General features: G+C 41.9%; 2 pseudogenes; both read left to right on the forward strand.

Annotated features, from left to right (window-relative positions):
* The window catches only part of LOC128598118 (peroxiredoxin-like 2C), a 16,936-nt pseudogene extending 5,113 nt beyond the window's left edge, over window positions 1-11,823 (forward strand).
* Window positions 11,824-40,628: 28,805 nt separating this feature from the next.
* Window positions 40,629-56,767, forward strand: LOC128598125 (STARD3 N-terminal-like protein; annotated as a pseudogene).
* The last annotated feature ends 4,717 nt before the right edge of the window (window positions 56,768-61,484 follow it).

A 61,484-nucleotide genomic window follows, 5' to 3' on the forward strand; every position in this document is an offset into this window, starting at 1 on the left:
TATGGGCGCTGAGCCTGATAGTTCTATTTTTAATTTTTTTTTTGAGACACTGAGTTGTCCTCAGTAGCATGCCCCTGCATCATACCTCACAGCAACCTCAAAGTCTTGGGTTCATGTGATCTTTCTTGCCTCAGTTTCTCATTTTGGGTAGAGACAGGGTTTCCCTGTTGCTCAGGCTGGTCTATGACTCCTGAGCACAAGCAATCCCCTTGCCTCAGCCTCCCAGACTGCTAGAATTATAGGCCTAAACCACTGTGCCCAGCCTTCTGTTTTAATTTTTTGAGGAATCTACCTACTGCTATCAATAATGGCTGTACTAATTTATATTCCCACAAACAGTGTACAAGCATTCCCTTTTCTCCACGTTATCACGAATGCTTCTTATCTTTCACCTTTTGTTCATACCCATCTTAACAAGTGTGAGGGGATATCTCATTGTGGTTTTAATTTGCATTTTGCTGATGATTAGTGATGTACATTTTCTCATATATCTTTTGGCCATCCCTATGTCTTTTGAAAAATGGCTATTCTGTTTTTGCTCATTCTTTAGTCAGGTTATTTTCTTACTATTAGATTGTTTGAGTTTCTTATATATTTTAGACACTTAACCCTTACCAGATATACAGTTTACAAATATTTTCTCCCAATCCATGGGCTGTCTCTTCACTCTTGATTATTTCCTTCGCTGTGCAGAAGCTTTTTGGGTTGATGTACTCCCACTTGTATATTTTTGTTTTTGTTGTCCTATCTGAGAAATCATTGCCCATACTAATGTCCTGTAGATTTCCCTGTGTTTTCTTCTAGTAGTTTCATGTTTCAGGTCTTATGTTTAAGTCTAAAAAATCATCTGCAGAATCTTACTTAAGAATCATCTGAACTAATCAAACATTTCACCATGCTTTTTTTTTTGAAACAAAGTCTCACTTTCTTGCCCTGGGTAGAGTGTCATGGCATAACAGCTCACAGCAACCTCCAGCTCTTGGACTTAGGCGATTCTCTTGCCTCAGCCTCCCGAGTAGCTGGGACTACAGGTGCCCATAACAACGCTTGGCTATTTTTTTGTTGCAGTTTGGCTGGGGTGGGGTTTCAATCCGCCACCCTCTGTATATGGGGCCAGCGCCCTACACACTGAGCCACAGGCAAAAAAAAACACATGCATTTTTTTTTTTTGGCTTTGACTCACACAATTTTGCTATTTTTTCTATTCCCCTACAAGCCTATAGGTAGCATTAGAATGAAACTGAAGAGTTAGAATAGGGAAGTTGTTTAAAACATGCATAATTTCTAATATATACATGTCCTTTTTTCCTCCTAGTGAAGCAAATGTCACTCTTATCGGTGATTGGACAGTCATCCTACCATCACGTTGAGGTAAACATCTAGTAAATTGGGAAATTGAAATATCTAGTAAATACAGGAATTGGGAAAATGGGAAAATATTTCATATGTAAAAATTACATTATTTCAGCCATTAAATGTAAGCTAAATTGAATGAAGTTAGATGATCATGACTTTTCTCTCATTTCTTCTTATGAAAATTCCAACTAATCTCTTTTTTCAGCCTTTTTGCAAACTGTCTGGCTATTCCCATGAGATCTATGTTAATCCCGGGAGAGAAATTGTTTAAAAATTGGGAATAAAAAGAGGCGAAGAGCTTGCTTCCGCAGGTAAGATATAACATGTCTGGAGTTGAAAAAGCTGGCGTATTTTCACATTTGCATATAGATGCATAGGGAAATGGAGAATTCATAAATCAGGCTGATTCTGATAAGTGGTCCAGATACACTAGACTGTAGAAGATCCATTTTCTAAGTATGAAGACACGAAAGGCTGTTGGCGAAGTACTATTTAATGAATAAAGCAAGCTGCAGAACAAGGTTTTCAGTTTGGTTTCAGCAAACAAAAATTTTGTTTTCACAAAAATGATTCTCATAAAGACCTATAATGTGTGTGTGTGTGCAATGAAAAAGGTCTTAAAAATACTGCAGGGTTTGCCACAAGTATGGGAGTCAGAAAATTAACTTTTGTATTTTTATGAGTACATTTTACTTTTGTAATTAGAAGAAAACAATATTAAGTTTACAAATTTTTATACCTCACTGCCATGGCTTTAAATATTCCATCTTCCTCAACTGAGGAAGTCCCACTTATCATTTGAAACCAACCAACTCAAGGGGCTCTCGGTTGCTCTTCAAGCAGGAGTAATTTCTCCTGTCATTCACTTCAATAGCACCTTGTACTTCATTATATACTCTATTATTGCACTTAAGGTGGCCATAGTTAGTTGGTGAGTTTAGACTTATTCATGTTTGTTATCTACATTCCCTACCCTTACCACAGTTCCTTGTGATTAATCCAGCTTATAAAACTTCAGTTGAACTATGTATGTGTGTTTCTGAAATGCCAGCTAGGAGAACTCAACTCGGAGTCGAGTCAGTCATTCTCAACAAACTCTATCGAGTTTTTGTTTGTGACATTCACTGTGTTGGATACTCCCAGGAGGACAGTGATAAAATACACAGTCCCACCATGCAGAGTTTGTCATCTATTCTGGGACACAGACAGACAGGAACATCTATGACAGGTTATGATAGAGGAGAACACCTGCTGGGAATGCCTACGTTAGAAATGTAAGCTGAGGGAAGGATCTGGGAAGGTTTCTCACAGGAGGTGAAGTCTCAGCTCACTCTTGAAGGAGTTAACTGGGAAGTGAAGGTGGGGAAAGGTGCTTCAGACAGAAAGTAGCATGTGCAATAGCACAAAGCCATGAAAAAATGTGCCTCCTCTGGAAAAGTGCAGGTCCTTGCCTCTGGCTGGAGTCTTAAGAGCCAGTTGGGGAACTGATGTGAGCCACGGATAGGTTGTGAGTCACGTTGAGTCTGGGGCAACATGCCAGGGAATTGGGATTTATTCTGGAGGGAGTCACATAAGTCACATAAGTGTTGGAAGCAGAGAAGTGAGACGGTCATCTAACCAGCGTGGAGCAGGGATAGGCCAGTCCAGAGCCAGTGATGTTTGCATCAGGCTAGCAGTACAGTCATAGCATAAAAAGAAACATCTCTTCAGGTGGAGATGGAGAGGAGGCGATGGATCAGGGAGCTATTTACAAGAGAGACTTCCATGATCCCTTTACTGATGTTTTTAAAGAAAACAGCCTGAAGTAATGATGAACTAGCATTAACACAGAGTTTTTTCATTCTTTTCTCTTTCTCTCTTTAGTAAAGGCGATTGCAGCAGTACAGTTGGTGAACCTTACTTCTTGTACACTTTTTTCATGTGCCATAACAGAGTCTCAGTGATCTGTTTATCAGCACTTAAGATATAAATTGTGAATTTCAGTTTAATAACACCTCACCCTTCATTGTCACAATAAAGATACAGAATTTCAAAGAAAAGAGATGACTTTTAAACCACACATATTCTTGTAATTATAACAGAATTATATTCAAATCTTTTTACCTGCTTTGACCTGTGTTAAAGTATTTTATTGCCAAACAAAATATTAGGTTTTCATAAAATAATTTTTTTAAGTTTCCTCCCTAAAAATGCGTAAAGCATAAATCTCAGAATCAGTCTGAGAATAGAAAACTAAGGTACTAATAATACATTATATGTTATAATTTAATATTATCATACCCACTTTATAAAGATAAAGAATAAGAAATAAAACTGTTAGGTACAATTGGTTTGTAGAAGATGGAAGAACAGCACAAGTTTTACACATACAAACTAAATTCAAGCTGGCAAGATTAGATTGTGCTTGACAGTAAAAATTATTCACTTTTAGGTTGTAAACTCTGTCAATTGGAATTTCTGAAATACTAACTCTCCACTTCTTTGGACACGTGGAGATAGTTTGGATTTCTAAACATTTATTTTAGCGATAGAAGAATCCTACAAGATAGTAAAATTTAATCCTTTACTCATGTCTGTAAGGTACTAGCCTATATTCGTTTCCTGGTAGTGTGAGTGTGTTCTAATGTAAATGTGAGAGAAACAGAAGAGCAGGAGCGATTAAGGGAAGTAGTAAGTACTTGGAATATTATGAAATCAGGCAAATCAAAGATTGCATGGTCATCGAAATAAAAAACTAAAGACATAAAAGACAGGGATAGGGCCAGATGCAGTGACTTATGCCTATAATCCTAGCACTCTAGGAGGCCTATGTGGGTGAATTGCCTGAGCTTACAGGTTCAAGACCAGCCTGAGCCAGGGCGGGACCTCATGTCTAAAAATAGTCAGGCATTGCAGTGGGCACCTGTAGTTCCAGCTACTCTGGAGGCTGAGGCAAGAGAATTGCTTGAGCCCGAGAGTTTGAGGTTGCTGTGAGCTATGACGGAACAGCACTCTACAAAGTGTGAAAAAGCGAGACTCTGTCTCAAAAAAACAAAACAAAACAAAAAACATAGCTATGAGGGAAAATTAAGTTATTAGAAGAGTAGGACTCAGGTTTTTTTTTTTTTGCTTCAAGGGAGTGGAAATGAAGGATCAGTTACTGTAAGAGCAAAAATAGAAAACTGATGGCTAAGGAAATATAGAAAAGTACCTGTGATATCTGTTGTTACAAGCTAAACCCCAAAATCTCAGAAGAATGACATGGTAGAAGGCTATTTATTTTAAATTTCAAGAAGGGTATATCTGTATGTATGCCATTTTTCTAGACAGCAGTTTTGGGACCCAGGCTCCTTGTAGCTCTACTATTCTCCCCTTAAACCTGTGGGTTAAACTGTCCCACATAAGCCACACAAGGCAAGTCTGTAATGGGTTAAAAATGGCTTTTGCTAACACAAAGGCAAAAAGGGAACTGGACTCCCCTCTGAGGCATACTCAGAGCCTGTTTTGGAACAATTTCTCTGATGTTAAGCCCACGTGGTCAGAGACTTACAATCTCTCAGCTGGAGATATGGGCCAGAGGTTGACAGGTCTCTGCCTTGTGGAAGAACAAAGTCATTACTCCATCATGAGGCAAACTAAGTGTGTGCTTGAGGGATTTTGTTTCCCCTTCTTCCCCAGGAGTTCGTTATGATTTTTATTTGGATACCTTGCTTAAGAATTAACATATGTCTGAGAAGAAAGAAAAAGCAGAGGAATTTGTGCTGATTTGTAGACTTGATGTCTCCTCACAAGTTAAGGTTAGATAGAAAGAGTTAGAGATAATAGATTAAGTGTGTACATGATCACTAGTGTATATAAGGTGATCAAGAATAAAGATGTTTCGCTACACGCCATCCCACGTGGTGTAGTCTGTTTTTTGTTTTAAGAGTAATTATTACTCTTAATAATTACAGGAGCGAGCTTATACCCACGGCAAAGCTGCTGTTCTTTCGCTTCTCTGGTCACGCAACATAAACCTTTTAATTATGTGGAAGGAACCTGGAGAATTACTTGTGGAAGGGTCTTAGGAGCATGGCCCCCAAGCAGCTTGCATCATTTCACTCATCATCTAGAACACAGTCACATGCCTTACCTCACTGCAGGGAAGATTGGGAAATATGGCTTAGCTGTGGGCCCAAAAAGAAGAAACAGGTTTGGACTCAGTGCCTGTAGCTCAAGCAACTAGAGCATCAGCCACATACACCGGAGCTGGTGGGTTTGAATCCAGCCCGGGCCTGCCAAACAACAATGACAACTATAACCAAACAATAGCTGGGCATTGTGGTGGGCACCTGTAGTTGCAGCTACATGGGAGACAGAGGCAAGAGAATCGCCTAAGCCCAAGAGCTTCAGGTTGCTTTGAGCTGTTATGCCACGGCACTCTACCCAGGGCAAAGTAGTGAGACTCTGTCTCAAAAAATAAATAAATAAATAAATAAATAAAAATAAAGGTAGGAGGAAAAAAATATAAGTAGAAAATAAGGTAAGACACAAGACAGTGTTTTCTAGGAACATATTATCTTCTTAATATCTAATCAAACATAAAAAGATAACATCTAAAGACAATTTTCCTCTGGGCACAGTGGCTCATGCCTGTAATGCTAGCACTTGTGGGAGCCTAAATGGGAGTATAGTTTGAGCCCAGGAGTTTGAGACCAGCATGGGCAACAGTGAGAACCCATCTCTACAAAAAAACAAAAAATTATCCAGGTGAGGTGGCACACACATTTAGTCCCAGCCACTTGGGAAGCTAAGGCAGGAGGATCTGGCCAGGAATTTGAGGCTGCAGTGAGCTGTGATGACAATGTCATGGTGCTCTAGCATGGGCAACAGAGTGAGACCCTGTCTGAAAAAAATTAAAAGAAAAGACAATATTTTCTTTTTTGGGGGGGACAGAGTCTCACTGTGTCGCCCTCCGTAGAGTGCTATGGCATCACAGCTCACAGCAACCTCCAAGTCTTGGGCTGAAGCAATTCTCTTGCTTCAGCCTTCCAAGTAGCTGGGATTACAGGCTCCTGGCTAAGTAAAGACAATTTTTAATATTTCAGGACAGAGTCCCCACACAAAGTCATATCTACTCTCAAGAAGCCTTCAGAGCCTATGGAGGGCAGTGACTGTCCCTCTCTCTGAGTTTTAAGGAGATCCAGCTCAACAAGGTGGAACCTTCATTTTAGGTCTAGGTGAGCATCAAAGCCCAAGGTCAGCAGTGTACTTCTTGTGCCTTTTACAAGCCCAGAGGCTACCACTTCGTTCGTAAAATAGATGCCACGTAGAGAGCATAGCAGTCAGGATACTGTGCTTTTGTGGGGTGCAAGTATTATTTTCAAAGGCTTCTTTGTATTTTCATGTCTGTTTATTTGCTGAGTGTACCCATCATTCTGTGCCTGAGAGATTTCAGGTATTTGGGGTAGGTAGAGTCAACTGTAGATTGGTGACTTGTAACATTCTTTGAAAAGTTAAGTGATTGTGAAATACACTACTGAAGGAGCTCTTAGCAGACCATTTATATCCTGAATGTGGTTCTTCTGTGTAAGTGATTCCTTGCTGTCCAGTGGAAGGACATGCACTTTTCTCCATAAGAAAATGAAATTAAATCTGTTATGCTCCCCCCCAAAAAAATAATAATAATAGTAAGTTAAGCAGGGGCTTCGTGCCCCTAGCACAGTGGTTACAGCACCAGCCATGTACACCAAGGGTGGTGGGTTCGAACCTGGCCTGGGCGGCTAAACAACTGCAACAAAAAAAATAGCCAGGCATTGTGGCAGGCACCTGCAATCCCAGCTACGTGGGGCTGAGGCAAGAGAATCACTTGATCCCAAGAGTTTAAGGTTGCTGTGAGCTATGACGCCACAGCACTCTACTGAGGGCGACATAGTGAGACTCTGTCTAAATAAATAAATAAAAAGTTAAGTGGGCTCGGCGCCTGTTGCTCAGTGGTTAGGGTGCCAGCCTCATGCACTAGGGCTGGTGGGTTTGAAACTGGCCCGGGCCTGCTAAAACAACAATGACAACAACAACAATAATAATAGCCAGACATTGTGGTGGGTTCCTGTAGTCCCAGCTACTTGGGAGGCTGAGGCAAGAGAATCGCTTAAGCTTAAGAATTTGAGGTTGCTGGCTCGACACCTGTGGCTCAAACAGCTAAGGCGCCAGCCACATACACCTGAGCTGGCAGGTTCGAATCCAGCCAGGACCTGCCCAAGAACAATGACGGCTGCAACCAAAAAATAGCTGAGCCTTATGGTGGGCACCAGTAGTCCCAGCTACTTGGGAGGCAGAGGCAGGAGAATTGCTTGAGCCCAGGAGTTGGAGGTTGCTGTGAGCTGTGATGCCACGACCCTCTACCAAGGGCAACATAGCAAGACTCTGAAAAAATAAAAATAAAAATAAAAAGTTAAGTGGAAGTGAACATTTCTCAGTAGGGGAAAATCATCATGCACTTTTCTTTTGTGAATAAGATTACCTAGTTATTTATACCTAACAAAACTAGGCGACTTGCTCAGTGTCAGAAAGTAAGGCAGGTGCCAGGGACACCTCATTCAGTGAGTGTAAGATTGAGGGCATGTACTGTTAACAGTACAATTGATTGGGCGGAGCCTGTGGCTCAAGGAGTAGGGTGCCGGCCCCATATAACAGGGGTGGCGGGTTCAAGCCCAGCCCTGGCCAAAACTGCAAATAAAAAATAAGAAGTCATTCATCAAACTAAAATTTAGTAGGAGAAGAGCAGCTTTTGGAGAGAATATGGCTTCAATTTAAAAAACAAAACAAAAACAGTACTATTGATTAGTCTGGACCACCTGAGATTCCTTTGGCTCCACTGTGCCAAATGTTAAGTATTAGATCCCTACCATGTTCCAGTATTGCAGGAGGAGACAGCAGCCAAAAAACCTAAATCCCTATGTTGTAAGCTCATTTTTCTTGGTTCCTTTCCCTCTTTAAAATGACCCACATTCATGAGCATAGCTTCTAACAGTTATAAAATTAATACTTATTTTCATAAATTCCAGATTTTTATGATTTATTTATTTTATTTATTTATTTATTTATTTATTCTTGAGACAGAGTCTCAAGCTGTTGCCCTGGGTAGAGTGTCATGGCGTCACAGCTCACAGCAACCTCAAACTCTTGGGTTTAAGCTGTCTTCTTGCCTCAGCCTCCCAAGTAGCTGGGACTATAGGCACCCACCAAAATGCCCGGCTATTTTTTGGTTGCAGTTGCCATTGTTGTTTAGCAGGCCCGGGCCAGGCTCGAACCCGCCAGCTTCGGTTTATGTGGCTGGCGCCCTACTCACTGAGCTTTGGGAGCCAAGCCAACCTCAGACTCTTGAGAAGCGATCCTCTTGCCTCAGTTTTTCTATTTTTAGTCGAGATAGGGTCTCGCTGTTGCTCATGGTGTTCTTGAACTTGTGAGTTCAAGCAATCCACCTGTTATGGCACAAGAAGGGAGCAGCTGTCCAAATCAGAAGTTTCTGAATGTAGTCTTTATTAGCTGGCCAGCAACTGTGTCTGCAGGTCTCAGAGAGATCAGGGGAGAGCAGCAGCAACCAGCTTGGAATTGAGGGTTTTTATAGGGTTGTACGATACAAGCAAGCAAGCAGTCAGTTATACTAACGAACCTTCACAGAAGCAGACTTCGCATTTGCGGTTATCAGATAAGCAAACAATTTTTCACAACACAAGCTCAGTAAGTTCTTATCCCGTCTCCCCTTTCTTCCCTCCATCCCCACCCCCTCCTTCTGGTCTAAGGTGATGGTACAGGGCCAAAGTGGCCATCTCACACCTGCCTGGGCTTCCCAGAGTACTAGGATTATAGGCATGAGTCACCATGTCAGGCTTTTTTTTTTTTTTTTTAGAGACAGAGTCTCACTGTGTCACCCTCAGTAGAGTGCCAAGGCATCACAGCTCACAACAACCTCCAACTCCTAGACTTATGTGATTCTCTTGCCTCAGCCTCCCAAGTAGCTGGGACTTTAGACACCCCCCACAATGCTGGCTATTTTTTTATTGCAGTTGTCATTGTTGTTTAGCTGTCCTGGGCCTGGTTTGAAGCCCCAGCCTCAGTGCATGTGGCCAGTGCCATAACCACTGTGCTAAAGGCACTGAGCCAAATTCCAGATTTTTAAAAGGAAATCTTTAGAAGGAAGATTTTGACCTAATGTTATGGCTTTTTGGCTTTTTCTCTATTTACAGCTGGAACACTAAAGTTAAGATCTCTCTTTCCCTCCCTCTTGTGAGTTTACACTAGTTAGATTAGCTTAAAAAGAAGTCCATTTTAGGAGAGTGAGTCCTAGAAATTAGCCCAGAATGACAGTGAGCCATAGTTGTTTTTTCTTTTTCTTTTTTCGTACAGAGTCTCACTTTATGGCCCTCAGTAGAGTGCCATGGCATCACACAGCTCACAGTAACCTCCAACTCCTGGGCTTCAGCGATTCTCTTGCCTCAGCCTCTCAAGTAGCTGGGACTACAGGTGCCCGCCACAAGGCCCAGCTATTTTTTTGTTGCAGTTCAGCCGGGGCCGGGTTTGAACCCGCCACCCTCGGTATATGGGGCCAGCGCCTTACTGACTGAGCCACAGGTGCCGCCCAGTGAGCCATAGTTTTAAAAGACCTTTTTCCATCCTCAGACCTGGAAGGGATTGCTGCTTGTGTTCCTCATCTCCATGTTTCTGAATCATTGGCCACACCTCAGGTACATAAGAATAAAGAGCACGTGGAGGGTATCATTTGTGTGCCAAGTTGGGAATATATAGTCATATACAGTCATCCCTCAGTATCCATGGGGAATTGGTTCTGGGATACCCTCCGCCCATACCAAAATCTGTGAGGCTGAAATCCCTTATATAAACTGGTGTATTTGCATATAACCTGTGCATATCTGCCCAAACACTTTAAATCATCTCTAGATTACTTAGCATATTATGTTTACATGGATGGAGCTGGAACATATTCTTAGTAAAGTATCTCAAGAATGGAAGAAAAAGTATCCATTGTACTCAGTACTATTATGAAACCAATTTATAATCACCCACACTTTTATATGAAAGATAAAACACAACTATACTCCAGGATGAAGGAGGGAAGAAGCTGAGTGGAGGGAGGGTAATTGGTGGGACCTCACTTATGGTGTATATTGCAAGGGTATGTGTCAAATCTATTGTGAGTAGAGTATAAATGTCTTAACATAATAATTAAGTGAGATGAATGCTATGTTAACCAGTTGGATGTAAGCATTCCAAATTGTATATGAAATCACCACTTTATACCCCATAAATACATTCATGTATACACTTATGATTTAATTTAAAAAAAATTAAAGTGAATAAAAAAAGATTACTTAGAATACCTCAAACAGTGTAAATGCTATGTAAATAGTTCTTATACTATACTGTTTAGGGGACAACGACAAAAAATGTCTGTACTAATTTAGGACAAACGTACCCATCCTTTTTATTCCTCAATGTTTTTGATCCAGTTGGTTGAATCTGCTAATGTGGAACCTACAGATTCCGAGGTCCTGCTGTAATTAGGGAGAATATTTTTGATACTACCTGCTGAAAAAAAAAATGCAGCTCTTCTAAGGAAAAAAGCTAGGTGTACTTATTACACAAATTTGTATCATGGTTAATCCAGTATTTCATTTTGCCTTTTTTGATACTAGCTAATGTATGATATTAAACCTAGTGAGTACTATAGATGGCAGATGAATACAATGCAGAAAACATGCTTTTTACAGTCCTTACTTGGTCTAATGTTGTAAGTTAAAATCCTGGTCTTGAGTCCAAGGATCAAAGTAAACAGAAACCAGACAAATTATTTTCTTATTTTCTTTGGGCAGATATAAAAATTATGGACATCTAAATGTATTATAACTGATTGTCTTACTGGCTTATTTTCGAGCCTCTTTTGGACTATGGATATAATATAGACAGCCTGTTAAATAGTATTTGGAAATGCATTTTTTGAAGCAAGTGATTGTCCCACTTGATGTCTACATCAGCTCTATATTCTGCCTTTCTGACAGGACATTTTATTTAATTATATTTAATAAAACCTAATAGAAGGTTATAATTTAAGAATCTTTCACCTTAGATTTCATAAAACATTAATCACTCTTTTTTTTTATTAATCACTCTTATTTAACCTTGTCGTGGTTTATTTGATTAAAAATTATTATGGCATTATACAGGGAATATAACGTACCTAAGGAAATTAATTTTTCCATTTGGACTAATTGAAAGGTGAAAAGCTTCTCTGATTCTCGTAAGCAATAAATCTAATGAATAACACTTTATATGCCTTAGCTTTTTATTCTTATTCTTCTAGGTGACAATATCCATTTCATACACCATGATAGGAATAGGTTGGATCACAAACCCATAAGTTCTGTTTTACAACTTGTAGGAGTTCAGCAAGTGAACATAACACGCAGACTTTCAGGTATCCATGTGTGACTTAATATGGAATGCGTTGCTTTTAAATGGACCCTCAGGAATGTAACTTTAAATGCTGGAGTGTTGTATCCTTGTGCAGTGTCTACCTTGGTGGCCCTGCCTAACTTATGAGGAGTGATGAAAACATAAAGAGATCATATACTGGTGGAATTGTTTGCAGAGAGGCATCAGTTGTCAAAAATGTGGTGTAGGCTCAGGCGCCTGTAGCTCAAGCAGCTAAGATGCCAGCCACATACACTGTAGCTGGAGGATTCGAATCCAGTCCAGGCCTGCCAAACAACAATGACAGCTACAACCAAAAAATAGCTGGGTGTTGTGGTGGGCGCCTATAGTCCCAGCTGCTTGGGAGGCTGAGGCAGGAGAATCAGAATTGCTGGAGCCCAGGAGTTGGAGGTTGCTGTGAGCTGTGATGCCATGGCACTCTACCCAGGGCGACAGCTTGAGGCTCTGTCTCAGAAAAAAAAAAAAAAAAAAAAGTGATATAGGCTCTGTGCTTGTAGCACAGTTACGGTGCTGGCCACATACATGGAGGCTGGCAGATTCAAACCCAGCCCCAGCCAAACTGCAACAACAACAACAAAAAATAGCCAGGCGTTGTGGCGGGTGCTTGTAGTCCCAGCTGCTCCGGAGGCTGAGGCAAGAGAATCATGTAAGCCCAAGAGCTGGAGGTTACTGTGAGCCGTGTGACGCCACAGCACTCTACCGAGGGCAGTAAAGTGAGACTCTGCCTCTACAAAAAATAAATAAATAAATAAATAATTAAATGTGATATATATTTCTAAGTTTATAGCTTTTATAATTTTATGCAAAGTAACAAATATCAATATAGAAAATACACAAAATAAAACTAAAAGCTGTAAAAATACAAATAAATACACAAAATATAACTAAAATTATAAATGCCATTTTTAAAATTACTTTACATCATGCATGGTACATCCATTCAATGAAAGATTTTTTTTTTTTTTTTGCCAATTGACAATCATCTATCAATTGAAGAATATATAAAGGGAAGAGAGCAACTCAGAATTGTTTTATGTAATGAAGCATGTGAGATATCTAATTCTATAAACAATATACCTACATTTTTATATGTATACATTTATATTTTTATATGCTTAGAAAAAAGGAAATAAACACACCAGAATGTTGCCAGTAGGTATCTTTATGGTGTAAGATTATTTTCTTTTCCATATTTCTCTGTATTTCCCAACTATTCTTTTTTTTTTTTTTTTTTGTAGAGACAGAGTCTCACTTTATGGCCCTCGGTAGAGTGCCGTGGCCTCACGCAGCTCACAGCAACCTCCAACTCCTGGGCTTAAGCGATTCTCTTGCCTCAGCCTCCCGAGTAGCTGGGACTACAGGCACCCGCCACAACGCCCGGCTATTTTTGGTTGCAGTTTGGCCGGGGCCGGGTTTGAACCCGCCACCCTCGGTATATGGGGCCGGCGCCTTACCGACTGAGCCACAGGCGCCGCCATTTCCCAACTATTCTATAATGAGCATGATTGATATTTTGGGGCCAGAAAAAGGTCGTTAAACATTATAGGATGGGGCAGTGCCTGTGGCTCAAAGGAATAGGGCACCAGCCCCATATGCCGAAGGTGGCAGGTTCAAACGAAGCCCTGGCCAAAAACTGCAAAAAAAAAATTATAGGACAATTATTGCCTACATAACAACCTCCACAAAAGTGCAGATTATTTACACTGCAGTCCATGTTTCTGACCTAATTGCTTTTTTTAGGAAGTATGGCATAGCAAACCTCTTGCATATGGTCAGTGTCCAGTGTCCAAAGCACCTCATCACTTTGTTACTACACACCCACTATCCATTTCACTACGATTGGGGGGGAGGTGTAACCATGAACAAAAATATGTTTTAGATACTTAAGTATATATTTAAATATGTTCAGTATGCTTTTTGAAAGGGAATTTTAAGGATTGTTTAAATATTTAAAACTTTGTAATTTAAATGTACCCTATAGTTTGTTTCGTTGTACATTCCTAGACAATTCCTATTTCTCACCCCCAAATTGTTCTTATTTAGAGGCACCCTATTGTCGTCCTTTATTTTTCTGGAAGCTTAATATGTTTAGTTGGAAAGTATCTGAGAAATTCTGATGAAAAGTCAAATTCAAAATATTTATAATTATTAGCAAGTGTAATTGAAAGGGCAACACTCGACCGGCAGAGATCTCACAGACCACCAAGGCTTGTATGAAAGGTCTTTACTGGTGAGGGATGCTGCAGAACAGCACTAAGGAGGAGAGAAAAGAGAGAGAGAAAAAGAGAAAGAGAGAGAGAGGCATATCTTTATATAGGTTCAGTTAGGGGAAGTCTCAGAATGGTGACGGGACAGTAGAATAGCCAATAAGGAGTTACTGCTCTGGCGGGAAGAGCCTTTAGGGGCAGGCCATAAGTTTGAAATTTTTGGCAGGTAATTGGGACAGAGAGATGGGGTAAGTTTTGCGATTGTGAAATAAGGAGATATCTAGTAGGCAACTCCCTGTGCTTGGAAAGGAGCTGTAACTTTAAGAGTGAGACAGCTGGTCTTGGTCTGTTGAAAGCAAGAAGGGGCTTTCTGGGGAAGGGGCTTTTCTGGGGCAATTACCTAACAATAATACTGCTTTGAATACTTTTATATAAAGCTTATGAAGTCACAAAAATACAATTAATGTATCCAAATATTTGAATGTATTTTTGTCTCTATAACTTTTTTAATTATAAAAATGAAATTTCTCAAAAAATTTAAAACTAAACTATTTTGTACTATTTTATATAGTAAAGAAGTACTGGTGACCCACATTCCTTTGGTGGTTTTCTAACTTCTGAATCATAAGCTTACACAAAAATGTATGTACAGTCGACCCTTTAACAATACAAGTTTAAACCACGTGGATCCACATATATGTAGATTTTTTCTTTTTTAAATGATTTTTGAGATTTATAATCTTTGAATGGGAAAGGCCTCCCCAAAATATATATATATCAGTGAAATAATTGGCAAGTTTGCCTACATAAAAGTAAGAATATGGGTGGCGCCTGTGGGTCAGTGAGTAGGGTGCCAGCCTCATATACGGAGGATGGTGGATTCAAACCCAGCCCCAGCCAAACTGCAACAAAAAAATAGCCGGGCATTGTGGTGGGAGCCTGTAGTCCCAGCTACTCGGGAGGCTGAGGCAAGAAAATCATTTAAGCCCAAGTGCTGGAGGTTGCTGTGAGCTGTGATGCCGCAGCACTCTACTGAGAGCGAAAAAATGAGACTCTGTCTCTACAAAATAAAAAAAAAAAAGAAAAAAGCATCATAAAGTGAAAAGACAGATGAAAAATATTTACCACATGTTACAAAGGTCCACTTTCTTTAACTATTCCTAAAAAGACAAGACCACAGGAAAGATAATCCTGAGGCTAGGAGTTCAAGGTTGCAGGGAGCAATGATCACACTGCATTCAAGCTTTGGCAACACATTGAGACCCTGCCTGTAAAAAAATCATTAGAAAAAGCTTTTAATTTCTTTTTTTTTTTGTTTTGTTTTTGAGACAGAGTCTCACTATGTTGCCCTCCATAGAGTGCCATGGCGTCACAGCTCACAGCAACCTCAAACTCTTGGACTTAAGAGTCTCTTCCCTTAGCTTCCCAAGTAGCTGAGACTACAGGCACCTGCCACAATGCCCAGCTGTTTTTTTTTTTTTTTTTTTGTAGTTGTCATTGTTGTTTTGGAGGCCCTGGGCTGGGTTTGAACCCACCAGCCCTGGTGTATGTGGCTGGCTCCCTAGCCACTGACCTACAGGCACTGAACTGATTTTTTAACCATCTGAGACTATGTTATAGACATCATGACCTGCATTTTCTAAGAACAGGTGACTACGTTGTCTTCTAGACCATCCTATATATTTTTATGAGAATGGTATTTATTTATTTTAGTTTGGAATTTTTTAACCTGAGTGAATGTTATCTGAAGAAAATAACACTGGAAGACAAATATGGTAAAGAAGTAACATCGGGTACTTTTTCTTCCATTCTTGAGATACTTTACTAAGAAGAATATGTTCCAGCTCCATCCATGTAAACATAAAAGAGGTAAAGTCTCCATCTTTCTTTAAGGCTGCATAGTATTCCATGGTGTACATATACCACAATTTGTTAATCCATTCGTGGATCGATGGGCACTTGGGCTTTTTCCATGACTTAGCAATTATGAATAGGGCTGCAATAAACATTCTGGTACAAATATCTTTGTTATGATGTGATTTTTGGTCTTCTGGGTATATGCCCAGCAGAGGAATTACAGGATTGAATGGCAGATCTATTTTTAGATCTCTTAAGTGTTCTCCATATATCTTTCCAAAAGGAATGTATTAATTTGCCTTCCCACCAGCAGTGCAAAAGTGTTCCCTTTTCTTCACATCCACGTCAACATCTCTTTCACATGAAAGCTATAACCCAGTTACAACCTAAGAATAGGGGGAAGGGAGAAAGGGAGGGGAGGGAGGGGGCAAGTAGGTAGAGGGAGGGGGATTGGTGGGATTACACCTGTGGTGCATCTTACAAGGGTATATGCGAAACTTAGTAAATGTGGAATGTAAATGTTTTAGCACAAGAATTAAGAAAATGCCAGGAAGGCTATGTTAACCATTGTGATAAAAATGTGTCAAACGGTCTATGAAACTAGTGTACGATGCCCCATGATCATATCAATGTACACAGCTATGATTTAATAAAAAAATAAAAAATAAAATAAAAGAAGTAACATCATCTACTTCAAAGTAATAGTTATTTTAAGAAGAACGCTCCAGGCTTGGTGCCTGTAGCACAGTGGTTAGGGCGCCAGCCACATGCACAGAGGGTGACGGGATTGAACCTGGCCCTGGCCTGCCAAACAGCAGTGACAACTACAACAAAAAAGTAGCTAGGCAATGTGGCAGGCACCTGTAGTCCCAGCTACTTGGGAGGCTGAGGCAAGAAAATCGCTGTGGTGTCACAGCTCTCAGCAACCTCAAACTCTTGGGCTTAAGTGATCCTGCTGTTGACTGTAAGCCTTATTGAAAATAAAAACAGATTATCACATATTTTGTCCGTCTTTCTGAGTGACCCTGAGGTCAGCGAGGATCCTCCTGCAAGGACCCTACCGTCCTTGCCCTTGGAGGTGGTCACTCAGCATCACAGACTGGGGTAATACACAACTCACTCCTGGTTCTGCCTTCTGTTTTTTTTTTTTTTTTTTTTTTTTTGCATACCCCCCTAATTTTTTTTTTTATTAAATCATAACTGTATACATTGATATGATCATGGGGCATCATACACTCGCTTCATAAACCATTTGACACATTTTTATCACAGTAACATAGCCTTTCCGGCGTTATCTCAGTTACTGTGCCAAAACATTTACATTCTACATTTACCAAGTTTTGCAAATACCCCTGTAATATGCACCACAGGTGTGATCCCACCGATCCCCCTCCCTCTACCTACCCACCCCCTTTCCCACTTCCCCCTATTGTTAAGTTGTAGCTGGGTTATAGCTTTCATGTGAGAGTCCCAAATTAGTTTCATAGTAGGGCTGTGTACATTGGGTACTTTTTCTTCCATTCTTGGGATACTTTACTAAGAAGAATATGTTCCAGCTCCATCCATGTAAACATGAAAGAGGTAAAGTCTCCATCTTTCTTTAAGGCTGCATAGTATTCCATGGTATACATATATCAATTGGTCTGGGTGAGTATTTCATGAGGAGAACCCCCCTAATTTTGGATAAAGAAATTTCACTTCCCGCTTGAATTTGCATTTAGAAATGAGAAGATGGCTGGGAAGATGGCTCACACCTGCAATTCTAGCACTTGGAGGCCGAGGCATATGGATTGCCTGAGCTCACAGGTTCTAGACCAGCCTGAGCCAGATTGGAGCATTTGTCTCTAAAAAAAATAGCCAGGCATTGTGGTGGGCACCTGTAGTTCCAGCTACTCATGAGGCTGAGGCAAGAGGATCTCTTGAGCCCAAGAGTTTGAGGTTGCTATGAGCAATGCCATGGCACTCTACTGAGGGCAACAAAGTGAGACTCTGCCTCATAAAACAAAAAAGCTCAAGAGAGAACAGCCAAGTCGTATCTGAAGAAAAAGACCACAACTCAAGCCAGCACATCCTATCTAAATAGATCAGGGTGAGAGAGAGCCAGAGATAAGCTTCAGAAGCTGAGATGCGGTGCCAAAGTGGTATTGGAAATGGAGAGAAGCTGGAAAGAGCAAGGGGAAGAGGAAGAGGGTGCCACAGGAGAAGGTCTGGATAGAGGGCTGACACAGGGAACTGTGCTCATGTCTGTGTGCATGGTATTTTTAAAAGGCCCGTTGATCCTATTCCTTGTTTGGGGCACAGGTTATGTAGGTGTATATAATTTTAAAATCCACTGGACTAACACCGAAGATCTTTGTTTTTAATGGATGTTAAACATATCTTGATTTTAAAGCCCTTTGGAAGTAGACACACCAGGAAATTTCCATAGCTGAAATCACAAATTTTTTTTAAGACTAGTCAAGTGCAGTAGTGAGAGAGGAATAGAAGAAGGTTGATCTGTAACTGACTGTGGACGATCCACTGATAATACACCATAGTCATGTCAGCCTGAAAACACAATGATAAAGTTCTCTCAGAGTTTACTCTTAACAGAACATTAATAAATCCCCATAAGGCCTCCTTTACACTTAGGAAATTGAGGTGTTGAAAGCTGCACAGCCCAAGAATTTGGACAAAAATAAATGACTTTTTTTTTTTTGCAGTTTTTGACCGGGGCTGGGTTTGAACCCGCCCCCTCCAGTACATGGGGCCAGTGCCCTACTCTTTTGAGCCACAGGTGCTGCCCAAGAAATGACCTTAATTTCAAAGTTCTTCAGGGGTGGTGTAAATAAAAGTACTCCAGATGTACTTTGATTCTGGTTTTTGGTCGGTGTGAGAGGTCTCATTTCTTTTTCTTTTTCTTTTTTTTTTTGAGACAGTCTCACTATGTCACCCTTGGTAGAGTGCTGTGGCATCACAGCTCACAACAACCTCCAACTCTTGGACTTAAGTAATTCTCTTGCCTTAGCCTCCCAAGTAGCTGGGATTACAGGCACCCACCACAAGGCTCAGCTATTTGGGGGTTGTAGTTGTCATTGTTGTTTTGGTGGGCCTGGGCTGGATTTGAACCCTCCAGTTCCAATGTATGTGTCTGGCGCCTTAGCCAGTTGAGCTACAGGTGCCAAGCCAAGGTCTCATTTTTTTTTTGCACAATTAGGCCTTTAGATATTGTGAGAAGCCAGAAGAAGGAACTGAAATTATGTGCACAATAATTTCGAATACTATCATTCTTGTGAACCAAAGAAACTGAGAAGTTTATTTTTAATGAAAAAAATATTTGGGCCAGAATCAGTGGCTCATGGTTGTAGTCCCAGCTATTCAGCTACTTGGGAGGCTGAAATAGGAGGATCCTGTTACTGGAATTTCTTTCTTCAGTAGCTCTTTGGTCTCAGGGGATTCGAAGAATGAATCCGTGGACCACAAATCAGTGGTAAGATAGGATTTTATTAGAAAGGAATACAGAAGGAGTAAAAAGGCACCAGAGCTTCTGGCAAAGGGGAAGACCCGAGTAGGAAGTCTCCCCACAGGGGTCCTTTGTCTTGGGGTATATATTACATTTTGGCCAGGACTTGGTAAGTGGAAAAAACACCTTTACCAACTTAATGAGTGTATTAACAAGTGAATGAATGCAGTTTCTCCCCTGGGGCAAGGTTATTAGGTCTTTGCAGTTTTTGTCTCGAAGGGATTAAGGTGTGTGCTCCCTACTGGAGGTGGAACTACCCAAAATGTTTCAGGGTGCTTTGTTCATGACCCTGCTAGAGCACAAAGGGTGTGGCCTGGAAAAGGCAGCCTGTTTGTACCTGGGCTTAATGGATGGGGGTGTCCCTGTCCAGCCCTGAGTGGGGAAATCCTGTATCAATCCCTTGAGTCCAGGAGTTTGAGGTTTCAGTGAGCTATGATAATGCCACTGCAATCCAGTCAGGGTAACAGGGTGAGACTCTGTCTCCCACCAAAAAAAAAGTCTGCTTTCCTTCCCAAGGATATGGGATATATTTTCTAGTAACAATAGTAATGTTAGGTTGACAGCTAGGAATCTGGCTCATCTAGGGAAAGAGGACAAGGGTGGGGCCCCCATCTCAATGGAGTCACCTTAATCCTAACTGCTCACAGATGGGGAGGAGAGACCACCCTACCAATCTACCAATCAGAACTTAGTGTGCCACCTGCAAAAGGATATAGAGTACTCTTTAGCCCGTGGACCAAATCACATAGGTACAACAGAATCTTGAAGGTGACCTGGAACGACTTTATAGCTAATTATCATATTAGCTTAAATCTACATTGTGGTCAACACACCTCCAATGAGCTTTCAGAGAGCCTCTTGGGAGGTCCATAATCTCAGTAAGACTCTGGATCCAAAGTAACCTCTGAATCATGAGGTAGGCCCAATCCAGGAAGTATAAAACACAACCCCAGCCCATAACCAAGACTTTCCTTGTTGCAACCACAGAGGCCTGTTCATTGTCTCTGGTGAAAATGTCTTGTTCTATAAGCTGATATCTTGCTCTTTTTCTGTAAACCTATCCTTTTCTTTCTCAATAAACTTAATTTCATGCTTGCCTTACTTTGGGGTGTCTGGTCATTCTTCAGCCAAGAGCATCCCAAGAACCGAGGACTTGGACAGATGCCTGGAACACAACATTAGGATACAATACACATAATTAAAACTTCCCTGTCCACCAGCAATGATCAAGCAGAAACTGTACTGGGAGGGAAAGGTCTATTCACAGTTGTAGCTAAAAGTATGCAATGCCTCTTAATAAATGTCGTAGTTTATTTACTGAAAGACATAAAAGAGGACATAAATTAATGGGAAGACATACCTTTTCCCTAAAGAAAATCAGTATTTAAAGAAATCTGTATTAAAGTGCAGGAGCTGGGTTTGAATCTGCAGCATTGGCACAGGGCTGTAGTGCGTGGTGAGTCAGCTTCTATGGCCAATGGGGCGCTCGTCAGTTTCTCCTCCAGTTCAGATCTCAGGTGTACCCCTGGTCCCGAGGTTTGGATTCTTCCAGGTGCACCTTATGAAGGTCTGTGTCACCTGCATCTCAGAGCCAGGGTTGTAGGAGCCGGGACATTGGGCTTGCAGAGATGAGCAGATGCCAGACATTAACAAGTAGACACCGGACATTAAGGAACAGATGGTGGATGTCAAATGTTGAACAGCTATGGAACTTCAGCATGGGGGTTCAAGCTAGGGGGAGGGAGCACGTTGTCCACGCACATGCTGGGCATTCTCAATAAATAGTAATTGCGGAGGTTGCCTGGGGCCTTTCCCAACACATATGGGCCCTCCCTCCTGCAAACTTGGAGCTTACAATCTATAGTCCGGCCTGCTTCCTTGGTGATGGCTCTGACATTAAAGAATTTCAATCTTGTAAATATTATCAATTGTCCTCAAGTTTATCTAGAAGTTGAATGCTACCCCAAGTAAACTTACAGTAAGAATTTTTTAATATATAAGAATATAGGGCAGCACCTGTGGCTCAGTGAGTAGGGCGCCGGCCCCATATGCCGAGGGTGGCGGGTTCAAACTCAGCCCTGGCCAAACTGCAACAAAAAAATAGCCAAGCATTGTGGCGGGCGCCTGTAGTCCCAGCTGCTTGGGAGGCTGAGGCAAGAGAATCGCGTAAGCCCAAGAGTTAGAGGTTGCTGTGAGCCATGTGATGTCATGGCACTCTACCCGAGGGAGGTACAGTGAGACTCTGTCTCTACAAAAAAAAAAAAGAATATAGAAAAAAGTTATCTTTGATTATGAAAATTTACAAACAGAAACAAATAGAAAAACAATGAAAGAACAAGTAAACATTACTTAGATTCAATAATTGATACTTTGCCATTGTTGTTTCCTAGATAGGGAGGTAGATAGATAGGATAAGATACAGGGTATGTATTTACTGAACCATTTCCATTTTATAGTGGAAAAGCTACCTTCATACTGCTAAGGTCACTATAACAAAATACTACACAACGTGTGGCTTAAATAACAAGCATTTCTTTCTCAGTTGATTTCTTTCACTTATTTCTATTCTCCAAACAGATTTAAAGGCTGACAAGTCTGCAATTGAGTGCGAGCTGATTCTGTTCCTGGTGAGGGCCCTCATCCTGGCTTACAGATGGCCACCTTCTTGCTATGTCCTCACATGGCAGGGAGAGAATGTGATCTCTCTCTTCCTCTTCTTATAAAGGGACTTATCCCATCACGAACACTCTATCGTCATGTCCAAATCTAATCATCTAATTCCTCCCAAAGATCCCATCTCCAATACCATCACACTGGGGTTAGGGTTTCATTGTATGAATTGGGGGAGGACCTAATCCAGTCCATAGCACTAGAATAAGGCCATTCATCTACACAACCACCCTGCTATTAGCATACCTCAAACACTTAACAATAATTTCCTAATATCATGGAATGCCTAGTCTATATTCAAATGTCTCTAGTTGTCTGAAACATGTCTTTTTTTTCCAGACAGAGTCTCACTATGTTGCCCTCCATAGAGTGCTGTAGTGTCACAGCTTCCAGAAACCTCTAACTCTTGGACTTAAGGGTTCCTCTTGCCTCAGCCTCCCAAGTAGCTGGGACTACAGGTGCCCACCACAACACTGGGCAATTTTTTTGTTGCAGTTGTCATCTAGCAGGCCCTGGCTGGGTACGAACCCATCTACCTTGGTGTATGTGGCTGGTGCCCTTACCCGCTGAACTACAGGGACTCCCTGAAACATGTCTTTTATACATGATTTCAGACCTGGACCAATTTGGGACTGTGTGTTGTATTCAGTTGTTATGACTCTTAAGGCTCTTGTGATCTACCATAGGTCACTCCCCCACCACTTGGCCACTTGACCTTTTCTTTTTAATATCTTACTTGCTGAAGAGACACTTTGTAGAAAGTTTCACATTCAAGATTTTTCAGATTGTTTCTTGTAGGAGACTGAGTACCAGGTTTATAAGAACAGTCACTGGTTCTTGAGGGAGGTGCTGGGAGTGTGACAATCTTCCAGCCAGGATGAAGATGTTTTGCAGCCCAGAGACAAGTCCTCAAGAAACTACATGCTTTAATGAGATAAGAACAATACCTCCTTAGCAAGCAGGTGTTATACTTTGAATATTCATGGTGCATCAGGGTGGAAGTCCAGCCCATGGAGAAAGACCGTATAGCAATCATTAAGCACATAGCTCCTGTACATGGGCCCCCACACCTGTTGTATAATGTTTCAATAAAAGTCCACGGCAGAGATTACCTGGGGCTTCCATGGGAAGTCCACCTCTTATAAGCATTTGTACTTCTAATCTGTGTCCTGGCTGTTTCTTTTGAAACAGATGGGGTGCCACAGCAGGCACTGACACAGGTAATGGGGTGCCACAGTGGCACCAACAGTTTCTTTTCTCTTCTTTTCTTTCTTTCTTTCTTTTTTTTGGGGGGGCAGAGTCTCACTATGTCACCCTTGGTAGAGTGCCGTGGCATCACAGGTCACAGCAACCTCAAACTGTTGGGCTTAAGCAATTATTTTGCCTCAGCCTCCAAAGTGGCTGGGACTACAGGCACCCACCACAATGCCCGGCTATTTTTAGAGACAGGGTCTCAATCTGGTTCAGGCTGGTCTCAAACCTATGAGCTCAGGCAATGCACCTGCCTTGGCTTCCCAAGTGTTAGGACCAGGAGTCTCTCAAAGACCACACTACCAGACAAGAAAAACTAAAGAGGAGTCCTTTTATTGAAGAGCCAGCCGGTGACTGCTTTAGTGTCCCAACATGGGGTTTCTGAGTACCACCCCGAGTTGTCTGAGGCTCTGATTTTTATAAGGCAAAACTTTTCCAGGGGGCAAGCAAGCATAATTACAGAAGCAAAAACCAGCAGTTAGGGGCAATCATGAGAATGAGACAGCTTAGTCAGTTTACAACGCTATGATCACGAGAGCACTTAGTAATTCTTTTTCACAAAACAAATACAATCTACAATGTCCTAAGGTAGTGTAGGGAGGGGGACTCGCAGATGGGGGTCATAAACAGCATGATCACAAAAAGCGATAATCACCAAGAATATAATCGCGAGTGCAGTCAGTAACTTACATCACTAACAATTTAAGTTGAATGCATTCACAGTTATACAATGGGAGGACAAACAAGAGGAACCAGTTTTGAAGGTAATGGAATATAGCAGAAAAGGAGTAAACAAAGTGGAGTCAAATTTGCTCTGTTAACATTTGTATATCATATATGGATGGCATGAAGACCACCTTAACATAATCACAAGGGTTTTTTGTTGTCACAAAAAATAGTGACTTTCTGCACAATACTAATAATTCTAGCAGTTCTATCTAACTAGATACACTTAAAATACCATGCAATGGGCAGGGAGGCAAGTGGAACCGGTTTTTTAAAATATGCAATAAAATGTAACAAAACAACAGAATGGAATCCGGTCTGCTTTGCCTTCCCACTGATTCTCAGGTAAAGGAATTATATCAAAATGGAGTTATGAAGGGGCACAGTCCACTGCAGCCTTATAAGGTGAATCAGTCTCATTTGTGCTCCTTGAGGCCATGAGACTCTGAGGAGGAACATTTCCAGTACTTGGGCTGCAATCATGCCTTAAAGAAAGAATGTGCCTGAGAGCCCTTGCCAAGTTGTAGCTGGAGACAGATCATCTGCCTGGGGCAATGGACCTTTGCATTTAATCCCCTACCTCTATTTACACAATAACTTTCAGTTAGTCATCTAGGGCAGTAGGCAAACAGAACAGACAACCCAGCCCTTGGTGGTTCATCTCCATTGTTGTTTATCTCCAAACAAGATATTCTTGGTGTAGAAAGGTGTGTATGTACTTTGCTATATTAACACTGATAAGGAATCTTTACCTTTTGTCCTCTTTATTCTTGGATTATTTTTATCTGATCAGTTTGGGTATATAAGAAAGTGAATAAAGATGGCTGGTTGCTGCTGTGCCCGAGAGAGCACCAGCCATCCCTTAATAAATCATTCATTTTGTCTGTAGTGCTTGCCTCCACGTCTCTGTTTAAGCCAGTGGACAGCAACAGAGTTAGGCTTGCTTCTCTTTCACCCTAACACAAGTGCTAGGATTACAGGCGTGAGCCACCACATCTGGCCTTGGTTTTATACATTTTAAGGAGACAGGAATTACAGGTGAGGTCATAAATCAATACATGAAAAACATTCATTGGTTTGGCCCCCCAAAATGAGACATCTGGAAGAGGAGGAACTGATAGGTGGATTTAAAGATTCTTTAGCTGACAATTGGCTGAAAGAGTTAGGCTTTGTATAAAAAACCAGGATTCAGTGAAAAAGATTGCTTAAGATACAGGGTCTGTTAATGAGAGACAAAGTACCAGGACAGACTCCAGTTGTTTGTTGTGTATATTGAGGACTTCCAGATAAGTCTTGCATAGCCATAGGCTTAGCCTTAGCCTTAATGAGTCATAAAGAGCATCTCTAAGAAGGGGAGAATGATGAGGCAATTTTGATCTCCTTTCTGATGGTGAGAGAGGATACCCAAGAAGGGTGAGGCCTAAGAGAACAGGTCTTCCCAAGGAGACCACCAGGATACACCTGCAGGGTCCTCTCCATGGTGACTCAGCTCTTGGGAATTTATAAACTTAACTTCCTGGAACTTGGAAATTTCCACTCCTATAAAATACTGTAGTTATGTGGAAGCTGGAATAGCATCTCCCACTTAATTCAAACAGCCAATGGAAAAGGTGCCTATGGGTTGGACCCTTTTGACTGAAGATGAAAAGGGAAAGACCAAGCCAGTCGGGGAGCTCGGCTATTTAGAATTCTTCTATGCCACAAGCACCCAGATGGTAAATAAAGCCCTTCCTCTTATAAACATGGTGTTTGGATGCTCTTTCTCTCTGTTACGCCTAGTCTTCCTGCAATGATGGTTAGCAACTCAGTTTTAGGGATCGCCTTGGCCAAGAGGGGGTCCTGTCAGTTGTGGAGGAAGGGGGGAAGCCTTAAGATTTTATTTCAGTTCACAAGGCACAAGGTTTGTAGCCTAGGAGAACAGACCTTACCAAATAGCCTAGATGTGTAGGCATCTGGTTTTGTGTAAATCACCCTATGATGTTTGCCCAAAAAAGTCGCCTAAGTGAAAGAAGGTTGGTTTTAATAGTGAAATAACAGAAACATTATTAACTCAGCTTTTGAGTAAGAGCTAAAAATCAAACTTGCTCTCTATGCTTTCTCATCCTAGCAGACTTGTTAGCAGGCACCCTGGGGACTTCTATTTTCACAAACCATTGAAAAGGACAGAAAAGAAATGCCTATTCTTCCCTTTACAATCACCAGCTCTATGTCTTTTAGTATCTGTTTTATAGCCTCAGGGTTCCTGAATCATCTCTAAAGGAACAATAAGGTGTAAACACAATAAGAAGTAAAGACAGAATGAACTACAGGATCAAAAATACCTGTGAAAAGTCTGTCCCCAGTGGAAAGGCAGCTGCTCATCATTCTGCTTGGGGAAACGCAGATAGAACAGAATTTGGCTGTGATTATTTTTTTCTCTTTGCCCCAGCGGCTTGATCTCACTTCTGGCATTTTTCCTTTCTTTTGGGGGGATGCCATGCCATCTCCCCCTGCTATTCTCTCTTCCTACCCTCTCTCCCCACTCTCTTTCACACTCTTACTCCCTCTTTCCTCCTTCCTACCCTCTCTCCCCACTCTCTTTCACACTCTTACTCCCTCTTTCCTGCTATTCTCTCTTCCTACCCTCTCTCCCCACTCTCTTTCACACTCTTACTCCCTCTTTCCTTCTCCCTCTTTCCTCTTTCCTTCTATAAATAAATTTTATAGTTTCACTTCCTAATCTTGGTCTAGAGAAATCTTTTCTTGACTCAGGCAGAGGACTTAAAGGTTCTGGACCCAAGGATGAAAGATTATTCCAAGGTATGAAACAAAAAGAAAATGGAATCCCCACTCTGTAGGAGTAAGGTGGTCTTTATTTACACCTGAATACAGTGGAGTGGAATCAGGAAAGGAATTCCACACATGGCTTATGGCAGATGGGGATTTAAAGGGTCAGGGAGGGCAACAGTTGGTGGCTTTGCTATTTCCTGGGAGGGACGTGAGTCTGACCCTTCCTGGAAGGGTCATTGACCTGACCCTGCCTTGGCGAGTCAGTCCCACCTGGGCAGGTCAGGTCTATTTGGGCGGGTACACCTGATTCTATCAAGGACCTACTGAGCTTTCCACCCTAACGTAAGGACACATTTCTCAGAAGTATTCCTGTTATTTATTTGTATCACGAATACATAACAAAAAAATAAAGCTGACAGCAGAAATAGTTTTTATTTTTTATTTTTAGAGACAGACTCTCACTTTATTGCCCTCAGGAGAGTGCTATGGTATCACAGCTCACAGCAACCTGCAACTCTTGGGCTTCAGCGATTGTCTTGCTTCAGTCTCCTGAGTAGCTGGGACTACAGGCACTCACCACAACACCCAGCTATTTTTTGTTGCACTTTGGCTGGGGCAGAGTTCAAACCCGCTACCCTGGGTGTATATGGGGCCTGTGCCACTGAGTCACAGGCACCCCCCCCCAAAAAAAATATTGTTTTAAAGGTCTATAATATTAGAATCTGATCTGAGATCCAAAAAATTAATCCAAATTTCTGACAATCATACAGCTATAGAGGTTATTCAATTTCAGAAGCCCTCCAGCAAGCCTGCAAGGAAAGATCCCATCAGACGTCTGTCTCCTATCAAGAGTGTGCCAGCCCTTCTATACTCCGCAGCTGCATCTGTTTCTGTGCCCTGGGTTGATTTCCAAACCAAAATTATTCAGTGACCTGGAATAACTGAAGGAGCTAAGGAAATTTCATCCCCAAATAGGATTCCTTAGTATAAAGACTATTTTTTAATTTATTTTTTATTAAGTCTTTTGTACATAAATCATAAATACATTTATGCCATTTTCAATATGTTGATTATTTGTACAAATTGGAGTGCTTACATCATACTAATCAACATAGCCTTCACCTCATTTATCCAATCATAGCATTAGGACATTTGTGTTCTACACATGATAGATCCAACTTGTACTTGCAATGTGCTCCATATGTATGCTCCCCCTACTATCCCCCAATATTCCTCCCACCCTCTTCCCTCCTCTCCCTTCCCCTCGCCTCCCCTCTCCCTTCCCTTCCCTCCTTCATCCTAGGCTAAAGTTGTGTTTCATTTTTCATATCCAAGTGTGAGTGATTATAAATTGGTTTCACAGTAGTACTGAGTACATTGGATAATTTTTTTCCATTCCTGAGATACTTTACTAAGAAGAAGATTTTCCAGCTCCATCCATGTAAACATAAAAGAGGTAAAATCTCCATTTTTTTTTTAATGCTGCATAGTATTATGCAATATCACAGTATTTCTCTGATGGTATATATATATATACCACAATTTATTAATCCATTCTTGGGTGGATGGGCACTTGGGCTTCTTCCAAGACTTGGCAATTATGAATTGAGCTGCAATGAACAATCTGGTGCAAATATCTTTATTGCCAAATGATTTTGGGTCCTTTGGAGGAAGAGGAATTGCAGGATTCAATTCAAAATGGCAGGTCTATATTTAGATCCCTGAGTGTTCTCCAAACTTCCTTCCAAAAGGACCGTACTAGTTTACATTCCCACCAGCAGTGCAGAAGTGTTCCCTTTTCTCCACATCCATGCCAACATCTGTAGTTTTGGGATTTTGTGATGTGGGCTACTGTTACTGGAGTTAGATGGTATCTCAGAGTAGTTTTGGTTTGCATTTCTCTGATGATTAAAGATGATGAGCATTTTTTCATGTGTCTATAGGCCATGCGCCTGTCTTCTTCAGAGAAGCTTCTGTTCATGTCTCTTGCCCACAATGAAATGGGATCACTTGTTTTTTGCTCAGTAATAAGTTTGAGTTCTCTGTGGATTCTGGTTATTAGACCTTTGTTGGAAGTATAACTTGCAAAAATCCTCTCCCATTCTGAGGGCTGTCTATTTACTTTACTTAGTGTGTACTTGGCAGTGCAGAAGCTTTTTAATTTGATCAGATCCCAGCTGATGTATTTTTGATGTTGCTTCAATTGCCCAGAGTGTCTTCCTCATGAAGTATTCTCCCAGGCCAATTTTTTTTTTTTTTTTTTTTGTAGAGACAGAGTCTCACTTTATGGCCCTCGGTAGAGTGCTGTGGCCTCACACAGCTCACAGCAACCTCCAACGCCTGGGCTTAAGCGATTCTCTTGCCTCAGCCTCCCGAGTAGCTGGGACTACAGGCGCCCGCCACAACGCCCTGCTATTTTTTGGTTGCAGTTTGGCCAGGGCCGGGTTTGAACCCGCCACCCTCGGTATATGGGGCTGGCGCCTTACCGACTGAGCCACAGGCGCCGCCCCCAGGCCAATTTTTTCAAGCATTTCCCCTGCACTCTCTCTAAGAATATTTATAGTTTCATGTCTTAAGTTTAAGTCCTTTAACCAGTAAGAATCAATTTTTGTTAGAGGAGAAAGATGTGGGTCCAGTTTCAGTCTTCTACAAGTTGCCAGTCAATTCATCCAGCGCCATTTATTGAATAAGAAATCTTTACCCCAATTTATATTTTTAATAGACTTATCAAAAATCAAATGACGATAAGTGTCTGGGTTCACCTCTTGGTCTTTAGTTCTGTTCCATACATCTTCCTGTCTATTTTTGTGCCAGTACCATGCTGTTTTGATCACTATCGATTTATAGTATAGTCTGAAGTCTGGAAGCGTGATTCCTCCCAATTCGTTTTTATTTCTGAGTAATGTCTTGGCTATTTGAGTTTTTTCCTGTTTCCATATAAAATGAAGTACTAATTTTTCCAGGTCTTTAAAATATGACAGAGGTGCTTTAATAGGGATCACATTAAATCTGTAGATTGCTTTAGGTAGTATAGACATTTTAACAATGTTGATTCTTCCCAGCCATGAGCATGGTGTGTTCTTCCATTTGTTAACATCTTCAGCTATATCTTTTCTCAGAGTTTCATAGTTCTCTTTATAGAGCTTTTTCACATCCTCAGTTAGATACACTCTCAGATATTTCATCTTCTTTGGCACTACTGTCAACGGAATAGAGTCCTTGATTGTTTTTTCCCTTTGACTATTGTTGGTGTATATAAAGGCTACAGGTTTATGAGCATTAATTTTGTATCCTGAGGGGTTACTATATTCCTTGATCACTTCTAGGAGTTTTGTAGTTGATTCCCTGGGATTTTCCAGATATATAATCATATCATCTGCGAAGAGTGACAGTTTGATCTCCTCTGGTCCTATTTGGATCCCCTTGATTGTCTTCTCTTGCCTGACTGCAGTGGCTAAGACTTCCATTACAATGTTAAAAAGCAGTGGAGACAGTGGACATCCTTGCCTTGGTTCCTGATCTCAGTGGAAATGATTTCAGTTTTACTCCATTCACTATGATATTGGCTGTGGGTTTGCTGTAGATGGCCTTAAACTGATAGTTTAAGAAATGTTCCTTCTATACCTATTTTCTTAAGCATTCTGATCAAGATAGGATGATGGATATTGTCAAAAGCTTTTCCTGAATCAATTGAGAGAATCATGTGGTCTTTGTTTTTTAATTTGTTTATGTGATGTATTATATTTATGGATTTACATATATTGAACCATCCTTGGGACCCTGGGATGAAACCCATCTGATCATGGTGTATAATTTGTTGGATGTGTTGTTGGATTCTGTTTGCTAAGATCTTATTGAATATTTTTGCATCAATATTCATTATATTCATGATGTTGGTCTATAATTTTCTTTTCTTGTTGGGTCTTTTCCTGGTTTGGGTATCAGGGTGATATTTGCTTCATAGAATGTGTTGGGAAGTATTCCTTCTTTTTCTATGTTTTGGAAAAGATTAAGTAATATAGGTACTAGTTCCTCTTTAAAGGTTTGGGAGAATTCTGATGTGAAGCCATCTGGTCCTGGGCTTTTCTTTTTGGGGAGATTTCTTATAGTTGATGCTATTTCAGAGCTTATTATAGGCTTGTTCAACATTTCCACTTCTTTATGGCTAAGTCTAGGAGGGTGGCATGTTTCCAAGTATTGATCAATTTCCTTCAGATTTTCATACTTCTGAGAGTAGTGTTTTATGTAGTATTCATTAAGGATTTTTTTGAATTTCTGAGGAGTCTGTTGTTATTTGGCCTTTATCGTTTCTGATTGACGAAATTAGGGATTTTACTCTTCTACTTCTGGTTAGGTTAGCCAAAGGTTTATCAATTTTATTGACCTTTTCAAAAAACCAACTCTTTGATTGGTTGATCTGTTGTATGATTCTTTTGTTTTCAATTTCATTTAGTTCTGCTCTAATTTTAGTTATTTCTTTTCTTCTGCTGGGTTTAGGGTTGGAAAGTTCTTCCTTTTCCAGTTGCTTGAGAATGCCCATGAAGTTATTGACTTCCTCTCTTTCCGTTCTCTTCAGGAAGGCTTGCAACGCTATAAATTTACCTCTTAGGACTGCCTTTGCGGTATCCTAGAAGTTCTGATAGTTCGTTTCTTCATTATTATTATTATAATTTTGTTCCAAGAATTTGGTAATTTCCTTATTAATCTCATCTATGACCCAGCTATTGTTCAGCATGAAGTTATTTAGTTTCCATGTTTTTGTATGTGTGTGGAGATTCCTGTTGTTACTGAGTTCAACTTTTATTACGTGATGGTCCGAGAAAATAGAGGGAATGATTTCTATTCTTTTAAATTTGCTGAGGTTAGACTTGCGACCTAAGATGTGATCAATTTTTGAGGATGATCCATGGGCTGATGAGAAGAATGTGTATTCAGTTTTATTAGGATGAAATGTTCTGTAGATGTCTATTAGATGTAAATGTTGAATGGTTAAGTTTAGTTCTAAATTTCCTTGCTTAGCTTCTTTTTTTTTTTTGAGGATCTATCCAACACTGCCAGAGGAGTATTAAAAGTCTCCAACAATTATGGTGCTGGGGGAAATCAAGTTGCTCATGTCAGTTAGAGTTTCTCTTATAAATTGAGGCACATTCTGGTTGGGTGCATAAATGTTGATAATTGAAATCTCATCATGTTGAGTGTTGCCCTTAACAAATAAGAAGTGACCATCATTATCTTTTCTTACTTTAATTGGTTTAAAGCCTTTTGTATCTACAAATAAAATTGCAACACCTGCTTTTTTCTGATTTCCATTTGCCTGAATTATAGATAACCATCCCTTCACCCTGAGTCTATGTTTATCTTTTAAGATAAGGTGAGATTCTTGAATGCAGCAGATGTCTGGCCTGAGTTTTTGTATCTAGTCAGCCAACCTGTGTCTCTTTAGAGAGCAATTTAAGACATTCACATTAATTGAGATTAATGATAAGCCAGATAGAGTTTTGATATTGAATTTTTTGAAAGTCCAGTAGACATTTTTAATCCTTTCGCCACTATGGAAGTCGGAATTTGATCAAACATTTCTGAGTGAGTTTACTTTGGTGGTGGAGGATTGTGTTGTTCATTATGGAGGATAGGTCTGAGAATATCCTGAAGAGCTGATTTAGTTATGGCAAATTTCTTCAACATGTGAATGTCATTAAAGTAATTTCTCCATCATAGATGAAACTCAGTTTAGCTGGATACAGGATCCTGGGTTGAAAGTTATTTTGTTTAAGGAGATTAAAGGTTGATGACCACTCTTCTGGCTTGAAAGATTTCAGCAGTGAGATCTGCAGTCATTCTAATGTTCTTCTTCTTATATGTTATGGTTTTCTTACATCTTACAGCTTGCAGAATTTTCTCCTTCATATTAATTTTAGTGAAGTTAATTATAATGTGTCTAGGAGAATTTGTATTTGGGTAGAGTCATGCCAGTGTTCTAAAACTGTCTGCTATCTGAATTTCAGAATCTCTTGGCATGTCTGGAGAGTTCTCTTTAATTATTTCATGAAGCAAAGCATCTGTATCCTTTGCAACAACCTCATTACTTTCAGGTATTCCTATAAGGTGAATATGATCCATTTTTGTTCTCCACTTTTTTTCCTCTTGGAGCATTTTGGAGCGTTCAAAAGCTTTATCTTCAATGTCAGAGATCCTTTCTTCTGCCTGCTCCATTCTGTTACTGAGGGATTCTATTGTATTTTTTAGATCTTTGAGAGCTGCAAAGTCTTGCTTCAATGTGTCAAAATCTTTGGTCTTTTTTGTCTTTAAATTAATTGAATTCTTGAGACATCTTTTGAATTTCTGCTTTGAATTCTAATTCCATCTTTTCCTCCATCAAAAGATATTCTATCCAAACTCTGAACTCAATTTCTGACATCTCAGCCATTTGTTTGTGAATGGGATCTTGTGCTGTGTCTGCTTTACTGTTTCTCGGGGGAGTTGATCTACTCTGATTATTCATGTTGCCAGAGTTTTTCCGCTGATTCCACCTCATGATTGTTTTTCACTGAAAAACTAGGTGGTGGTCAGGTAGGTGAAATTGGATTTGGGTTTCCTGGAGTTGTGGTTAACCAGCCCTTTGTTAAGGATCTGGGACTGATGACTGTAGCTTTTTCCCCTTTAGCTTTGCAAAGGACCTGTACAGTATTACAGTCTGAGGCTGAGGAAACCTGCTTGGTATGGTGGGGTTAGGTGGTTCTGTCTTGTATTCAGCTGGTTCTTGTCCAATCCTGGTGGATCAGTGACTCTGGTAAAGTCTTAGCTGTTGGAGAAATACAAGCAATTAAGACACCCCACCCCCCATGGACAACAAATGGAAGGGGAAAATCAACCCTTCCTGTTACTATACAACCAGGGTACAACCCGAGAGGGTCCTTGGGTGATTGTCCCAGGTTAGGGGTTCTGAACCAATTTACTCAGTCAGTACGAACTCTCAAGTGGGAGAGTTCAAAAGGTCTCCAGCAGCTACATGGCAGATCTGCTTGCTGCTCAGATTTGGCTCGCTCTGGTGCTCTATGGAGTCAGAAAGGCCCGCTAGGTAGCACAGTTGGACCAAGGGGCTGAGTCTCTTTTTCCACTTTGCTCCTTTTTCATGCCCAGACACTGGTGACCACTAGGGCTGCAGTCCTGCTCCCTCCAATAAGCAGAAGTGCCAGGGCTTAGTGCCTGTCAAAGGAAGGTCAGTGCCCCCACAGCCTGGCCACTGCCCTCTGCTACTAGCCAGCTGGGGAAGCTGAGACCTGCCTGCCTCAGATGTTGGGCTGAGTCTAATCTTGGGGGTAGCAGGATAGCAAATGCTTTTCTTCCTCAGCCACTGTGCCTTTGCCCCTGCTGCTCTGCAGCACTGGTATCCCTGGCAGTGCACAGAGTTAGGGAGGTGTCTCTCCAAGTTTAGACCCCAGTGGGATCACTCTATTGTTGCTGGATCTTTGTGGGAAGTGACCCTGCACAGCTCCTCTGCCACTGCCAGAGCCAGGGAATTCTGGCCATAGGAGCAGCTCCAGGAGCGTGGTGCACACAGATCCAGCAGCAGGGCAGGGGACACTGCACGTGACTCTGGCAATGTCTGGTGCCTGGTGACTTCAGCAAAGAGAGCACCACTTAGCTCATGACTCGCAGCTGGGACAGGGGCATGCCCCAGAGGTAGGGCAGGCATGGAGGCAGGTAGGGCACTGGGGACAGGGCGCCGCCCATGGCTCCAGCAGACTCTGGTCAGGCGGGGTGGGTGTGGAAGCAGGAAGGGTACTGGGGGCAGGGCTCAGGATGCGCAGGGCTACACAGAGATAGGGAGGGTGTGGGGGCAGGGCACAGGGCTCAGGGCTCCAGCTGATTCCGGCCGGGCTGGGGGTGGAGCACTTGGTCCGGAAGATTGGGATGGGGGGGACGCAGCTCATGAGCTTCCTCCCTCAGTCTCAGCAGGGGTTAGGGTTCTGGTTTATCAGTTGAGGGGGGAAGGGTGGACTGGAAGTTCAGAAAGGTGGGGAAAATGTTAGTTCAATTTTTCTGCCTGGTAAGAGTGTTCAGAGTCACCACAGGGTCCCTCTGGAGGAAGTAATCCCCACTTCCTACAGCTCTCACCCGTGGGGTGAGACAAGAGGTCCTCAGTTCACTACTTGCCTGTAGAAAACCTACAGGAGCAAACGGAGAGAGAAAGGGAAAAGAAAAAAAAAAAAAACACAGCTTTCTTAAGGGAGGGGTCAGACACTTTTCCTTTCCGATGAATTTTGTACCTGAAGATTGCTTTCTTGGAGTCGCAGCTTGCCTCAGCAGAGGTGGTCTGCAGTTATCTCACTTCTCTGTCAGCTCGGCTCCCAGGCTTCAGCTTAATTAGGTACTTTCTGGATGTCATCCTTCCCTCTGGACAGGAACTTCTGTTGGAGGCTGCTTCCAGTCGGCCATCTTGCCTCCCCCCCATGAAGAATATTTTGAATTAAAGGCCATTCATGATCAGAAAGCATTGGCCTCTTCTCTATAAAACCTGAGTAATATGATTTAGAACCAGAAGGGGCTGCTGATTTCCTTATTACATACTAATAGACCTAGCCCTAAGGTCATTTGAAGCACCCAGACCTGTCTCTCAGGTAAATCTGTTACAAATCAGTTTCCGCCCATCTACACACATCCCCCCAGCAACCACTTGCTGCACGTATACTTTCCACGCTCTCCTCTTTCCTTCTAAAAAGCATCTTTAAAAGTCTCTGACCATCACTGAGACTTTGGGTAATCATTCTTGTGATTCCTCCCATGTGCACGGTATTTAGAAATAAATCTTATTATTAATATACCATAATTGTGATCTTTCAGCAAAGCAACCAAAGGGAAAAAGACAAGTTTCGCTGTGATCCCTACAACCACTGTGACCTCTCAGTTGACTCATTCCTCACCTATAAAATGAGAACAGTACTGTAGCCAGAATTTCTCTACCAGATTTTTTGTCCCTAGTGGAAGAATGAACCCATGGACCAGGTGAGTAAGCCAAAGGACAGATTTTGTTGAAATATAAAAGAGATAGATAAGTGAAAAAGGGGAACAGAACCTCCAGCAACAGAGGGGGAACCCAAGTAGGAAGCCCTGGTGGACCTTGTGTCTAGGGATTTATATACTGCTTTTCCTATCTTCTGGGCAGGAGGTTTCAGGGGAGATTGAATGTATGTGCGGAACAGGTCACAATAAGCCAGGGGCTTGCAGGTAGAAAATGTTAAAATTACCATAGTGCAGAGGAATGTGGTTCTTGCTGTCCTTGCTTCAGATGAGGCAGTAGGGTGTGTTACCTGTGCTGGGAGGGGCAGCCTAGATAAGATACCAATCAAATTGCTTCTTCTTTTTTCCTTTGTGAGACACAGACTCACTGTGCCACCCCCAGTAGAGTGCCCTGGTGTGGCGGCAGCTCACAGCCACCTCAAACTCTTGGGCTTAAGCGATTCTCTTGCCTCAGCTTCTCAAGTAGCTGGGACTACAGGTGCCCACCACAACACCTGGCATTTTTTGTTGCAGTTGTCATTGTTGTTTAGCTGGCCAGAGTTCCAACCTGCTACCCTCCATGCCTGTGGCTGGTGCCGTAACCACTCTGCTAGGGGCGCTGAGCCTGCTTTTTCTTTTTAAAACCTCGGTTTTGAGTTGGGAGAATGGTGCTCTGTGAAGAATTGTTTGTGCCTAGAGATGGGGGTTGTGATCAGACTGATTTCTGAGCTAAGCCAGGCCTAGAAAATGGGGTTCCCTGTCCAGCCCTGAGCTGGGGAATCCTGTATCAGTAGTATCTCCCAGGGTATTTGTGTGAAACCTGTAGCACAATGTCGGGCTTGTAGTGATAGCTCAACAAATAGTCATTCCTTTCCTTTTTACAGTTCTAAATGGTTTTCAGACTCAGAGACAGAAATATGGGGAATTTCAGATTAAAGTAGGATTAGGAGATGCCATGAAACAAAACCAATCCTTTTTTTTTTTTTGAGACAGTCTCACTATATCGCCCTTGGTAGAGTGCCATGGCATTACAACTCACAGCAACCTCAAACTCTTGGGCTTAAGTGATTCTCTTGCCTCAGCTTCCTAAGTAGCTGAGATTAGAGGCACCTGCCACAACGCCCGGCTATTTTTTGGTTGTCGTTGTCATTGTTGCCTGGCAGTCCCGGGCTGGGTTCAAACCCACCAGCTCTGGTGTTTGTGGCTGGTGCCCTAGCCGCTGAGCTATAGGCGCCGAGCCAAAACCAATCCTTCTTAAAAATGTTAGTGAAGATTTGAATGGGCGCCAATTTTGCCATATGCCTGTCACATAAACTCTCTAGATTTTATTGATTTATTTTTTGAGACTCTGCTGCCCTGATTAGAGTGCGCTGGCAATTTTCTGGCCTCAGCATCCCAAGTAGCTGGGACTACAGGCACCCACCCCAATGCCCAGTTACTTTTTGGTTGTAGTTGGCATTGTTGTTTGGCAGGCCCGGGCTGGGTTCGAACCTGCCAGCTCTGGTGTATGTGGATGGTGCCCTAGCCACTGAGCTACAAGTGCTGAGCCAAAAAAACCTTTTTGATCGGAAACAATTGTGATGTTCATCAACATGGAGCTGTCTAAATGAATTATAAAACATTTAAATCTATATATACATTGAAATTCATTCTTTTTATGATTTTCATCTTTAAAACCCTATATTGGCCTAAGCAGTAATGAAAATTGAAGAAGCCAGTTCTATACGCACCAAAACAGAACAACCACTCTGCTATGAAATAATGTTGAAAACAGAACAATGTACAAATCAAGTTGTATGGTACAGATATACCCAGGATACACTCATAGTCTGCTTCCAGGATTCACAAGATACTGGGAACAGTAGTTGCCTCTAAAGGACACTGGTGGCTGTGAAACCAACTTTTCTCAGTATGCTCCCATGTACTTTTAGAATTTTAGCCCTAACCTTAAATGCCATAGACCAGGGATCCTTCCAAGAGGTATAAACAACAAAAGGCAGAAGAAATGTGTAGGCCCACCACTCCAACCATAGTGGTACCTGGATGCTGGTAATCAGCAAGCTGGCTTCACCTACTCAGGGCAAGGCCAGTTCACAGTACCCTGGACCTGAGCCACTACCAGCCAGGGACAAGAGCTTAAGGCAACCCCTCATCTTCCCGCCTTGGTTCCCAAAGGCCATCCACCTAAGGCTGAGAAACCTTCTGCTCTGCTCTGAGCTTCCTTCAAAATGAACCTTAGTTTCCAGACCATTTATTAACCTAGAATATAATTTCTTCTAAATTTTGGTTTGTGTAAACACTTCTAAATTAATGTTCCTAGCACCCCAAAGGCTTCCCTGGTTTATTAAAAGGCTAACAGTTGCTGAAAACAGTTGTATTTAGGCGCGGTGGCTCACACCTGTAATCCTAGCACTCGGGAGGCCCAGGCAGGTAGATTGTCTGAGCTCATGGGTTTTAGATCAGCCTGAGGCAGAGTGAGACCTCGTCTCTAAAAAAATAAATAGCCAGGTGTTGTGGCGGGCTTCTATAGTCCCAGCTACTTGGGAGGCTGAGGCAAGAGAATCTCTTGAGCCCAGAAATTTGAGGTTTCTATGAGCTATGATGCCACGGCACTCTACCCAGGGTGACTGAGGGAGAAGAAGAAGAAGGAGGAGGAGGAGGAGGAGGAGGAGAAGAAGAAGAAGAAGGAGGAAGAAGAAGGAGGAGGAAGAAGGAGGAGGAGGAAGAAGAAGGAGGAGGAAGAAGAAGGAGGAGGAAGAAGGAGGAGGAAGAAGGAGGAGGAGGAAGAAGGAGGAGGAGGAAGGAGGAGGAGGAGGAAGGAGGAGGAGGAGGAAGGAGGAGGAGGAGGAGGAAGGAGGAGGAGGAAGGAGGAGGAAGAAGAAGGAGGAGGAAGAAGAAGGAGGAGGAAGAAGAAGGAGGAGGAGAAGAAGGAAGAAGGAGAAGAAGGAAGAAGGAGAAGAAGGAAGAAGGAGAAGAAGGAAGAAGGAAGAAGAAGAAGAAGAATGGATAAAAACATCACATGGAGAGGTTGATATATTCCCTTACTGGAAAACAGACTGCAAATCCCCTAAAACCATGATAGCTATGATGTTTACAAAGCATGTTCACACACATCGCATTAATGCCTTCACTCACTTCAGTGTCAATCCTGGCAAACCTAACAGCTGCCAGATTGAATTTATAAGTCTCTGAGAATGGTAGAATCGGCCCTGATAAAATAGCTATCAGAAGCGTCTGTAGATCAAGTGGCTAAGGTGCCAGCCACATACAACAGAGCTGGCGGGTTCGAATCCGGCCTGGGCCTGCCAAGCAACTACAATTACAACCAAAAAATAGCCAGGCGTTGTGGCAGGTGCCTGTAGTCCCAGCTACTTGGGAGGCTGAGGCAAGAGAATCGCGTAAGCCCAGGAGTTTGAGGTCACTGTGAGCTGTGACGCCAGGGCACTCTACCCAAGGGCGATAGTTTGACGCTCTGTCTCAAAAAAAAGGTGGGGGGTGCTTTTCTACTTGTCCTTGTTGCGATGCCTGTAGTTCTCAAAAGCGGCAGCTCTGGGCATTCGGCATGCTAGCTGGCTCAAATGCCATCAACCCTTCCTCCTTGAAGCACCAGAGGCCAGAGGGGAATGAACCCCAGGAAGCTTGAGGTGTGCTGGGGTTATGCGCATGCGGGGGAGGCGGAGCGCAGTGACGACCAGGAAGAGGGGCTGGGGCTGCGGTGTGGGTCCGGGGAACGCCGCACCAAGCAGGACTCCACCCCGTACAGAGCGGCGGGGATTTCGCCAACGCCAAAAGGGGGCAGCACAGGTGCCAGGGGAGTTCGGCGCTGTCGGAGAATCCTCAGGGGCTGATTCAGAGGTTCAGACTCCAGAGAGGGCCAAGCGAGCTCGCAATCCCGGGAGGCGGAGTCTACAAGAACTTGCAAAACGCCAGGGGGGAGGAACTGTACCTTCCAGGAGACCGGCTGAACCAGAGACTTAGAAAAGGTGACCCTCGGTCCACTGTCCTGGAGGAGAGTGCACAAGTTGCAGCTCGCAGCAAACGCAGCTAGAAACTCGCGGCAGGGAGGCGCTCCCAGGGAGACTGGATCCTAAAGGAGGGGTGGCGGCTGCGGCTTTTAAGGAGTCAGGGTGGAAGCGAGTCAGTCGGACTCCCAGAGGCGCCTCTGCGCCTCGCTGAGTGTGTAGGACCCTGGCGCGGCGTGCGGCTTTCCCGGGTGCCCCTTCGCGCGCTCACTCTCCAACTCACCGGTAATGCCCAATTTGTCGTGGTGGTCCAGGCTGTGCAGTTCTTGCGGCGTCCAGCTGTGGCTCTTCTTCAAGCCCGGAGAGGTCGCAGCCCGTCAGAGGGCAACAACTCGGCCACGCGCGTCCACCCGGGGGTCTCTGCCAGTACCTCCCGCGGGCGCTCATGACAGCCGGCTTAGAGCGTCCCTGAGGGGACCGCGGGCGCCAGTTGAGCCGGAGCCGGAGGTAGAGCCAGAGTCTGAGCCGGAGGAGGGTCCAGCCCATAGCGCCCTCGATGCTCCCTCCTCAGCCTCTGAGCGCCCGTTGGCTCCACCTCTAGCTACAGCGCCTCCCGCTAACACCTGCGCCCCCTGGTCGCACTTAGATGCCGGCAGCCCGGCGGTTCAGGCGGGGCGACCGTGGGTAACCGCAGGCGCTTCCTGAGCTGTTATTCCTGGCGACCCCAGTAGGATTGTTCCCGGGGCCACAGGAGGGCTGTGGTTCATGTTAGTTATCTGCTTTAAAACTAATTCTTTTGGCATTCCAGCACCACATGTGGGCAAAAATTTAACAGTTTCATTATTCATCACTACTGACATGGACGAAAGAGTTATTGGGCATAGAGATGAAGGGAAAGTGGAATACCTGGGCTACAGAAATGGTAGTGATGCCAGTCAGTGCAAACTGTAATTGCTCTGTACCTTTGAATGGGAATGAATTTTCCTAATTTCTCTTGGGGTTAGGGAGAGCTGGACTGAAACCACATTGTGGATTTTTTTTTTTTTTTTTGAGACAGAGTCTTACTATGTGGCCCTCAGTAGAGTGCTGTTGCATCACAGCTCACAGCAGCCTCAAACTCTTGGGCTCAATGCCTGGCTATTGTTTTGTTGCAGTTGTCATTGTTGTTTAGTTGGCTGGGGCTGAGTTTGAACCCATCAGCCTGGGTGTATGTGGCTGGCGCTGTAACCACTGTGTTATGGGTGCTGAAACCACCTTGTGAATTTTTAAGATGGAAGGAGGACAATGGTGCGTACAAATGATGTTTCTTAGAAAGTTCCGAGATAGTCTCTGTGAATCATTGAATTGTTAGGACAGGTGTTTTGTTATTTGTTGGAAAGAATTTCAAGAGATGATACAGTAATAACAAAATCCTGCTCCTTCCCCCCCAAAAAGCCAAGGGCCAGAGATAGGTGATTTGTCCACATTGATGCAGTTTCTTTTTGGCGAAGCTGTGACTGCTTGACTTTTACTCTTGTAGGCAGATAAAGTCACTTTACGGAGGAGCAAATTAGACATATACTAGTTAGTCCTGTGCTACTTTGGCTGGTAGATAAGTAATACTGAGTGAATATGGAGAAATGAACAAAGCGAATACATAATTCAGGTCCTTTTGACTGGAACTCATACCATTTACCTAACTGATCATCATTACAGCCTCACATTTCCAGATATTTCATTCATTCAACAAATGCACAATGACTACGTAGTCTGCCAGGCTCTTTGCCCCACCTCAAGCGCCAAAAGTAGAGCACTCCTGGAGATAGTCTCTGCTATCAGAGAGTTCATGTTTTCTCTGTTAATTGAGAAAATAACATTGGAAAGGTCTGAGGGGGACCTAGTACATACAGGAACCATATTTTGTTGAAATCTTTGGGGTAGAAAAACATTGAAGAGTTTTTGAAGAGACAATTCTGTGAGGTGGATGAGGCCACCTGGGATAGCTAGTCTATGACCCACACTGGGATTGAGTACAGACGGGTTATTAATAACTTCTTGGAGCCTCGATTCTCTCATCTGCCACAGATTTGTTGTAAGGAGGAAGTGAAGAGGATGCATGCAAAGTGCCTGGCTTGGTGCCCAGCTTATGACCAGGGCTGTATCAATGTTCTCTGGTTTCACACGAGTGACAGCAGCCTTGGGGACAAAGGACAGGTTGAGACACAGTCATCCTGGCTGGAAGAGTTCAAGCTAAGATGCAAACATTACCCCCATCCATGTACTTGCACAAAAAGTTCAGTGAATCAGCACAGTGGAAATGCTGTGTGCTCTTCTCTGTGCTTCTGAGAGTGACCTCAGGGCAGAAATGCTCCAGATGAGGCCAACTCAGTATTTCTCAGGGCAGCAGAGGTTTGGTGCCATGGTGATCATCCGTTCTGCCTTGGGAGTAACCGTATGGTTCTCTTTATAAAGATTCCTTACAGAGGGAGGAATAAACCAGAGCTGTTACTTCATTCTTCAGAGTATTATGTATTTTTATTTTATGTTATACTGAAGAGTTTGTATGTTGCCTAATATTAAACTGCAGCTATTTTCATGAGGTTGGGGTTCTCATAGATGCAAAAGCCTCCATAAAAAATACAACAAATATAGGAAATAACTTACTGCTCAGTAAAAAAAATAAAACAAATATAGGAAATAACTTACTGCTAGAAGATAAAATTTTCAGAGTCGTTAATTTAAAAAATGAGTGATCCCTGGTACGGCCACTTTAAAATAGTATTTCACTGAGTAACATCAAAAAAAATTGCAACTGATGATGCATATTATTGGCAGATATGGCTTTGTTATTGTTCTTGTTCTTGTTTTTTATTTGTAAAACAAATTGCCCTTCAAAGTGTCTTTCCATGCTTAATGCATACCAAACAGATATGTTATTTGGAAGGGTTGGGAGTCAGATAGAAATAAGAAATTATATCTTTATTTTTATTTATTTTTTTTGAGACAGAGTCTCAAGCTGTCACCCTGGGTAGAGTGCTGTGCCATTGCAGCTCACAGCAACCTCCAAATCTTGGGCTCAAGCAATTTTCTTGCCTCAGTATCCCAAATAGCTGGACTACAGGTGCCTGCCACAATGGCCAGCTATTTTTAGAGATGAGGTTCTAACTCAGGCTGGTCTTGAACCTGTGAGCTCAGGCAATCCACCCACCTTGGCCTCCCAGAGTGCTAGGATTATAGGCGTGAGCCACCATGCCCAGCCCCCGTACAAAGTATTTTTAACCTAAATAAATCCTTCACATTAATATTATGTTTATAAGGATCTGTAAGTTGAAATGAAAACATGGGCAGTCTTTATCTGAATATCTCAAGGCTGTTCCTCATTTAGAACAGGCACCTTTATGAATGAGGTAACAGGTGTGGGATTGTTGAAGACAAATGTGAAGAGATAGTATTAGAAACAGACACTGGTTTGCAGGAGCTAAGTGATCTTCAAATATCGTTTCTTTCCACTATTCTTTGATTTTTAGCTTCCAAAGTGAGTCATTTATTTTTTAGTTTTAAAATGTGTCAAACAGTCTATGAAACTAATGTGTGGTGCCCCATGATCACATTAATGTACACAGCTATGATTTAATAAAAAAATAATAAAAAATAAAATAAAAATGTAGTTTTAGAAGAAGCAGTGATTTCTACATTAGGCAGGGATTACTTAAGAAAACATTTTCCAGGCTTGGCACCCATAGCACAGTGGTTACAGTGCCAGCCACATGCACTGAGAGTGGCAGGTTGAAACCCTAGGCCAGGGCGGCACCTGTGGCTCAGTGAGCAGGGCGCCGGCCCCATATACCAAGGGTGGCGGGTTCAAACCCAGCCCCGGCCAAACTGCAACAGAAAAATAGCCGGGCGTTGTGGCAGTTGCCTGTGGTCCCAGCTGCTCGGGAGGCTGAGGCAGGAGAATTGCCTAGGCCCAGGAGTTGGAGGTTGCTGTGAGCTGTGTGATGCCACGGCACTCTACGGAGGGCAATAAAGTGAAACTCTGTCTCAAAAAAAAAAAAAAAGAAACCCTAGGCCAGCTAAACAACAATGACAATTGTAACAAAATAGCTGGGTGTTGTGGTGGGTGCCTGTAGTCCCAGCTACTTGGAAGGCTGAGGCAAGAGTATACTTAAGCCCAAGAGTTTGAGGTTGCTGTGAGCTGTGACGCCACAGCACTCTACTACCCAGGGCGATATAGTTAGACTCTGTCTAAAAAAAAGAAAAAAAAAAAATCATGAGAAAGAACTGCCAAGTAGTCAATGACCTGAATACCTTGTTGGAGCAGTATCCATAAAAAAGGAAAAGAAGAGAGAAAGAAAGACAGAGAAGGGAATAAAACTTTCATGTTGGGTAGAGAGTTCAGATGAGATGTGTACATTTCAGTTAAATATTGAGTTAGGAAGGTTAAAATCAATTTATTTTGAAAACTGTTTTCTTTTCTTTCTTTCTCTCTCTTTCTTTCTTTCTTTCTTTTTTGAGCCAGAGGCTCACTATGTTGTCCTTGGTAGAGTGCTATGGTGTCACAGCTTGCAACAATTCTCTTGCCATTCTCTTGCCTCACCTCCCAAGCAGCTGGGACTACAGGTGCCTGCCACAACGCCCAGCTAGTTTGTTTTGTTGTTGTTGTTACAGTTGTCACTGTTGTTTAGCAGGCCCCGGCCGGGCTCAAGCCCTGTGGCTGGTGCCCTACTGACTGAGCTGTGGACTCCGAGCCCTTTCTCATCATTTTAAACTATAGAATTTAATCTGTTAATCATGATTCTTTGTTCTAATCTTTCCTGTTTGCTTGTCTAAAATCTAGTCTTAGTAGCAGATTCAGGTTTTTATAACCATAGAGCAACTTTGGCATGTTTATGACTTAAGCTGAAAGTTGTCTTGATAAGAAAAGTTGTGTTGGTTTCTATGTACAGATAATGCTGAAAGTGGTTTCTGCACTATTTTATGGTATCAATTATAAATGCCAACTTCTGGGTAAGATATTTTTGGTAATACTGAACTTTTAATTTTTTTATATGAAACTCGCTTTTGTAGGCTTCTCCCAAAATGATACTTAGGATGAGTTGTTATAATGAGAACAGCTATTCTTGATTTTATTTACTTCTTTGTAGGCATTTCCTTGCCTAATGAACAGGTTCACATCTTATCTACTGACTTTGTCAAGCAGGAAATCTCATGAAATGGTAACTTGAACTTGGAGAACGGAAGATTTTTATATTCTACGTTTTTTTGTCTAATAACTGAACTTGTTATTTTAGGAATGTTGAAAGTTTCAATTTTTCTTTGACTATATATATATATATAGTCAAAGAAAAAATATATATATATTATTGTTGGGGATTCTTTGAGGGTACAAGAAACCAGGTTACACTGATTGCATTTGTTAGGTAAAGTCTCTCTTACAATCATGTCTTGCCCCCAAAAGGTGTGGCACACACCAAGACACCACCCCCTCCCTCCTTCCCTTTCTCTGCTCTTTCTTTCCCCACAGCTCTCTCCTTCTTTCTCTTCTCTGCTCTCCCCTTCCCCCACCCCTACTGTGTCATTAATTGTCATTAATTGTCCTCATATCAAAATTGAGTACATAAGATTCATGCTTCTCCATTCTTGTGATGCTTTACTAAGAATAATGTGTTCCATTTCCATCCAGGTTAATACAAAGGATGTGAAGTCTCTATTTTTTTTAATGGCTAAATAGTATTCCATAGTATACATGTAACACAGCTTATTAATCCATTCCTGGGTTTGTGGGCATTTAGGCTGTTTCCACATTTTAGCAATTGTAAATTGAGCTGCAATAAACAGTCTACTGCAAATATCCTTATGATAAAAGGATTTTTTTCCTTCTGGGTAGATGCCCAGTAATGGGATTGCAGGATCAAGTGGGAGGTCTAGCCTGAGTTCTTTCATGTTTCTCCATACTTCCTTCCAAAAAGGTTCCCACCTATTTGTTCCCACAAGCAGTGTAAGAGTGTTCCCTTCTCTCCACATCCACGCCAGCATCTGCAGTTTTGAGATTTTGTGATGTGGGCCATTCTTGCTGGGGTTAGATGGTATCTCAGGCTGGTTTTGATTTGCATTTCTCTAATAATTAGGGATGATGAGCATTTTTTCATATGTTGGTTAGCCATTTGTTCTTCTTCTTTAGAGAAGGTTCTATTCATGTCTCTTGCCAATTGATGTATGGGATTGTTGGCTTTTTTCTTTTTTTTTTTTTTTTATTAAATCTTAGCTGTGTACATCAATATGATCATGGGGCACCATACACTTGTTTCATAGAATATTTGACACATTTTCATCTCATTAGTTGACATAGCCCTCCTGGAATTTTCTTAGTTACTTTGCCAAGACATTTACATTCCACATTTGCCAAGGCTCACATGTACCCTTGTAAGATGCACCACAGGTGTGAGTTCTCTATAGATCCTAGTTATCAAGCTTTTGTCTGATTCAAAATATGCAAATATCCTTTCCCATTGTGTAGGTTGTCTCTTTGCTTTGGTTGTTGTCTCCCTTAGCTGTACAGAAGGTTTTCAGTTTAATGAAGTCCCATTTGTTTATTTTTGATGTTGTTGCAATTGCTACCGCCGTCTTCTTCATGAAGTCTTTCCTAGGCCAATATCTTCCAGTGTTTTTCCTATACTTTCTTTGAGGATTTTTATTGTTCCATGCCTTAAATTTAAGTCCTTTATCCATCTTGAATCAATTTTTGTGAGTGGAGAAAGGTGTGGGTCCAGTTTCAGTCTTTTACATGTAGATATCCAGTTCTCCCAGCACTATTTATTGAATAGGGAGTCTTTCCCCCAGGGTATGTTCTTGTTTGGTTTATCGAAGTTTAGGTGGTTTTAAGATGTTAGTTTCATTTCCTCATTTTCTATTTGATACCAAATGTCTTTGTCTCTATTTTGTGTGTGTGGTTTTTGGCCAAGGCTGGGTTTGATCCCACCAACTCTGGCATATGGGGCTGGTGCCCTGCCTTTGAGCCCCAGGCACTGCCCTCTATCTCTCTATTTTTGTGCCAATAACATACTGTCTTGACCACTATGGCTTTGTAGTACAGCCTAAAATCTGCCATTGTGATGCCCCCAGCTTTGTTTTTATTACTAAGAACTGCCTTACCTATATGGGCATTTTTCTGGTTCCATACAAAACACAGAAACATTTTTTCTAAATCTTGAAATTACAATGTTGGTATTTTAATGGGATGGCATCGAATAGGAAGATTGCTTTGTGAAGTATAGACATTTTAACAATGTTGATTCTTCCAAGCCACGAGCATGGTATGTTCTTCCATTTTTTAATATCCTCTGCTATTTCCTTTCTGAGGATTTCATACTTTTCTTTATAGAGGTTCTTCACCTCCTTTGTTAGGTATATTCCTAGGTATTCCATTTCCTTTGAAGCTATGGTGAAGGGAATTGTGTCCTTAATTAACCTCTCATCTTTGCTGTTACTGGCATATACAAAGGCTACTGACTTGTGGACATTGATTTTATATCCTGAGACATTACTGTATTTTTTGATGACTTTGAGGAGTCTTATGGTTGAGTCTTTGGGATTCTCTAAGTATAAGATCATGTCGTCAGCAAAGAGGGAGAGTTTGACCTCCTCTGCTCCCATTTGGATTCCCTTTATTTCCTTGTCTTGCCTAATTGTATTGGCTAGAACTTCCAGCACTATGTTGAATAGTAAAGGTGACAGAGGACAACCTTGTCTGGTTCCAGTTCTAAGAGGAAAAGCTTTCAGTTTTACTCCATTCAGTAAAATATTGGCTGTGGGTTTGTCATAGATAGCTTCAATCAGTTTTAGAAATGTGCCACCTATGCCTATACTCTTCAGTGTTCTAATTAGAAAAGGAAGCTGGATTTTATCGAATGCTTTTTCTGCATCTATTGAGAGGATCATATGATCTTTATTTTTGCCTCTTTTAATACGGTAGATAACGTTTATGTACTTGTGTATGTTAAACCTGCCTTGCATCCCTGGGATGAAACCTACTTGATCATGATGTATGACTTTTTTGATGATAAGCTGTAATCTATTGATTTTGTCAAGAATTTTTGCATCTATATTCTTGAGTGAAATTGGTCTGAAATTCTCCTTTTAGTTGGGTCTTTTCCTGGTTTTCGTATCAGGGTGATTTTTGCTTCATAGAACATGTTGGGGAAGTTTCCTTTCTCCTCAATTTTTTGGAATAATTTCTGCAGTACATTAATAAGCTGTTCCTTGAAGGTTTGATAGAAGTCTGGTATGAAGCCATCTGGACGAGGGCATTTTTTTGTAGGAAGATTTTTTTTATTGTTTCTTTGATCTCAGTGCTTTAAATTGGTCTGTTCAGGATCTTTATTTCTTCCTGGCTAAGTCTAGGGAGAGGGTGTGATTCCAAATATTGATCCATTTCCCTCACATTGTCAAATTTCTGGACATAGAGTTTCTGGTAGTATTCAGAGTTGATCTCTTATATCTCTGTGGCATCCGTTGTTATTTCCCCTTTATCATTTCTGATTGAGGTTACTAGAGATTTTACTTTTCTATTTCTAGTTAGTCTGGCCAATGGTTTATCTATTTTATTCATTTTTTCAAAAAAACAAACTCCTTGTTTCATTAATTTTCTGAATGATTCTTTTGTTTTCAATTTCATTGATATCTGGTTTAATTTTGGATATTTCTTTTCTTCTGATGGGTTTAGGCTTCGATTGTTCTTCTTTTTCCAGTTTCATAAGATGGCTTCTGAGTTTGTTGATACGCTGTTTTTCGAATGTAGGTATCTAAAGCAATAAATTTTCCTCTCAAAACTGCTTGTGCAGTATCCCACAGGTTTTGGTAGCATGTGTCTTCATTGTTGTTATGCTCAAGGAAGTTAATGATTTCCTTTTTTATTTCTTCCTGAACAATTAAACAAGGTTGTTTAATTTCCATGCCTTTGTGTGGGATTGAATGTATTTGTTGGAGTTGAGTTCCACATTTAGTGCCTTGTGGTCTGAGAAGATATAATGTAAAATTTCAATTCTTTTTATTCTGTTGATATTTGTTTTGTGTCCCAGGATATGATCAATTTTGGAGAATGTTCCATGGGGTGATGAAAAGAATGTATATTCTTTATCTTTGGGATGGAGTGTTCTACATGCGTCTATCGAGCACAGTTGTTCTAGGTCTCATTTAAATCTCTTATATTTTTGTTTAATTTCTGTTTAGAGGATCTGTCCAGCTCTGTAAGAGGAGTGGTAAAGTCCCCTGTTATGATGGTATTATAGGAAATCATATTGCTCAGACTAAGTAAGGTCTGTTTCAAGAATCTGGGAGCATTTAAATTGGGTGCATAAATGTTTAGAATTGAAACATCTTCTTGTTGTATTTTTCCCTTGACCAATATAAAGTGACCATCTTTGTTTATTTTTACTTTAGTTGCTTTAAATCCACATGTATCTGAAAATAAGATCACAACTCCTCTTTTCTTCTGAATTCCGTTTGCCTCAAAAATTGACTTCCAACCCTTAACTGGGAGTTTTAATTTGTCTTTTGAAGCCAGGTGTGTTTCCTGCAGACAGCAAATGGATGGCTTGTGTTTTTTAATCCAGTCAGCCATCTATGCCTCTTCAGTGGGAAATTCAAGCCATTATCATTTATTGATATAATTGATATGTGTGGTAGTGTTCTATTCATCTTGTTTTGTGAGAATCCATTGCTTAGTTTTATCTTTTACATCGGTGTGGAAGTTAAGTTCTGTTCTTTAATATCTGAGTTCTTATTTGCTGTTGATCCATTGTGATGGTCAGTATGTAGAACAGGTTGAAGTATTTCCTGTAGAGCTGGTCTTGTTGTGGCAAATTTCCTCAATATTTGTATATCCATAAATGATTTGATTTCTCCATCAATTTTAAAGCTTAGCTTAGCAGGATATATAATTCTGGGATGGAAATTGTTCTGTTTAAGTAGATTAAAGGTAGATAACCATTGTGTTCTTGCTTGGACTGTTTCATTAGAGAAATTTGCAGTCACTTTGATGGATTTTCCCCTGTAGGTCAACTGGTGCTTACTCCTGGCAGCTTGAAGGATTTTTTTCTTTTGTCTTGACTTTGGACACATTCATCACAGTGTGTCTTGGAGAAGCTCGGTTAGAGTTGAGGTGAGCTGGGGTCCGATAGCCCTCTGAAAGCAGTGTGTCAGAATCTTTGGTGATATTTGGGAAATTTTCAGTTATAAGATTTTCTAGTATGGCTTCCATTCCTCTGGGGCATTCTTCTTCCCCTTCTGGGATTCCTATAACTTGTATGTTGGAACACTTCATAAAGTCCCATAATTCTGTCAGTGAACATTCTGCTTTCTCTCTCTTTTTTTCTGCCTCTTTAACTATCTGAGTTATTTCAAGAACTTTGTCCTTTTCCTCCAAAATTCTTCCTTCTGCATGGTCTAACCTGTTGCTGATACTTTCTATTGCATCTTTAAGTTCCCTAATTGACTGCTTCAGTTCTTTTCAGCTCCGCTATATCCTTTCTATATTCTTCGTATCATTCATCTCTGATTTGATTCTGTTTTTGGATTTCCTTTTGGTTATTTTCCACTTTATTAGCAGTTTCCTTCATTGTTTCTATCATTTCCTTCATTGTTTTCATCATGTGTATTCTAAATTCCCTTTCTGTCATTCCTAACATTTCTTTATAGGTGGAATCCTCTGCAGTAGCTACCTCATGGTCCCTTGGAGGGGTTGCTCTGGACTGGTTCTTCATCTTGCCTGGAGTTTTCTGTTGATTCTTCCTCACGAGTGATTTCTTTTATCTGTTTCCTTGCCCTAATTTTCCTTTCACTTCCTCTTGCTCTTTAAGTTCCTGTGCCTGTGGACTAAGGTTCCATGAGTCCTTTTGGTACAGGACCAGAAGGTTGAGAAAGTTGAAGAGCAGGAAGGGATAATAGAAAAAGAAAGAAAGAAAAGGAAATAGAGAAAGGAGAGGGCATGAGTAAAAGGGACTATTGACAAAAAGAAGACAGGTGCAGAAATAGGGAGATAGAGCAATATAGGTGTACAGTAAGGTACTTTGACACAACCTTAAAATAATCTCAACCTCTGGTGGTACCTGTTTGGGTTGTTTCCTTGAGGTCAGCAGCTCTTTGCTAACCTGATCAGACACAGTACCTCACCTCCACGAAGTAAAGAGGAAAGACAAAAATGCTATAAATCAAACCAAAACAAGCAAACAGAAAACTTTACAGGATAATATTGGGTGAAAAACCAAATAATAGGGGTAGAAACATTAGCACAAATGAAGTTCTACTTATTGAAAAGGAAAGCAATGGGAAATTGTATTTAATCTGGAAAAATGGAGAATGAAGAGAATAAAAAAAAATAAAGAAAAAAATCTATAGGGAAAAGGTTGAAGTTAAAAAACAAAACCACAACAACAACGAATAAATAAACAAAAACAAACCAATATATATATCTTGTTGAATATTGTCTGGGCAATAGGTGGTCTTCTGGGATATGAGATGTTAATCACAATGCTGATACAACTGGAGGCCTCTGCTGATTTCTCAAACCCCACAGGGTGGAGACCCTAAATCTCTCTTCAGCCCTCTTAAAAGGCACTTTAAACTTCTAAACTTGGCTAATCAGAAGCTTTCCCAGGAAAGTGCTTGTCACTGGGATCACTTCTAAAGTGGCTATCCACTTACCCAGTGTGCCAAAATCAGTCTCACTCTGTCCCTGAGGGTTAAGGCTGTAAGGCAGCTCAGTCCTCACCTTTAGGCTGCTCAGTGACTAGATTACTAGCTCACGCCTGATCCTTGCTCCGTGACCCTGAGGGTGAAGCTTGCTGGGGCAGTTCTCTCACAATGGCTCCCTGAAGCCCACAGCCAAACACTATTAGCTCCGTCTAGCTCAGCAGCTCAGTCCGGGGCCCTAGACAACACCCAAAGTTCTCTGCACTCCTGCTCAAGCTCTCCCCAAGGCAGTTCAACCAAGTGCCAAGTCCACAAACACCAGAACAGTTCACAGGTAAGGCCTTTCCGGTTCGCAGTCTCACTGCTGTTGTACTTAATGCTGCTGGCAGGATTAGACCCATCAAACACACACAACCACTTGCCAGTTTTCCACTGTTTTTGTCCTCCTCTTGGGGTCCAGAAGTCTCTTGCTGACTCCCTGTGTCCTCAAAGGAATGATTATAGGCAGATCCCACCAACCAGAGATGCCTGGAGTCTTATCTCCCCAGACTCATGGTGCCCTGTGGCAGGGAAGCTGTTACTCAGCTGCCATCTTGCTTTCACTCTGGACTAGGGTTTTGATGAAACCTTTTGGTACAGGATCAGAAGGATGAAAAAATTGAAGAGGAAGAAGGGAAAAAAGAAAGAAAAGAAAAAAGAGAAAGGGGGGGTAAAAGGGAATATTGACAAAAAGAAGAGAGAGACAGAAAGAGGGAGACAGAAGCAATATAAGTCTACAGTAGGGTACTTTAACCCAACCTTAGAAATCTCCAACTGTTGTATGAAGGTTGTTCAGGTGATCGATGATGCAGAGGTTAGACCTGCTTGTTGAAATAGTATGAGGCAAGGAGGACTACAAGTTCTGGTGGTATGTAGTAAACTTCTTTATTCTTGACCAGCTTAAATAGCCAGTTCTGCACGTACACACTGTTAATAATTATATAATCACTTCATAGGTATATTGTAAAAAACAAATTAACCTTTTCCTGTGATCTGCTAATCTACTGATTAATTAATACTCATTCTTCTAAACTTTCTGTTATATTTAAAAATAGTAGTTCCAGAAAAACATGTCATTAGCCATTTTTCCTGTAAGCCACTAAATCACAAGACCGCTGCAGGGAAAAGGTTGATTGTTCTCCTGCTCTCTGGAGGTCCAAATCACCGGGAGGTAGAGCCTTATCTCACAAAACCACAGCCTGGAGATTCCTAGGACTTACCGATGACATGTTTGCACGCCCCAGTGCCATGGCCAGCTTCTGAGCACTGGGCTTTTACCTCCAAAGCACTCAGGCTTAATGGCCTAGTTAGGGTTCAGCCCTGGTTTCAGCCTGACTGTGCAAAGTAAGAATTTGTCTCTGCTCATTCTCAGAATGGTGGGCACAGAGGCATATAGGCTTTTCGCCTATACCCAACCTCTGGGGGTGCTCTGTTGGGTGGTTCCCTTGAGGTCAGTTGCTCTTTGCTATCCTGTTCAGACACAGTACCCCACCTCCACCAAGTAGAGAGGAAAGACAAAAATGCTATAAATCAAACCAAAACAAGCAAACAGTAAACTTTATGGGATAAAATTGGGGGGGTGGAATAATAGGGGTAGAACACTGGCAAAAATGAAGTTCTAATTATTAAAAAGGCAACAATGGGAAATTATATTTTAACTAGAAAATGAAGAAAAGAAAAATCTATAGGGAAAATGTTGAAATTAAACAACAAAAACAAAGCAGTAAAAATATATTGCTGAATATTGTCTGGGCAACAGGTGATCTTCTGGGGTATGAGATGTTAATTGCAATGCTGATAATGGCTGTACAAGATGGAGACTAGAGGCCTCTGCTGATTTCTCAAACCCTGCAGGGTGGAGAGCCTAAATCTCTCCTCAGTCCACTTCAAAGGCACTTTAAACTGCCCACTTTGGCCAAGCAGAAGCTTTCCCAGGAAAGCACTTGTCACTGGGGTCACTCCTGAAGTGGCTATCCAATTACCCAGTGTGCCAAAACTGGTCTCACTCTATGCCCCTGAAGGCCAAGGCTATAAGGCATCTCAGTTTCCGCCTTTAGGCTGCCTAGTCCCTAGCCAGGGCAGTTCTCCCACAATGGCTCCATGCGGCCCATAGATAAACACTATTAGCTCTGTCTGGCTCAGCAGCTCAGTCTGGCACACTAGACAACGCTTAAAGTCCTCTGCACTCTTGCCCAAGTTCTCCCAAGGTAGTTCAACTGAGTGCCAAGTCCAAAAGAATCCAAAACAGCTCACAGGTAAGGCCTTTCCAGTTTGCAATCTCACTGCTGCTATACTTGCAGCTGCCAGCAGGATTAGACCAAACAAGCACATGCAAACACTTGCCAGTTCTCTACTGCTTTTGTCCTTCTCATGGGCTCCAGAAGTCTTTCACTGACTCCCTGTGTCTCAACAGGGATGTTTCTGGGCAGATTCCACCAGCCAGAGATGCTTGGAGTCTCTCCCCCAACTCACCATGCCCAATTGCAAGGAGGCTGTTACTTGGCCACCCTATATTCTACTTTTTAAATTTAAATTCCTATTTACTTAGATTTCCAAATCTCTCAAATAAGGGCAGTAAGTAAAATACAAATCTAAATGGCCTTATATATATTTTTATCCAATTAAAAAAAATCCTAACTTTATCCTTGGTCTTTTATAAAGCTCCTGCAATTCTTGGTATCATTTATATTCTAGAGGAGTGATCCTCTTAGAAAATGCTTTATTCCAGCAGTCAGTTCAAACATTCATTGAGTCTGAAAATCTGGATAAATTAATTGTAGTTGTGTAATATCAACTTCATTGCTCAGGTAGTTCACATTTATATCCTTAAATTTTGATTGGCAGTGTATGTTTCACAAAAGTAAAACATCTTGTTCCTGACATTGATGACATTTGTTATTCCTTCAAATTCTTGTTTGAAAGTAAAATTACTTTCTTGGCACTGCTGTGCCATTTATGACATTGATCTTTTTGTACCAAATCCATTGATCTTTTTATACCCAATAACATTTTCACAGATTCAGAATTATGCAAAGCTCTCCATTTTAGGACTATCACAGCTGAATTAGTCTCTGCATTTTACTCAGTTATATTCATTTTTATTTGCCAAATTGTGCTGTGGAATTAATTCATATGTCCATTAAAAAAGTAGTTGTTGGGCACTGGCCCCATATACCAAGAGTGGTGAGTTCAAACCCGACCCTGGCCAAACTGCAACAATAACAAAAAAAAAAAAAAAAGAAAAGAAAAGAAACAGCCGGGCATTGTGGCCAGCGCCTGTATTCCCAGCTACTTGGGAGACGGAGGCAAGAGAATCGCCTAAGCCCAAGAGCTGGAGGTTGCTGTGAGCTAAGACACCATAGCACTCTAACAAGGGCAACAAAATGAAACTCTGTCTCTAAAAACAAACAAACAAAAAAGTTGGTGCCTGTGGCTCAAAGGAGTAGGGCTCCAGCCCCATATACTGCAGGTGGTGGGTTCAAACCCGGCCCTCAGCCAAAACAAACAAAAAAAAGGAGTTGTTGGCTCAGCACCTGTAGCTCAAGTGGCTACAGGTGGGTTCAAATGGGTTCGAATCCAGCCTCCTGGGCCTGCCAAACAACAATGACGGCTGCAACCAAAAAATAGCCAGATGTTGAGATGGTCACCTCTAGTCCCAGCTACTTGGGAGGCGGAGGAAGGAGAATCACTTGAGCCCAGGAGTTGGAGGTTGCTGTGAGTGGTGATGGCACAGCACTCTACCCAGGATGACAGCTTGAGGCTCTGTCTTAAAAAAAAATTAAATTAAATTAAAAAGTAATTGTTGAACAACTACTTTGAGCAAAGAGTTGGGCCAAGTGTTATTAAGAAAGAGAGGAAGGAGGTACTCGGGAGATGCTGGGCTTTGGGGTGCCAGCCGTGGGCCACATGTAGCCTGTGGAACCCGCTCTGCCTGCAGTCTCTGGGCCAACCTGGGGATTCCAGTTGGGAGCCACCTGATGAGGTCTCTTCTCTCTAGGGATGGTGAAGTTAGAAAAAGTTTCTTTTAACCCACCTCCAGGGTAAGCCACCTGCCAGAAAATATGGGCAACCTTCTTACTGGCAGCCAATGCTCCCATGCTTCTTTGTGTGAAGTCCCTTCTATAAACTCCACACAACTCATGGCCAGGATTGAGTCCTATGTAGGAAGGGAAAAGAAGAGCACCTCTGATGTCAGGAGGACTTCGTGTTTGCTTGTCAACTTTGACCTCTTATTTGTAACATTACTGTGGATAATAGAGCTAAATGTGACTGGAAGTATTGAGAACACATTAGAGAAGGAGGTTGTGCAGTATGACTTCTACTCTTATTTTGATTTATTTGTTTTGGCAGTTAGTGGATTTAAACTGGTAATACTTGGCTCAGCACCTGTAGCGCCAGCCACATACACCAATGGTGGAGGGTTTGAACCTGGCCTGTGCCAGCTAAACAACTGCAGCAAAAAAATAGCTGGGAGTTGTAGCAGGCACCTGTGGTCCCAGCTACTTGGGAGACTGAGGCAAGAGAATTGCTTGAGCTCAAAGTTTGAAGTTGATGTGAGCTGTGACACCATGGCACTTTGCTGAGGTTGACATAGTGAGACTCTGTCTCAAAAAAAAAAAAAAATAGGTAATTAAATAAAGCGGTAATACTCAGTATGCTGTGTGTAGGCTATGCCATCAGTGGGCAATAGCATTGATAGCAGTGGTGCCTTTTTATTAGCAAAAGTGATCCTTTCTGGGCAGTATCCATAGTTTAGTGGGTAAGGTGCTGGCCACATACATCTAGGCTGGCAGGCTCAAACCCGGCCTGGGCCAGCCAAAACAACAGTGACAACTGCAACAAAAAAATAGCCGGGTGTTGGGTTGGGCGCCTGTAGTCCCAGCTACTTGGGAGGCTGAAGCAAGAGAATCGCTAAAGCCCAAGAGTTTGAGGATTCTGTGAGCTATGATGCCATGGCACTCTACCCAGGGCAACAGCTTGAGTCTCCGTCTCAAAAACAAAAAAACAAAAAAGTCCTCCATTGCAAGTTTTTCTTACAAGAGGCTTTTGGCTATGAGCTGCCCATCATTTCATTCATCCTCACCTGGACTGAGACATGGTTCCCGAATTTCAAAGGGTTACCTCAAGAAGCAGAAGAAAAGACTCCTCATAGTGCAGGATGCTTCAGAGAGGGTGCACTTATACCCAGTGGTCTTTCTGATGGTCATTTATATTCCCCTTTTGAATTCAAAGCAGGATCTAAAGAAGCTGAAGAAAAACAGGACAGTGAAAAAACACATTTCAAAATCTGAGTACTATGTATATTAAATGTGAAAAGCTCTCAAAGAAAAAAGGAAGCATAGAGGGAGAGCAAGATGGCAGCCAAGTAACAGCTTCCCTGCAACTGGGCACCGTGAGTCCGGGGAGATAAGACTCCAGGCATCTCTGGCAGGTGGGATCTGCCTATAATCATCCCTTTGAGGGAGGATACAGGGAGTCAATGAGAGAATTCCAGACCCCAAGAGGAGGACAAAAACAGAGGAAAACTGGCAAGTGGTTGCATGTGTTTGATGGGTCTAATGCTGCCTGCAGCTGTAAGTGCAGCAGCAGTGAGACTGCAAACCAGAAAGGCCTTACCTGTGAACTGTTTTGGTGTTTTGGGACTTGGCACTCAGTTGAACTACCTTGGGGGGAGCTTGAGCAGGAGTGCGGAGAACTTTGGGCGTTGTCGAGAGCCTCAGACTGATCTGCTGAGCCAGACGGAGCTAATAGTGTTTGGCTGTGGGCTTCAGGGAGCCATTGTGAGAGAACTGCCCCATTGTGAGAGAACTGCCCCATTGTAAGAGAACTGCCCCAGCAAGCTTCACCCTTAGGGTCCCAGAGCAAGGATCGGGCAGGAGCTAGTAACCTAGTGACTGAGCAGCCTAAAAAGGCGGGGACTGAGCCACCTTACAGACTTAACCCTCAAGGGCAGAGTGAGTCTGGTCTTGGCACACTGGGTAAGTGGATAGCCACTTTAGCAATGATCCCAGCCACAAGCACTTTCCTGGGAAAGCTTCTGCCTAGCCAAGTTTAGAAAGTTAAAGATGGATAAAGGTTGAAGGCAATTGCAACAACAACAAAAATAAATGGGACTTCATTAAACTGAAGAGCTTCTGTACAGCTAAGGAGACAACAACCAAAGCAAAGAGACAACCTACACAATGGGAAAGGATATTTGCATATTTTCAATCAGACAAAAGCTTGATAACTAGGATCTATAGAGACTCAAATTAATCCACATGAAAAAAGCCAACAATTCCATACATCAATGGGCAAGAGACATGAATAGAACCTTCTCTAAAGAAGATAGGCAAATGGCTAATAAACATATGAAGACATGCTCATCATCCCTATCTATTAGAGAAATGCAAATCAAAACCACCCTGAGATACCATCTAACCCCAACTAGAATGGCCCACATCACAAAATCTCAAAGCAGATGCTGGCGTGGATGTGGAGAGAAGGGAACACTTTTACACTGCTGGTGGGACTGCACACTAGTACAACCCTTTTGGAAGGAAGTATAGAGAAACCTGAAAGCATTCAACTAGACCACCCATTTGATCCTGCAATCGCATTACTGGGCATCTACCCAGAAGGAAAAAAATCCTTTTATCATAAGGACACTTGTACTAGACTGTTTACTGCAACTCAATTTACAATTGCCAAAATGCGGAAATAGCCTAAATGTCCACCAACCCAGGATGGATTAACAAGCTGTGGTACAGGTATACCATGGAATACTATTGAGCCATTAAAAAAAATGGAGGATCTATAGAGACTCAAATTAATCCACATGATTAATCCACCGAGGGCGGTACAGTGAGTTGCACTAAAATTGTGCAACAATTATTTTACAAATAAAGGTACACTTAGATAGAATTTCAAAGAAAAAAAAGAAAAGAAAAAAGGAAGCATAAGAGGAAAAAAGATTGGTATTGGGGCCCTCTACTGAAAGTGGTAATGATGACATCCACTGCTAACTTCACTGAATAATAAAGAACTGACTTATTATAATACCTCACAGACAGTGTATCACATTCACACCCTTAGCTGCCTGCCTATGGCTAGTAAGGTAATGTAATGATCCACCCTCTATTTGTGAGACTGATGTGTTAATGAATAAGTGAAGAAAGTCTTTTGCTGTAGTCTTCATCAAAAGTCTTTTTACCATTTTTTTTTTTTTTTGAGACAGTCTCATTTGGTCACCCTTGGTAGAGTGCCATGGTGTCTTCACTCACAGCAACCTCAAATTCTTGGATTCAAATGATCCTCTTTCCTCAGCCTCCCAAGTAGCTGGAACTACAGGTACCTGCCACAACCCCTGGCTATTTTATAGACAGGGTCTCACTCTGGCTCCGGCCTTGAACCTGTGGGCTCAGGCCTTGAACCTGTGAGCTCAGGCAATCCACCCACCTTGGCCTCAAAAGTGCTGGGTTACAGGCATGAGCCACCACACCTCACCCTGACTTTTTACTATATTGAAATAACACTTTTTTTTGGTAGAGACAGAGTCTCACTGTACCGCCCTCGGGTAGAGTGCCATGGCATCACACGGCTCACAGCAACCTCTAACTCTTGGGCTTACGCAATTCTCTTGCCTCAGCCTCCCAAGCAGCTGGGACTACAGGCACCTGCCACAATGCCCGGCTATTTTTTTGTTGTAGTTTGGCCGGGGCTGGGTTTGAACCCGCCACTCTCAGCATACGGGGCCGGCGCCCTACTCACTGAGCCATAACACTTTTTTAGTATGTGCAATACCTTTTTATGTTGACTCACAGAATGGCGTTTTGTGTTTTGTGTCTCAGATTTATTTCCTTTTTTTTTGGAGACAGAGTCTCACCATGTCACCCTCAGTAGAGTGCAGAGGCGTCACAGCTCACAGCAACTTTAAACACTTGGGCTTAAGCCATTCTCTTGCCTTAGCCTCCCAAGTAGCTGGGACTACACGTACCTGCCACAACATCCAGCTAGTTTTTGGTTATAGTCGTCATTGTTGCTTGGCAGGCCTGGGCTGGATTCGAACCTGCCAGCTCCCGTGTATGTGACTGGCACCATAGCTGCGAGCTACAGGTGCCAAGTCTTGTATTTCTTTTTTAACATCATATATTTCACTTGTATTTCTTAAATCATGCACATGTGCTCTTTGTGCAATTTCAAAATGTAATAAAATCCTACACATCAAAAAAAAAAAATGAATGGGGGAGGAGATGTGTTTTATGTCCCCTTTCCCTTAAGACTAAGAAGGAATATACTCTTAAGTCATCATCTCAGTGAAGACAGGTAATGAAGGAATTAATCATTCTGTAGTTTTTGCTCTCTTCTTTATTTTAACAGTGTCAGTTTGAGAGAATTTTGTGTTGAAAATGTCACTTGATAATTCCTATACAGAGTGAATAATTTTTCCAATACTTGGTGAAAATGATCTGTCTGATGGTATGCCTTTTTTTGCATGCATCTATGTGTGCATGCTTGTCTGTGAGTGGGAGTTTTAAAGGCCTAAGTTTAAAAGAAACAAAGGAAAAGCTCCATTTTGGTATATAACTAATCATATATACTATAGATATAAATATATAAATACTTTTAGTTAATAACTTACTGAAAACCCTATTTCTATTAAAACAAATCTAAAGTGAAAGGTTTACATTTCAGTTAATTCTGTAGTTCTAATTTGAATCTTGAGGGTGGTGCCTGTGGTTCAAGGAGTAGGGAGCTGGCCCCATATACTGGGGGTGGCGGGTTCATGCCCGGCTGCGGCCAAAACTGTAATTTGAATCTTGAACTGTCCCAGAGACTATCATTTAAAGTGAAATTCTTTGTTTATTCTTGGCAAGAATCAATTACAGAACACCTTTTAAACTGAGTGTTGCTTTTCAAACTGAAGGCACTGAAGATAAAGATTTCTAAATATCTTAGGAACTAGATTTAATTGTGTGACTTAAGCTGAAAAGCATTCTGATTTTCACATTCTTTCATGGGTGCTAAGGAAGAAAAACTTACGAGGTGAATTTATACCAGAATTCAAATTATGGTCTTAAATTTTTGGAAGCTGTTCTCAATTTGCTCTTGGAATTTATTAGCATAATGCTGTCATTAGCTAGCTTGCTGGCAGCACCTAATGCATAAAACTGAAGCATTTTAACATGCATTTCTTTGCTTTCTGACATTGAACTGTCAAAAAAGCTTTGAGCTCAGCTAATAAACACAACTGAGGCTGGGATTTTAACCCCAATATTAATATATTCTCATTTTAAATTACTGGGACTAAAAAGGCATAAAGCACAAATTGAATCAAAGTGTGTTTGAGTGCATTTTATAGTATCATCCTTGCAGTGGCTGCTGCAAGAGCTGCACTAGAGATTTCAGACCAGACCACTGATCTCTAGGAAGTAGAAGCACTGAAAGTGGGAGTGAGCTGGTAGGAGAGACAAGAGCCAAATGGTTTGCTACCAAGCAAGCCACTACTGGGGTAGCTAGAGCTGGAGCCCACAGGGAAACCTGGGATCCGGTAGAGGACACACTGTGGAGTTTTCCTTACAGGACTGAGAGAACTGGGCTGTTCATAACCCAGTCACTGCCTGAGGGATGCTAGGGAGGGGCTAGTAAAGATTCTGAAATGCTGTAGGAGTAGGCAGAATGGGTTCTGTGGGCCACAGAAAGCCCTGAAAGAAGAGCTGGAATAATTGGAAACAGTACTGAAAGCAGGGAGAGGACATAAGTGGCCCCTAAAGCACCTGCTGCATTCTGGTATTTACCGTTATTTTTTCCTCTATGCTCTTAGTGCTGTTCTTGTAAGTTCTTAGCTAGTTAGCTTTCAATCACTATCCTGCGTTGAGTGCGTTATTGTCATTGTATTGTGTCTTGGTAGGTTTTTGACAGCCAGTGTTGAGAAGAGGTGTGCATGTGAGGACAGATTTGTTAGAAGCAAGAAAGAATAGGTACTGAGTTGACTGGTTCTGAGGCAAGCTGAATGAGCCCCTTTCAAGG

The sequence above is a fragment of the Nycticebus coucang genome, chromosome 2 (assembly GCF_027406575.1).
Source record: "Nycticebus coucang isolate mNycCou1 chromosome 2, mNycCou1.pri, whole genome shotgun sequence".
Classification (NCBI taxonomy): domain Eukaryota; kingdom Metazoa; phylum Chordata; class Mammalia; order Primates; family Lorisidae; genus Nycticebus; species Nycticebus coucang.